Raw genomic sequence first — 72,089 nt, 5'->3', positions numbered from 1 at the left:
AAACTGATTTTTCCTTTATATACCAAAATGGAAACTTCTTTCCATAGCCATAACTTCCTCATACGAACTCCGATTTACGCGTTCCGCATGTCCACGAACTCATATCGACGCGCTCTACAACTTTCGTGAAGGAAGTTTTCCGAGAATCCCAACATATAAAAAGTCAAACTTCACACGACCCCTAAACTGTGAAATTCAATTATTTATACGTACGAAAATCATTCCACTCCATATAAAATCTACGAATAAAGCATTATAACAATTATTCGTACAACTGGTCCATTATTAAATACCAAATTTAAATAACAGAAAACCAGGTCATCACAACAATGGTAGCAATAGCAATAATATTGTCGATCGACCCTCAAGCCAATCTGCACTCGTAATCTTTAAGCTCCTGTTTTATGCAATAACACATATTTCAAGAGAAACCAATTCAGCCAACTAGGACAACTCGACATATCAACACTGATTATTAATATACAAATCAAACACATGCATCAAAACAGTTTAATTAATTTATCTACGTCATAGATTAGAGCATATATACCTGCTGTGTAACTTCAACCAACTCAACAGCCTTCTCATGAACTACTGCAGCAGCTGGTTCTTCCACCGGAACCTGTACAACCTTATCTTCTTCCACTTCCTTCGCAATGTCATCCACTAAGTCTAACCGCTTCTTTGCAGAGATACCAGCAACGTCCTCAATCTTTTGTAATGCACACTTCTCCGGCAAAGTGGAGCAACTACCTTGTCCAAAATCAAGGTCCTTCTGACCTGCCGTAAGGGACTCAATGGCAAGGGTTTTCCCTTCAAGTTTTGCTTCCAACCTCATTATTGTTTCAGCCCAATGTGCTCTCTCTCGTGCCACAATTTTCTCTGCCTCCTCCTCTATTAATTTCTTGCAGCCTTCCTTAATTCTCTCTTCAACAGTTTTCCTTTTTTGCCTCGGTAGGTTAAAATATACGCCAGTCTTGACATGACCCCCCACACCATGCACTCTTCCATGGTGTGCAGGGTTATCTAGAGCCTTTGTCAATACATCATCAGTGCCACAAGATGTCACCTCACGTCACTCACTTGCCTCTTCAGCTTTTCCTAAAAGAAGAATTTTTTTTTAATTTAAATCAGTTTTTGATTTAAAGTTGTATATCTTGTAATATAGTTGTAGTAAATAGCTTAGATAAACTAAAAAAAGTATAACACTTTACTTACTATGTCTGCGGCACACTTCTCTACCTCAACATCTTTGAAGTTGCCATGTTTATCCTGCCGTGCCTTGATCCACATTGTTGTACTGTCAATTTCCTAATCAGGATTGATTTCAGACTACAAAATAACATAACTATAAGTAACCATTTAACCTTAACAATAACTCAGCATGCAAGATATAAAAGTAAATCACTCTACATATGCTCACCAATTCAACCTCCAGATTTGCGTATCCCTTACGCAACATGCGATGAGGGTACTTGTTCTTAGACCTCTTTCCCTTTTGCACCTTGTGCATTTCCTATAAACCATCAAAGTAATGACCATCATAACTCAATTCACTATAGTTATAACATGAGTAGTTATAATTTATCCAAGTTCTGAAAACATGAAAATACAAACAAACTGTACCTGAAATTCCTCAGACAATCGATCAGCTACAAAGATGTCCCAATGAGACTTCTCGATGAAGTTGTAATCAGCTGGGGGATACTCTAACAATTCAGGTTCATCCTTATGTGGGATGATGTACTGTGTAGTCAGCTTGCTCTTAAATTCTCTCCACTTCTGTGAAGCTGAAGATAGGACCATTCTCCTTGCCTCCGGAGGTACCTCAAATGCCATCTAAACAAATGATAAAGCAAAAATTAAAACCAGTATATGAACATGGAGTCTTTATATTAATCAAGAAAAGAAGGATCAGTATTTTTATACCTCGACACACCACCAAATCTTATTTTTACGATCCTTTGGGACCTGCTTCCAAGAAGGTCTCCATATTGGTGCCTTAGTATGTGCTAGTACCCCAATATATGACTGCATTTCCTTGGCTACAACACCATAAGGCAACCCCTTCTGATTAAACAAGACTTTCAACTTTACCCCAAGAATTTTCCTTCTCATAATCTTGTGCATTATAACATAACCACGCTTCAGCAACTTTAAGCCGCTTTTTTCTGGGCTGGATGCCTTAGATGACTTTTTCTTCTTATGCTTCGTCAATGACTTGCTGACCCTTAGCGATGTCGTTGCTCTCTTTGGTGATGGCTTATTTTCTAATGCATTTGACTGACCAGAAGATGCTAGTTCTGGTGCAGATCTCGCTCTTGTCACTTTCATTGATAATATTTTGCATTGCTCTAGTGGCAGCCCTAGATTTTGAAGGAGCCATGATCTACAACCAAAAACACATGAGGGTTAGTTAAATATAAATAGGGCATGCTAGATCATATATAGTAAAGCAATATATATTGACCTTATTGTAAAATTATCAAGTTTAAAGAAAAAAAAAATCAATATTGAAAAAAGAAAGCTTAACAGATAAGGGAACATTATCATTGATAAGCAACAAAACAAATCAAGTAAAAATAACGATTCACAAATCAAGTTAAAAAAAGATTCACATCCGAATTCATAAATAAAGTACATAGCCAATAATAACAATAATAAACCCTAAACTAAGAGTTGACGCATTTCATCAGTCAATCCATATTCCTTCGTCACCGTCCCGCATATAATTGCTAGTTTGGTCGCCATCTAAATCTGTAGTGTTGATCGGAGGCATTGTGATATCAAACAGCTCGTTCTTAAGTTCAATGACTCCAACCTCCTCATCATCACCTGCATGGTAATCCATATCAGGACATCGTACGACCACAGACCAATTAGCGTTAAGAGGGTCATCTATGTAACAGACTTGCTTCACATCTGTACCTAACACGAAAGGATCATTAAAATGACCTAACCTATTCAAATTTACTAATGTATAACCCAAATCATCTATCTTAATGCTTTTATCAATGTCAACCCAATCACAGTAGAATACAGGAACCCTAAAGCTATGATAGTATAACTCCCATATATCTTTAACGAATCCATAAAAAGTCGTATCATCATTAACCGGGTTTTTATCCTTCGCACTAGAGACTAGCATTGCATTGGCGAACAATGAAACACCACTGCATTGAACTGCTCGAACATCATCACGATCCTTGGTGTTGAAATTAACCCCATTTATCTTGTAAGCACTGAATGTTGGTACTTCTGAACTAGGACCATCAGTAATCCACCTTAAGTGTTCCGAAACATTAATATGATCATCAATACACCCAGCAGCAACTTTCATGCAAATAAATAACATTATTATAATTTAAACTGTCATTTATACTTAATATCTACCCAAACTATAAAAGGTGCTGGAATAAACATATCATTGTACTTACCTTGTCTTGTATCCATTTCACAAATGTTTTCTTCTACTTCTCCTTTAGCCACTTCTCATTTTTTTTTAAATTTGGATAAACATGCTTCAACCATTCCAAATGTTCACTACAAAAAACAAGAAAAATGCAAAACCTTTAGTGAACTCCAACTACATGTATTTATTTGTACCGAAATGACACAGTAAAAAAAATTAAAAAATCAAACAGAACACATGACTTACTCAAAGTAGGGCCTTGCTTCATCCGTATTCTACAACACACAAAGATGTGCTAGCTGCAACTTCTTTTGATTTGGACAGATCATTGTGGCACCTGACAAAGGTCTGCACGTCCCCTTATTGTCAGATGTACTGCTAGATGGTAGTCCAACAGTAGGTTCAGTTAGATTACGTTATGCCAAAAACTCCTGCTTCTTCGGCGATGTATGATTTAGCAATGCAACCTTCTGGATGGTTACGGTTCCTAACATATCCTTTCAATGTTTTCATGTACCTTTCGAAGGGGTACATCCATCTAAAGAAAATAGGGCCACATAGATCAACTTCTCTAACAAGATGGATCGTAAGATGAATCATGATATCGAAGAAGGACGGTGGGAAGAATTTCTCAAGCTCATAAACTGTTTCGACAAGGTCAGCTTGAATTTTTTTTAGCTTCTGTACATCTATGACTTTACTACATATGGCCTTGAAGAAGAGATAGAACTTAATGATAGCATATCTAATTGGTTTCTCTAATACTGAATGAATTGCAATGGGGATCAAGTGATGGAGGACGGTATGGAAATCATGTGATTTCATACCAACAAGCCGTAGATCATCCATGGACACTAAACTCTTCACATTAGAATATAACCGATCAACAAGCTTCATGCCAAAAAAAGATTTGCGAACTGTTTTCTTTTCTTCTAGCATGAGATTCCAGCTTGCCAAAGGTAATTTCTCTTCCCCCCCCCCCCTTCCAATTTTAGGCTTCAGACCAGCCCTTATACCCATTGCCACCATATCTAAATGAGCAGCCACCCCATCTTTGGTTTTCCCAGGAATATTCAACAATGTACCGATTAATGCATCGCAAACATTTTTCTCGATGTGCATTACATCAAGATTATGTTGAACGGGAAGAAACTTCCAGTACTCAAGTTCGAAGAAAACATATTTCTTCTTCCAACATGGTCTACTCTCATCTTCAGCACCCTTATATGGAAGTACTTTTTACCAAAAGGTCAGTTCATACCTTCTACTCTTTGCAGCACCTCATGTCCACTTAATGGAATAGGAGCGAGATCACGTTCTTCAATGTTATCGAAAGCTGCTGCCTGTTTTCGATAAGGATGGTAACGTGGTAAGAATCTCTGATGCCGCATATACGACATCTTTTGACCATGTGCCAGCCTATGAGGTTTGGTATGATCTAAACAAACAGGACACACATTGTACCCTTTCACAATGCTGGCTGACAAATTCCCATATGCAGGGAAGTCGTTAATGGTCCAAAAGAGCACTGCTTTAAGTTTGAAGTACTTTTTTCTATAACCATCATATACCCCTTCAACCCCATCCCACGAAATCTTCAAATCATCTATCAAGGGCTGGAGATAGACATCAATGTCTTTTCCAGGATGTTTAGGTCCAGAGATTAACAAGGTGAGCATCATGTATTTCCTCTTCATGCAGAGCCATGGTGGAAGATTGTAGGTCACTAGTATGACAGGCCAACAAGAATATCTACTAGAAAGGGAACTGTGGGGATTGAAACCATCAGACGACAACGCTAACCTTAGATTCCTAGGCTCTGAACTAAAATCAGGCCACTTGTCTTCCACCAACTTCCAAGTAGGGGAGTCAGCTGGATGCCTCATTTTATCATCCTTCAGTCACTCATCAGCATGCCATGTCAAGCTTTTAGCTGTACTAGTCGACTGAAACATCTTTCTGAATCTAGGTATAGGTGGAAAATACCACAACACTTTCCCTGGAACCCCGACTTTTTCTACTTTATTCTTTCCCAACTTCCACCTAGAGAGACCACAAGTAGGGCAGCTAGTGGCATCAACATTACTATCCCTGTATAAGATACAGTCGTTAGGACACACATGTATCTTGTCATAATTCATTCCCAATGCACACAAACTCTTTTTGGCCTCATAAAAAGAACTTGGTACTTCATTTCCTTCTGGAAGCAATATTCCAATCAATATCAACATGTTAGAATAGCAAGCATCACTCAACCCATGCTTTGTTTCCAGGTTATGAGTTTTAACAAGTCCATTTAACTTGAAAAACACGTACAGCCAGGGTAAAGAGGTTTGTCGCCATCCTTAACAAACCTTAAAAACTCATCGGAGTCTACTGAAAACTCATGATCATCATACCCCCCCCCCCCCCCCCCCACAGTGTCATTACCTGCCATTTCTACGGTTTCAGAATTCCCTTCGGGTTCGCTACTCTCATTTGACGAGAGTTCCCCATGCCATATCCATTTTGTGTAAGTTTTATCAATACCAAACTCAACCAAATGATCCCTTACTACCCTAGCCTTCCAAGATTTACCATGACCACATTTCATACATGGACAGCAAACCTTATTGACATCACAACCACTCTCTAATGCAAACATAATCAATTCTTCAACCCCTAACTCAAAAGCTTGCGATCTCCTATTAGCATAAATCCATGATTTGTCCATCTTAGAATGAAAGCCAGACAACATATAAATATTCCAAGGATGCAATCACAAAACAAAACAACTTAATATACCTAACATTTCATCACAACAACAAGTGTACTATATATATGCATGTCATAAAATCATAGAGCAGTTAGGCAGCCATTGCAATCATCACAAATATACGGCAACGAACATGTATATTATAAATTGCATCTTATTAATGACAAGGAAATCAACAACCACATCAACAAACACAACAACTAAAATTATAAACCTATATGCTACACTAGTACAAAATAAGAGAGAGCTTAGCAATACTCACCAAAAGTGCTTATCTAAGCTAGTTTGCCACAACAATAAGCTTATCTACCTCCACCAGCCTCCTTAGTTCATCCGCCAAGATTCCTTTTCAATCACCAAATTTACCTATGACAAATTTACAATACATACAAAAGTTATCTCCAAGTTCAAAACTTTAACACTTTTGAAACAAAGAACCAACATAAGAAGTTGCATCATTAAGATCTCATTTTTGACTCAATACCAAGATATATAAGTAATCATGTTACAGATGTATATATAAGTAATCATGTCACAGATTATAAGTAACCATCACTATTAATGGAAATAAAACAGTCTCAGCCTTCATGTTTTCTATTTGAATCAATATGTTCTTGGTCTGTAATGGAATCAACCATAACTCTATCAGTACTCTTTTTTTTATAAAAAAATAAAAAATAAAAAATAAAAAATAAAAAATAAAAAATAAAAAATAAAAAATAAAAAATAAAAAAGTAAAAACTCCATCAATACTAACTAAGAACTGAAACCCAATTTCAGAAATTGTAGCAATTTCAAAAAAAACTCCATCAGTACTAACTAAGAACTGAAACCCAAACACACACACACGCAAATAACTAAAGTTTTGACAAAACTGCATGTTAAGTTATTTACATAATCAACAAAGATTATGAGTAATGATTTATTTGATCTGAATGATATGCTTGTTTGAAAGCTTACAGATCAGAAAACTCAGAAAACCTAGTATCTAAAAGGTTAGATTAAGGTGCTGAAAAACCTCATCCAGCCATCCAGATTTCAAACAACTGGTAATGATAGCACAACGATCATGACAAGCAAGTAGTATAGGCCACTATGCACATAAAGAGGAACCACAAAAGTTCCCAGATATGCAAATGTGAATGATACAGCAGCCAAAATTTCATTCTTTCTTTAATATATCAAATGGGTTTATCAAAAGCTAAGCATATAACTAAAAAATATGCAAAATTTGAATTGACAGCAACCAAAGTTTCAATCTTTCTTCTAAATATGATCTGGGTTTATCAAAAGCTTCAGACTTTAATCACACAAATGGCTATTCAGCAATACCCAGAGAGTAAAATAAAAAAAAAGTTGAGTAGCTAAAGTTCAGAGGGGGCGTACGGAGCAGGGTGAATGAGTCGGAGCAGAGCTTGGGCAACCCAAAAAAAAAAAAACAGATCTAACACTTCTCACTTCAAGCTTGTTTACCTGAAATCTCTTAACAACCTACTGGGACATGATATCAAAAAGGATTTCAGGATTCACACTAATTTTTCTTCTCTTTTCTCAAGGTTTCCCCATCATCCATACAATCTTGGTTTCTTTTCGGCACCCTCATACACCTAATTCCGGATTATATTTTAGCAAATAATAAACCAGATTGCAAAGATAGGCTTAATCATTGACAAAATCAATCACCAAATGGAAAGGCATAAACCTTGAACAGCTAAGAAAAAGAGAAAGAGAGAGAGAGAGAGAGAGAGAGAGAGAGAGAGAGAATGGAAACACATACATAAGTGTTCAACTGCCTCACGAAACTGGAGAAGTTATTGTGCTTGAAGTACTTAGGCAAAAGGTCCCTGACGAACTCTGGCGGGTTCCAGACCATGAATCTGTTGTTGATGAAGGTTAAGTTTGAGAGGATCTGCCTTCAAACTGCTTAGTAGAGACGGTTCGTGGTCTGAGAGCGGGCTGAGGGCGGGGCAGAGAGCAGGAGTGAGGGAGGGCTGAGGGCGGGACTGAGGGATGAGAGAGAGAGAGAGAGAGAGAGAGAGAGAGAGAGAGAGAGAGAGTGATTTTCAGCTGGAGGCGGGAGTGGGTGTTTTGCTCGATGGAATGGAGAGGGAAAGAGTTGAAAGTGTTAAAGTATAAGTCAAACCCTAACTAAAGTTAGCTATTGATTGTATCGAAAAAAAATCTAAAACTCAGACGACATCAAATAAGGTGCATTGTCTGAAACTCATTGACAACAGACAAATTAAAAACCATTGTCTGAACCACTTAAATCAGACAACATCTTTCAGTAGCCATTGACTTGCAAGATATCTGACAACAGATACCTAATAACAGTTGTGTAACTGAAAATAATCAGACAATAGCAAAAATCAACCATTGTATAAATGAACCTTGGACAACATCACATAATAACTGTTGTCTGAATTAATTCATTTAGACAACATCAAAAAAAATCAACCATTGTCTGAAATGCTATTGCACAAGAGCCAAGAAAAAACTGTTGTCTAATTCGAAAACTTAGACGACATAAAATTTCTTGCAGACGACAGTTAAAATGTTTGCTGTCGTCTGATATGTGTTGTCTGATTCTGAAATTGGTGTAGTGTTAGTCAGCATCTTCTAAATCATGTAGAATGGTAACCTCAGCAAAATTGCATGATAGCACCAGTACTTTGTAGTACAACACTATAGTTACTATAGTTTGCAATATCCTAAGGAATCTTAAAAAAGACTATGGAACCTTTATTTCCAATATCAAAAGAACACGGAAAAATAATACATCTAATTGCTGGACTGCAAAACTGTAGCAATCTTGCAAATACAAAAAGTTACAAATAAATAAGACTATAGTTCATTTAATGTCTCCATTGCAAATCTGCTGTAACATTTGCTCTAAAGATGGGTCTAAATTTGCTTGTTCTGCCATGATTGAACTTCAAAGCATCACATTAAAGAGATGGAATGACTATGCTAGAGAAGTTTTTGATGGAAAAGAAAAAAGGGAATCAAAAAGAGTTTTAAAGTCCTATGTGTCTACGGGAAAATAAGAGTTTAGGATTTGGGGATGATTGACTTGGCAATAAAACGAAAAAGAAACATAATTGCAATGGAGGTTAATTTGTAATAAAAAATTAAATTAAAGTAATAGAAAAATAAAGAGGGTATGTGAATAGAGAAAAGCGGTGTGTGAATAACACCTCCCTACAATTAAATAGAAATAACGTTATACTTGTCAAAGATATAACATAACACATGTGGCATTAGCATCTCTATTCTACACTAGGTTTAGATAATTGTGTATTTCTTAAAAAAAATTTTGTTTAAACTTTTTTATTTTTAAGATAATATAATATTTATACTGTAAACTACAAACTATACTTCTCTCTTCACCCCTTAATAATTTTTTTTTATCATAATTTTGCTTTAGTAAGTGTTATCTATTTGTGCTCCAATTTTCATGTATGTAAATTCTATATATTTCAGAGTTTATAACTCCAATTAAAATATAAAAATTTCTTTGAAAATCAATTGAAAAGAAGTCTATCAATAATCTTGTCTTAACTGAGAAAAAATTCTGGATCCGCCACTGCTTATGGAAACCCTAGTATTGAACGTGATTGAAATTTGAAAAATAAGTCTCACAACAAATCTCTTAAAATGAACAAAAAAAATATATATATTTTTTTTAATGAAAGGACCCAGAAGTCAATTATAGAATTAACACATTCATTACACTATTACAAATTAGTTCACCTGATACTACCACATACATGACACTATTACAAATCTCAGTTCACCTGATACTACCACCGATTGACTAAGAGAAGGAATAGAAAAAATCATTATGGTTCATAGAAGAAGAATGTAGCATTCAATCCAAGAGAAGGATGTGGACATCAATTGTATCTTAATTGATGACTATCCCACAAAGACAAATAGAACATGTGATAAGATTTTATACATTTCTTGATATTCCTTGTTGGTCACCTTCCTTTATGTGAAGAAGTTCATGCATAGTAACTTTTCAATACATTCATGTATCGATACACTAGTGATAGATCACCCGATAAAATAGAACAATCATTTGTTGATCGAACCAATATTTCCTATGTTTTTAGTGTCATTTCTCATACATTTTACTTAGTTATTCCTTTGTTGTATTTAGGTACAAATGAGCTTCAAACGCAGGAAATGAGCTAAGAAGAGCTAGAAATGAAAGAAATGAAGGCAAGGCAGGAATGTGGCGCAGAAATGGGAAAGAAATGGAGAAATGAAGCTTTCCTAATCCTATCAGGAAAAGGAATCCCAGTTGAAGTAGGAATCCTAACTCAACTAGGAAAGAGCTCGGAAAAATGCTGCTCCAAAATGAAGAAACGACAGAGTCCCAGTTAGACTAGGAAACCTGATCACATTAGGAGTCCTGATGCTGCTAGGAGACCTGGTAAAGTTAGGAGATGCTATGGCTTCAAGATCACTCAAGATTGCTCAAGAATATTCTAGAATGCACAAGAAATTTCGGCAATTGAAGAATGAGCTTTGAAATTGTCCAGTTGAGAAGTCTGACCCAAAGATTGAAGCATGTGACTTGCACATGAGTTTCTAGACCCTTCTTGACGTCTTGGAGGAATCCTAAATCAATTCTTATTGATTTTTTCTGTGAATTACATAGAAGATTCAAGAAGATTTTGGCAAGAGCAATTATGGAGAGTTTGGGAGAAAATCTATTTCGTGTGCAATCAGGAAAAGAAAATAAAAATCATTTGAGGTTTTCTGGTTGTATTCTACATGCATAGTGGCCGAAACATGGCTAGGTTCATTGAGGATTTTTGGCAATGAGAAGGGTGACTTGTTCTCTACTTCTAATGGAATTTTCTTATTGGTCGAATGATGCAAACAAGGAGGATTCTTAGGGAATTAAAACCTAGGCCATACACTATATAAAGGAGGGATGTTTAGCCGTGAAAATCACCATGAAACCCAAATCAAAATCGCAATTCCTTTCCCTTTTTCTCTCAATGTTTCAGCCTCTCCAATTGTTCAAGACTTTGAAGCCGTGAAGCAAGTTCATCCTCCATCAACCATCCTTGCCGTTCTCCACCTTTGAAGACCTTCTTGCGTTCTTGAAGCTTCTTTAAAAGTGTAACCATGAACCCTAGAACTTTATGTTCGGTTTTATTGTTTTGTAACTTAAAAATTAGATTCTATAGCGTTCTATGTTTTTGGTTTTATTGGATGTTGTGATTTCTTGTGAGATTAAAGTATATGTTTGATTTTTAGTTTTCGAATACCTTGAAGCATGAATTCGTTTTAGGATTTTTAGATTTATAGTTTGCGATTTCTTGATATGTTCTTGAATGTTTGTTGGTTTTGTTCTTCAATCCCATCTTTCATGTTTTCAATTTCTTTGATGACCAACTTAGGTTTCAAATTGCATGATTGAATCCATAATAAGATGCTAGCGTTCTAGGTCTTGTTAATTAAATGGAAAACCTATAATTACTTAGGTAAATCAACAAAAAGAATTGCATGCTTGATTAGCGTTCTAACTTGTGTGTTTTTCTTAAATCAATCAAACTTTCAAAGTGTCTAATGTGTTGAACATGTTTGTTAATGAATTGATCATTCATTAGCATTGCATGTTTAATAGGGTTAATTATGGTGCGTTCATCTAGTTAATTTAACTAAGGAAAGTAAAAAGAACTTATGCATGCATTCATGGTTTGTTCTTGATTGATTTCGTTCAAGTATGTGTTTTGATTCGTGAACTATGATTTGTGATCTTGAATTCGTGTTAAAGGTTGTTAACTTCATCATACATCTTAGCCGTCCATTATATCCTTGATTCTTGGTTGATTGATCAGTGTAAGTAGTTAATTAGTTAGTAAATAAAAACAATTTTGAAATCCCCCTTAATTTCCTTATAATTTTTGTAAATATTGTATATCTCTAATTAATATTCTTTTCTTTGATGTTTAAATGACAGAAGCACCCTCAATCCCCGGATAGAACGATCCCTACTTACTATATACTAACAATTGTCAACATGGTTAATTTTGAGAACTCATTTTGACTTCGTCATTTGTAGTGGCAAATGAGGGATGGTTGGTCTACCACTACAAGAGGCCGGTCTACTATTGATGTACATGTACATAAATGTATTGAAGACTTTTCTGTTCATGTATTTTCCACATTTTCTCACTAATAACAAGAAGTTGTGCAAATGATGGACATCAATGAATTTTTTTTTAATCAAATAAGTGTGTTCATACAGAAGAAGTTATGAGTAGTATGAATGATAAAAGCAAGGGCCACTAATAATTTTAGAGAATATGATTACCTGGAGGTTCTAGAGCAACATTGTCTAGTTAAGCCATCAATAGTTCCTTTTTTTTTTTTTTTTTTTTTGAGGAAGGAAGAAAAGTTGTAATAAAAATGTTAGAATTCCAAAATCATGCATTCCTATCTTCCTATTAATGTTGAACACCATTCTTACAAACTATTATTCTCTTTAATTTCACAGCTACAGAGTAGAGGTGGTTCTTGAAGACGCAAGTCATGCTACAACAACCATACTAATGGGAAAGGCAGCAGACAATCTATTTGGAATCAACTGTGAAGACTTCAAAAGGCTACACAGATCTGAGTAGCCTTCCAGAAGAAATCCTCAAAACCAAGGGTCAGATCAAACTTTTACAGCTAAAATTAACTCCCAAGACGACCTCATCATCAATGTAGCCTACCCGAATATCCAATCATCACCACAATAGAAACTACCAAACACCGCATAAGAACATCAATTACCATCAAGAACTCACAATGTTGAATCAATTCAGAAAAAGCTCTTTATAAGTTCTTGTGCAAGCGATTCAAGAACGGGATATAGACTTATGATTTCATAGTCAAGTAAAATAAAGTCTTCTGACTCAAAGTGCGTGAATGTATTTACCAGAAATCGGATAAGATCCCTCACTTTTTTGCCGTCGTACTCGACACCTTGACGGCTATAGATGTAACCCAATATTTTAGAGTCACTCAGTTTATCCGGCCAATTTAAATACTCATCTGTAAACTCATTTTCTTGCAATTTGCTCATCAGTAGACTGGCTCTGCGAAGCTTATTTGTGACTATGTCATGCACTCATGCTCTATTTTTGCGAAATACTTCGTTCAGTCAAAGGAATTCCTCATAGATGGATGCTCGATCATTTTATTGACAAAGAGGTTGTACCCATGCCTAAAACCAAAAAAATTGTAAAGTTAATAATACCTACGTATGCTAAAGCCATTAATAGTTCTTCTCACAACATAAACCATTCTTATTCATCCAAACCTAACTCACCAAGTAACTAAATTTAGAAAAACCTAATTAATAGACAGGAAAGAAGAAAGCATAGTACTAGAATTTTGCTCTTAGACATCATGACAATTAAATCGATGAGAAGTTCACGCGATGTGAAAAAATGTCATTAACATCGATTCCTCAAATTTTGATTTCTATACATATAACTAACATTGATTTTTAAATTAACCAGTGACTAAACTTTCATTTGAATTTTTGTGAAAACACTGAGCAGTTAAGTTAAAAAAAAATTAAAGAAACGCGGGGGATGAAAAGTTCATTCCCACGCTTAGACATATTTGAAATAAATTAGACTTCAGATTGCCCTAACTATTCGACTAGCATCCAACCTCCCTCTCATCCTCTTCGTTCTTCGCCTCTGACCAAAACCCTCCTCTTTGTTCTCCGCCTCCAACTAGAACACGACCCTCCTTGTCCTCCTCCTTTTCCATCTCGGACCAGCTTTTTTGCTCGAAGACGGAACGTTGCATCTCTTCTCCCTCTCTCTCCAGCAAAACTGGTGGCTCTGGTTATCTGGACTTCCAGGCTTCCAGCTTTGGTTATCCATATTCGCCGGTGAGTCAGTGATATTGCTGGTAAGTCAAATTTCTGAAATTCTGGGTTTTAGTCTTTCAATCGAATTTTGACTCTCACAATCTCACAATTTTTGGGTTCACAATTTCAATCGAAGGCTTGAACTCTTCCTCTTGCTGTGAAGCCGCAGAGCATAAATTTTGGGTTCGAAACTTGGAGATTCTTCGAGCTTGATTTCTGGGTTTTGGATTCGATGATTCTTCAAGCTTGGTGATTCTTCAACTCTTCACTCTTGTTAAGTTTCTTGGCGCATTGTCATTTGTATGATGGTATCAAACTGTAAATTGTTTATGGGTTTAATGTTTTCAATCAATCTATTTTGGCTCTTTAGTTGAAGTATCGAGCTCGTGGTCAACTGATCTTGCTCTTGGAGTCTTGGTTCGATTCAAAAATCTTCAAGCTCAGGTAAGTTGCCGCCTTGCTCTTGGTTCGAATAATGAATGACTGAATATTTGAATGAATGAATGTACAAATTGCTCTTGCTGCCTTGCTCTTGGTTTGATTTCAGTATTTCAATATGATCAAATTGTATGTGTGTTTTGTTGCAGAGATGAGTGAGCCAGCGAAGGTTTTGTACATAGTGGTGGTGGATGGCGAGGAAGATTTGTTAGGTTGTTTGTAATTGATTGGTTCACTATTGAATATCAAGGTTTGAGATTTTTGTTATCTGGGTTTTGTTCTGTTAAAGTACGAATTTTTTTGGTGAGATTGTGTGGTTGATTAGTTCAGTTGTGTCTTTATACATGGTCAACAATTATCTGAATTGATGATTCTGCATCTGGGCTCGTTTGATTTTATTTGTTGTTTTATATAATGGGGTTTATGATCAGATTTATATATCTTGGAATATATTAAGCATGATGGTAGCTTTCACTTGCTTTATCTTTCTCATATCCCAAAAATTATAATATAACATTAGTGGATACAATGGGTGTGTTCCAGTTTTCTGCATATTTAAATTTCAACCCACAAGTAGTCTGTATTGTCTGTATTAGCTATATATTTGTTGTCTATATTCATTTACTTCACAGGTTTGCACATTCCGTTTGGTTGTAAAAAGTGTTGCATCATTGCTTGGCGATAAAGGTAAGTAGTTTAAGATTTTTAGTTGTTCTTCAAAACTTTCAGTGTAAAATAAGCACTATAAAGGATTTAATATGTAGATGCACAATTACTAATTACTGGTTCAACCCCTTGATTTATCCTTGTTGTTGGCTTCAATTGAAATTTTTCATGATTTGTTTTTCTTGCAGGTCTCACTGCATTGGAATGTAGACATACTAGAGATCCAACAAGTGAGGAACATACTTGAATTACATAAAGTTTGAGCCTTTGGACTCAGAAACCATTGTGGACCATTGTGGATTTTGCATTGTTTTTTTTTTGGTTCTCCGTATAGCTAAATGTAGTTTTGTGCTTTTGATTGTATGGATTTTTTTTTATTCTGTTTTGATGAACTTGAAGCCTTGAAATTTTGGAGAATTATTTGTGTGAGCGGCTAAAGTTACTTTGGTTTTGACTTTTGTTTGGTACAGTGAATGAAGTAATTATTCATGCATTCAAAGCTTGGAAACATTCACAGATTACACCTTTCTTTTTCAATGTGATTTGGGGGTGTTAAATTTCAATGGATGTCACCATCAGTTTAGGCCATTTTGGAAGAAACGATTATTATTAGAGTTGAAATTCAGGGATTTGTTCTCAGAGCATGAAATTTGAAAAATAGTGATTACCAATTAAATTACTTTCTTTGTTCTTTATCTCATGAACCAACATCCTACATTTTTTTTGGTCTTACTGTTTGACTCTGTTCTGGTTGGTCTTACTGGTTTGACTGTATTTAGGGTCCAATCACGATTACATTGGTTTCTTTTACATCCCGCATATTATACATTAAACTCTGGAAACCATTTTTTTACTTCCTATTTATTTTTGTTGTCAATTCAGTTATATTTCTGCATTTACCTTTATGCTTTGTCTGTGAATTTCATTGTTGTTTTCTTTGGCTTTTTCAGATCTGACCTTAAAGATAAAAAGGTTTATGTTTTTTTTCTGCTGTTGATTTGTTATCCAGTACCTGGGCTTCTCATTCTTACTTAGTTATTCCATCTCCAACTTCATCTCTTTACCATCTTCGACATGTTTGTTGTAAAGTATTGTCACCATATATGTTGAGATGATTTTGTTTATTCCTTTTGAAATGGTCCTTCAAGTCTAAAACTGTAATTAGAAACTTTCTGAGGCAATCTCAGTTTTTTGAAATATTATTTCCTTAATGATTGGATTCAAGTTAATCTGGGATTTAGAGGTTGATCTATGGGTTTAGTTAGTAGAGTTGATGTTGGTCATAGGTACAAAAAATGGCTTAGCACTAACCGCTAGAATTAGATTTAATTGTTGGGGCTGACATTGGCAAAGTTGTTTTGCAGATACAGACACCTGTTATAAAGCCTCATCATTGTTATGGTATAAGCTATTTTAATTATTTATGTATGCTATTTTTCTTTTTAGATTTACAATCTTCAAATGTTATTGGTAGAAATCTTCATGTCTATTATGCATATCTTCTTCCGCATCTGCTTGTTGAGCATGACTATTTACTTCCTTCCAATGTACTGATCTTTCACATTCTTGGAGAACATTTCATGTTAATATAATATAATCTACTATAAAACTACATGCGAATATTATGTGCAGTTCTTGATAAAGCTTATTATCTTTTTGGGCAAGTTACTTAGCGCATGCTTTGTTTTGATGATGCACATATTGCTAACCTTGCTCTCACAGTCTATCATTAAGTAGAAAAGATGCTACAATAATTCCACTTAGTAAAACATTTGGTGGACATGCTAGAAAGTGACATGAATCGGCTTCATATCTCCTCCTTTTCTCCCAAATGGCCTCTAGAAATTATTTTATTTTACCATTAATATTTGGATGCCTATTCCGTGAAGTAGAAAAACCAATATAAGTGCAGCAATATTTTCCTTGGTCAATTTAATATGCATAAAATTCAGGAAACAAAGAAAGCCGGCCGCAGCATCGCTGGGGCGGACTATCTAGTTGCATCTTTTTTGGACTTATATGTAGAAATAGATTATGGTTGTTGAATGTGATCTTTAAGAAATGGTCAAATAGTTGTAATGTTTCACAATTTTCAAACTATAGTTTTGGTCTAACTTTAGGGTATATGAAGCTATGTTCGTGACATCCTAGACTTTGTGTTGGTAAACTTTTGCAGATAATAGAAGGGAAAAGTCCCTGGCAATACATACACAGAATTTTGTGAAGCTCTGCGTCCGCTCCCCTATAAGTGCAATGTTGTTGTTATTATATTTTTGCATTTTTGTAACTCAACTAATGATTTTGTTGCAGTTCTGTCCATCCTTTGGCACCAAAGAGGAGCACTCCAAAGTTGCCAGAATTTCATATGAGTCTGGTTTAATTCATATGGAGCATTTGCTCCCAGTTATGTCTGAAGCACTCTAGCTTTCTGACTATTTTTTCATTTTAGGTGTAGATGCTTTTTTTGTAAACTATAAGGATCATGATCAAAGACATAAATTAATGCAATGCCCCAATGTTACAATTACTTTTGAATCATTTTATTTTGAGAAATGTGGATTGAATATCCTAGCAGCACTTACAAATCAGTTTATAACTATAAAATTGAAGTAAATAAGAACTGATACGTCAGTTCTAAAATAAATATTATGACACCGCATATATACTAGTATGCTAAATGACACCTTGATCTGTTGTAATTATGACTCCTCTTTAATTACCTGACTATTCATGTTGGAGTTCATGGCAGAGACTAAATGTATACTTCCACTACTTTTTTTGCATTATATCCTTGCAGGTGGTTAAACTGAGTATTACCAGCAATGTTCAGCCCTAGAAACTTCTAGTCAGTGCACAAATTGTGATTTTTGAAAATACTCAGAGACTCCACTAAAAGGTGCTTCTCTGACCTATTTCTATGTCTTCACACTCAAATTTCATTCTAGCAAAGGGGTGCCTTTCATTTTTTCTTCTTTCTTTTTTTTGATCCAAAACCTTTACAACCATTAAAGGCTCAAGTAATCGGTTAATTTTATACTCAGCTGTGGTTAATTGTCTTTCGATTTAGATTTAAAGCTGAAGACTTTTGAAATGGATTTAATTGTCCACTGTTCTCAATCTTTGAATTTATTCAAAAAAAAAAAATCTTCGAATTTAAATTCAATGACAATTGAACACAACTGAGTACAATTAATTAACCACCCCTTAAAACAAATATAATGTGATGTGTAGTCAAACTTTGCTAAATGCTAACCGTAGCACCGCGCGGGAGATGTGAAAGTGGTCATATTAGAAACATTGGTGGCGCATGTATATATACTTCACAGCTCACACCGGAACAACCCAACAAATTTGAAAAGCTAGGGCTCCTAGTTGAATCTCCATCTATCAAAGCTTCCATTGCTCATGCTCACAGGTAAACAATTCATCTCTCCTTCTTTGTTTGTCTCTAAGCTTCGAATTCAGCAAAACCTACTTGCTTTTTGGTTCGATTTGGGGGTTTCACGTTTCAAACCATGTCTCAGCTTTCCCCTTCAAATTTTAGAGATGCAGGTTTCAAAGGTTCTAGTAATACTCCTTTTTTGTATATATATGCTGCTTTCATTTCGGCGATGCTCAATTTTCAGTGAAACTGTATTTGCAAGATGTTTAAGTTGAGGCTATTGAGGGTGAATTTCCTATTGCCTGACCAAAATGACTTCTGTTTCGCATCTTATGTTGAAAATTAGCTTGTTTACCCAGTTGAAACTTTATAGTTATGTGAATTATGTATATGATATACATGCATGTGCTACTACTATATATATATATATATATATATATATATATATATAGCAATAGATTATAGTTATATACAATGTTTAGCAAAAAAGGGATCCTGGTTTTTAACCTTCTTTAGGGAACTTCAATCATGTTCGATCAGTATCAACATCTTTACTAGCGAGTCACAACCATTTCAGAAATGTACATCTCTGGGCGTCAAGATGTTCATTATTATTACGTGATTCCCTTGTTTTTGCCTAGAGAGAAAACTAGAGAAAACAAGTCAGTTGCATAACCAGTTCCTCCTGCAAATTCTGTACACTCTTCTCTCCATAGATTGGAAGCTCATAAAGGTCAATGGTCATAAATTATGACATGTTCTCTGTCTTGGTTGAGCTTGTTCAGTTCGGACCATTCTGTGAACTATTTAAAAAGTCTTTTTGCCATTTCTGAATTGGTTATTTTCTGTTTTAGCTGAAACTTTTTTGAGTTTTCATGGTGCGACTACCGTAATGAACTCATAAATATTTTCAACAGCTGAAGCTTATGTAGATCCAGAGGCAGATCAGTCACCGTCCTTCTTATTCTTGATAATTAGCTTGTTATGGCTTGACAAATGTCTCCCAGGGTGATTTGGTAATGTTTTATTACAATCACACTACATGATTTGGTGATCAATCATCAGTCTTTTTTTTTTTTTTTGGTTTGAAGATGACCAATATTATTAATGTCCCCCATTACTCCTTCCAAGTTCACACTTCTTTTCTCCCTCTTCCCGATGCTCGCAGAGACTTCTAGCAATCTAATTCGTCATCTTCAATATTGCTGCTGTGATATTATTGTCCTACAAATCGAATCCCAGCTTGTACTTTGCCACTTCTCTGGACCAAACCCACTACTAAAAAAAAAGTCTATTACCATCGCCATATTCATCAGCAGTAGACCATCTTTTCTAGTGCCTAGTTTTGTTAATGAGGTTATTGACAGTACCCTTCTCATCACACTGCCACACACCTCCTTAGGTCCTATTGGATATTGGGTTTGGGCAACATGATAATGTCATCAACAGCTTCACTCATCTGAGTTCTTCCAAATCCAACCTTAAATCTAATCCACGAACAGTTTGAGAGGTAAAGGATGAGACATTACTGTCTTTCCTACTCCTCTTGGACCAATATACAGACAGAATGGCTTTTGTCATGCCAAATCCTATTTGAGTTGTAGTCGTAGAACCAATCTTATTATTATCAGCTTCATTTTGAGGCAAATTAAGCATCTGATAGAGTAGAAGAAGTGTAGTTCTTGGCTGTTTGAGTGGTTGACCTCATGTGCCTTGAAAGTGATTTCATGGATGGGAAGTTCTTAAAATAATTATCGTAAATAGTTTCAGCTGTGGTAGTTATTTGCTCTTAAGTGTGGATTCTCATACGTCCTCCTAAAACCTCTTGTGGCAATACTCAGAGTCCACTAAATTGAGGAACATGGTATATATTGGTTTTGTTCTGAAGGCTTGGCCTTGCTAGATTGAGCATGACCGATTATACATGCTCTATTGTTGTTGGTCTCTGAGGTCTCCTAGTTCAGCTTCCTAGTAAGTTGTAATTGATCTCCACCTAGTATCTGAAACTGAGTCTCTTTGTCTGCAATTCATAGGAGACAAGACCCTGGGTGTCGGTTAGCTTGGATAAGGAGCAATTCCCTTTAACTAATTTTGAAATTTTTAGTTTTATGCAATTATTTTCAGAGAAGTCCTGTATTCTCTTTCAGTGATACTTTGTATTGCCCATAGGCTAGTTAAGTAGGATTCTTGCCCATATCATATATTTTCATTTTGTGTATGTTATCATACTAAGATTACATAAGATGAGGTTGTTTGGCATTATACTATTGAAGGATAATGGTAAACGCCTAAACTTAAGATTGAAGGAAGGTAATGATCTTCTCAGGGATTATATGTTATGTTTGTTTGTTGTCTGCCACTTGTTTGATAGGGTAAACTACTTCTGTTGTCAATAATTTATCTTGGATCCACATTCCGCATATATTATGACAGAACCAATGTCCCAAAAGCTAGTGCACATCTAATTATAACATATTGATTGATGTGCTAAATAAGATTGGACATCAATACAGATTCAATAAACGATGTCCTAAGAGTTATGGGACATTGATAACAGATGTGCCAAAGACTAAAGACATCGTTTGTGTCTTGAGAAATGATGTTAAAATGCATAGTTGTGCTGCTGGACCTATACTTCATTAAGCATTAAATGTTAAAATATGAAGGTTTAACAGTATCTAAACACACCAATATGTCATCATAATAATAGTTTTACATCGATTCTCATTGCTTATCCGATGTCTATTTTGTTATGGGAACCGATGTCTTTTTTTTCGTGATCTTTAACATCACCCACTAAGACATCGGTAGTTTTTTCTTTAACATCGGCCAAGAACCGATGTCTGAGACCAAAATTATAGTAGCGGAAAATAGAAAAAAGTTACAAAGATCTCTTATATGGATTATGCAAATAACTTTAAAATGACGAGATTCTATGGCATAAAATAACTTTTCATATAAACAAGCTACATCCTATAAAAATCAACAGGTTACCTATAGATATTGACAATGTAGGATTCATGAAGAGTCAATTCCACTACTTCATCTCAGCTTATGTATACAGCATCTGACGCATACCGCTTCCATCATCAACGTGAGGGATGGGGGATTGCGCGATGGTTAGCTATCCTGGTAAGTTTGCTCAATTTGGGGACGTGACGACAGCTCCTTGGCCAATTCCGGCTTCTAGTGGAAATTTTGTTAGACCATAATTTACACATGCATTCCCCTAAATGTAGAATTTAACTTGTTTTTTAGTATAATTTAGCTTTTACTAAATAATTTTCTTATTTATCTAGGAATATTGCAAGAGTGAAGAAAACATCCATTTTAGTCTTTAAAGTGGAGAATCGAAGCTAAGAAAAATGACCGTCAAATGTGAAGCAAAAAGTAAAATTTCAAATTTCAGTGAACCACCACAAATGGTGGCATAAGTGGGGACGCACCACCACTTATAGTGGTGTCACATATTTTCCGGCCATACTCGTGGAGGAGCAAGGAAGAGGAGTAATATTTCACCTATGCCATTACATCCATTCACCATCATTCTATCATGAACAAATCTTAAATCTTTTGGTTCAAAATCAACTCCATCACTTTTCCCTGCCCTCTTTTCCACACCATCTCAACTCTCCATATTATTCAAAAGTCCACCATCATCATTACACAAAAATCCGCTAGGTTTTTGGGTATTATCACAATCTTTTCTTCATTATTATCTACCCTAATCTACATCATCCCTCCCTTACGTTTTTCCCTTGATTTTGAGATCTATTACCACTCCAACACTCTTCCTCTTTGCCTCTTACAAGAAGCTAGATGCATCATTTTTCTTCATCTTTTGTTTTCACACATCTTCTTCCCATATATATAATAACCTCATCTCCCTGCAAGTGAAATTATCACTCATACCACCCTATTACATTCCCTTTCTATCTCCATCATAAAACTACCATCTAAACCTCTCAAAATTCAAACTCATAATACTCGTACTACTGCATCTTCTCCATCATCACCACCACAACTACCAACTTCCACCACCACTACTCCATCATCTAACACTCAAAGTTAGTCAAATGAGTTTCATATCTTTATCACCATTCCATTCATCATCACCATTAAGAAGTTCATCATCCATCTATTCCACCATCAAGGAGCATTAAAGACGGCGAACAAAGGAGAATCTACCGATTGATTTGCCAAGCTTCAACTAGTTCCTTCTTTCCTTATCTCTTTAAATTTACCTTGATGTACTTTCCCTATCCAAACTTGTATGAATTGATGTTTTAATTTACATTTGATGTTATTTGTGATTTTCATCTTCATATGCTAATTCAAGAAATGCATTCATTTAAACTTAACTACTTTGAATGTGTTGTGTTTGTCATCTCATGAAAAAATATTTAGGGAGTAGTTAACTTTGAGCATTGATAGCATCATTTATGTGCATGTGAAGGTTGTGAGTTAAAATCACTTAAATCTAGGATTAGTTTGCTTGCATGATTATCTAATCTCAAAGATTCATGCATCTAGGAACAATGAATTAAGACTCAATCAGTAATAAGATTTGTTCTTAGGTAGTTAATTCTAGACTTATCAGGTTATAATTGATAACATTAAAGGAGTTTAAGCCTTTGTAGTCTTATCCGGATCCAAAGAAAGTAAGTGGAAAATTAGAATAGCATCACTTGTATTTAAACTTCAATACTTGCAATGGAGGTTAGTGGTATACAATCCAACCCCTAACTTCATCCATTATATTACTAGTTTAGTTTAGAGTGATTTAGTTTACATTTGAGCATTTATTTTAATTTGGTTCACCATTATTAAATAAATAATTTCACTACCATCACAATGCACATACTCAATCATAAGCCTAGATTTTCTTGTGAATTTAAGTTTGTGATTGTATACTATATTTGCATATGCTAGCTCTCCTTAAGTTAACACCCTATCTAGTGAAATGAATCAAATCCTCATGGGTTTGACAACCTTTCTTAGATCCCTATACTATTACTTGTACCTCTTACACTTGATACCCGTCTATTTGGCTAACAAGTTTCCGGTCGAGATGGGTTGGCTGATCTTCGATGGAGGTGTTGGGATTTCTATACTACTATTGTTACCCACGGTGTTGTTGGGTGACAGACTTGTTGGTCTACTATGGCTGGTGTCACTGTCGGAGTTATAGCAGTTGCTGAAGAAATTGGTGGCTCGTCGTGGCGTCTGGTTGTCTAGATCAGTCTGGTCTACTTGTTTTTCACTGTTAGGGATGATGACAGTGGTCCCAAAGAAGTGGATAACTCTTGATATGTTGGTTACGTTGGTTGCAGATGCCATCTGAGACTGGGTGGGTGGCAGCTACAACCTGAGGTGATATCTCACTGAAATTTTGAAGATCGATGATCATACTCAAGAAAGGAAATAAACTAGTAATAAAGTTACATATTTAGTCGTATAGTGAATCACTACAAGAAGCAACTTTAGAAGAGGATAAAAATCTACTGTAATGTTTTCAGACTTTCAAAGTTGAAGTCAAGTTTCATGTGAGGATTTGGTTGCCTTGAATCTAGTTAGGAAACTGTGATGTTGTTAGAAATGATTATCTTGTTTTGTCTAAGAAAATGGTGAGTCACATAAGATATTTTGTTTTCACGTACCCACACTTTTGTTTTTAATTATCTATACTGAAATATTTAACTGTTAGGCTTGGTGCTAGTTCTTACTTCTTATTGATTGATGGACACGTGTCCGGTGTCCAAAATTTCTTGATGATGGCTACAAACTCTGTATGACCTGCCATTGTAAAATTATCAAAGAAAAAAAATCTGTTTTGCTTCACTTTCATTCTCAATAACCATATAGAATAATTTTTCAGTGCTCTTGTCAAATCATGTCAGCATGCTTGCTTACATGGTTTGACGACCCAATAAAAATTCAGGGTCCTTGACCAAATGCCCAAATTTAGGCAAACATGAACCCACTTACTCCAATAAGCCTACTTACTTTATTTAAGTGTGAAATTACAATTTTATAGTGTAACAATTAATATATTACAACTCTGCCACTTTGACACCGCTCTCTCTGTTTCTTGATTCAAATCACAGACTCTCGCTTATCTCTCTGTCCTCCTCTCTCTGATCTCTTCTCCCGACAGAATCAAACGTCGATGTTTCGCTATAGGTATGTCCTCGAGCTCCTTCTCCGTGACCGTGAAATCATATGAAATCAAATGAAATCATACAATCGCACACCATCCACCAAATGAAATCATACAATCGGATATCACTCCAAGATGGGTTGTTGTAGGTTGGCTATTGAAATATTGCACAAAGAATTATGTCCAAGCCAATGTGAAACTAGCTCTACTTTATGATTGGCTATTCTTTGATGAAAGAGTAGATAATATAATGAATATTGAGCCTGCAATGCTACTGATGGTGTACTCTATACCCAGATACATTGATGTGACTCACACACTTCTTGAGTTTCTGTTCCTTCTTGTGGACAGTTATGATGTGGAACATAAAGATATAATTATTAGAGGCGTGCCTTCATCTCTTCATGTTTCCCAGGCACTGGCACTTCTGGGCGAATACATAGATAAAGAAGATCCATCTATCTGAATTGGTGCAATAATGGGTCTAGGGATTGCATATGCTGGTGCTGAGAACGAGCAGGTAAAGTGTTTTGCTTTTTGCCTTTTGATTTTCAATAGACCTAGTTCTTATATCATTCTTGGCTTAAGAATCACGAGTACAGTTAGTCAAACCTTCACTGCTGTCTTGATCATTTTTATTATTTTAGGTGGCATATAAGCTGAAGAGTGCTAGTTTAATTAGAGTTTCTTGAACTGCTATAATATGCTTATTTTCATCAAAACCAACTTATCTTTGTGCCAGATACATAGTAAGCTGACTCCTATACTAAATGACGCCAAAGCTCCCCTTGATGTTATCACATTCGCTGCAATCTCCTTGGGCTTGATATATGTTGGTAAGTTGGTTCTTGCAATGAGGAGGTGGCTCAGGCAATCATATTTGCACTAATGGACCGAAGTGAAGCTGAGTTGGGGGAGCCCCTTGCTTGCCTAATACCCCTCAGCCTAGGTCTTCTGTATCTTGGGAAGTAGGTATATTTTTTCGCAAGGGCGTTTTTTTTTTCCTCCCTTTCCTGGAATGCATCACTACTACTTAACTTTCTCTTTCTTTCTTTTCATACAAAATCAAATTCATTTAGTTTATATTATGTAGTCAGAGCTTGCTTATTATTAACCATTTGTTGCTGCTAAAGAAGTCGCTCAATCTTTCAGAACTGGAGAACATTCTAATCCTAGTTCACTTGTGACTCACGGGAAAGTGTTGAGGCCACTGCTGAAGTTTCAAAGACATTTCATGAAAAAATCAGAAAACATTGTGATATGACTATGCTTTCTAGTGCTTATGCGGGAACATGAAATGTTCTCAAGGTAATATCCTCAGACCTACTACACATTTAAGTTCCCTTGTCACACATGTATGAAGTAGCGAACTTTTATTTCATGCAAGTTCAAAACCTTCTTGGCCATTGTTCACAACATCTTGAGAAGGGTGAAACACACCAGGGGCCTGCAGTGCTTGGTATTGCGATGATAGCAATGGCTGAAGAGTTGGGACTTGAAATGGCAATTCGTTCATTGGAGCATCTTCTACAGTATGGAGAACAAAATATCCGTCGGGCAGTTCCTTTGGCTCTTGGTCTCCTTTGCATATCAAATCCAAAGGTATTAATCTGTTAGGTCAAGCTGACCATCTTGGCTGTATATGATTAAGGTTGTTTATTTAAGAAATTCATGGAATTTGGAGGTGATACATTCTTGAAAATGACCGTTTAAATTCAATGTCATTTTCAAATTTCCAAAAGAATAAACTACAAGGAAAGAACAAGAGGACACTTACAGCCATTGCCATTACTAACTACAATGTCTTTTCCCACCTTCGCTGCCACCTGCATGACTACCAGCGTCACAATCCCTCCCTGCCAAAGCTACTCTTCCCTACTGTTGTCATTGCTTTTGCATCTATTATGAATTTGGTTTGAACAATTTCTATTTTACCTTGAATGCTAAATCATCTTCATTTTGTTTCAGATAGTAGTAAGCCAAAGCTACTCTTCCCTACTGTTGTCACTGCTTTTGCATCTATTCTGAGTTTGGTTTGAACAATTTCTATTTTACATTGAATGCTAAATCATCTTCATTTTGTTTCAGATAGTAGTAAGCCGACTCCTAGACTCCCTGTTGCAAATGCTCCCCAGGCTATTGCCACATTCTCAGTAGCCTCATTGAAGTTGATAAATACTGGTTCCTGAAAGGACGACTAATATTGGCTCCTGCAGTGATGACAAGACAAATATTGGCTCCTGCAATGACGACATTGCTCAGGCCGTGATAGTTTGTATGCATATCCCAAATTGAATCAGAGTTGGGGCCTGGGGGAGCCTCTACATTACCAGTTTATCATAAATTATATATGACGGGGGAGACTCATCCACCGACTCCGAGTGACATTAAATCTGTAAAAGAAGGTTATGTTTTGAACATCATAGAAGGTTGTGTAAGAGGGAGGGTTCGAACCTGCAACCTCTTCGACGGCAACTTCACCCCCAACCACTGGAGCACGAGTCTCTCTTGATCTGATGTTCAACAAATTAAACAAAACCAACTGCTCGACCTAAGCCTCATTTCTCAGTTTCTTATTTTCTCTCCCGGTTTCGACATATCAGCGCCTCCCTCCCCAAAATCATCGATTCCCAGTTTCCGTCCTCATGCAGAAGCTTATAGCTGAAATCCCCAGCCTTATTTCTCTAAAATTTCAACAGATTCACCCAAAAATCTAAAAACCCCAAACCATCCAAACCCTAATTCTGGAAAATTGTTGTTTCCTTCACCGAATGCAAGGTAATATTTCGATTACTGTCCCTATTCTATGTTGTTATTCAGTCGATTACTATCCCTATCTCGATTTCGAACATTAAATCTCGCTGTCACTATCTGTGAAGAACTGAAGAAGGTCGTGTTTCTTTGGTTGAAATGTCTGATTCCGGGTACTCTAGCAAAGTAAAAGATAACGATTTAGTTGTCAATCCTTCAGGTCTCTCGTTCTTTCTCTCTGTTTGGTTTGTTTTTTTTTTTTTTTTATTTGGGTTTTTGTTTTTGGAGGATTGATTTATCTGTCACATTTCTCTTTCGAGGTTTTATCTGAGTGAGATTGGATGTATTTGGATTTGCAGTTGTTTTCTGTTCCATGTTTCAATTAAATTTATAAATTGTATGCATCTTTTGTCTTTACAGGTACATCCAGCTTTAGTCTAACATTGCTAACAGGGTAATGCTGATTTGTATTTCACAATGTTTATAACTTTTCCATATTGAAATTATATTATTAGTTGCCGGTCTTCAACATTTGAATTCTCTTCATCTTTTCTTATACATTTCAATAATTCAGGCTTGTATTTGCGAGTCGTTTGAGGACTGGCAATTCTAAAGGCAGGTCTGAATATTATCCAGTTCGTTTTGCTTCTGATTTAATAATTGCTTACAAACTTGTATTGCTTCTGATTTAATAATTGCTTACAGACTTGTGCTGCTTCTGATTTTATGCAGGGATGTTAATGAACTGGACCTTATTGCTTACGAAGGTTTGATTTTACCTACTCTGCCAGCTTCAATACAAGCTTTTATATTTCTTATCTATTATACTATTAGAAATTGTTTGTCTGACCAACTTCTTTGTTTGCCTGCTTCCTAGTAAAAATAAATCAAGGAGTCCTAGTGTGATCAGTTGGAGCATACGTTTAGGAGCATACATTTAGGAGGTAAGGGTACTTGACTTGGACTGTTCAATCATGAATGCTGTGGGTAGATGGTGATGTATGAACTGTTATGTATGGACTGTGAATGATGAATGCTATTGGTAATACTAATACATTGCTGCATGAACTGTGATGCATGAACTGTGATGTATAATTGTATAAATTGTAATGATAATCTAGATGAAACTGAATTTTGGTTGAACTGTGAATGATAAATGATCATACATGTGAAAGAGACTAAGAGTACTTGAGCTGCAAGTGAATGCTATGAATTGTAATGAACTGGAATGCAGATTTTAGTTTCGTGAATGCTAATGATTAATTGTGAATAAATTGGAAATGTTATTACACTCATATTGGACCTGCTTCGCTGTTGTGTTGCTGATAAATGATAAATGCTCATATTTGATTATAAGTAATGAACTGGTAATGACACTTGGTTGTTTTGTGTTTTACTTCTTCATGTTTGTGTAGATGACATCTTCTTCTAGTGGCTTGAGTACCCCCTCAATATGCAGTAACCTTAATCACACCTCTACTTCACCTACAGTTCAGCCTTGGATCCACATTCCACATATATACTGGTATGCTAAATGACTCCATGCTCTGTTGTAATTATGGCTCCTCTTTCATTACTTGACTAATGATGTTGGAGTTCATGGCAGAGACTTAATGTATACTTTTGCTACTTTTTTTGCATTGTATCCTTGCAGGTGGTTAAACTGAGTATTACCAGCAATGTTCGGCCCTAGAAACTTCTAGCCAGTGCACAAATTGTGGTTTTTGAAAATACTTGGAGACTCCACTAAAAGGTGCTTCTCTGACCTATTTCTATGTCTTCACACTCAAATTTCATTCTAGCTGTGCCTGTATCCTATGAACCTTAAATGGCTTTGAACCTGATTCGGATTGCTTCCCATGAAGCTGAAAACCCCGTGGGCTGCTCTCTGAAGGAGGCCTTTGAGCTCCTTGAACCAAAACTTAGACCCCCATTGGCAATAACAATCCCAACCCCACAGGAATACTTGCTGCTCAACAAGGCTATTTTGTATGGGGTTCTATGCGAAACCCATTTTGCCAAAACACATATTAAGCATTTACATGCCATTGTCATCGATGGGTATGGCTTGTTTGCTAGTTTGATTGCTACGGTTGTGAATGAATTGTACACGAAACTTGTTGACCCAGTGAAATGCCAGTTGATTTGGGTTACTAAGGAGATGATTGATGTTCAGGCTGTAGGCATCCATGGTTTGTTGGTTTGTTTTCTGAGGCAAATTGTTGGTGGGGATTTTAGTGATGGAAATTTGTGGTTGTGTTTTGAGATCGTGAGCATTTTTTTGACCAAATGGGATTCTCTCTTGGAAGTAGAACCAATGATTTTGACCAGTGGATTGTATACATATCTTCCGCTACTAGCTGATCACTATAGATTGCTAAGTAATCCAAAGTTGGAAGCGTTAAAGCAATTGGAAATTGATTTCTGCATTAAAGTGTTAAGGGAGCAGTTTTCTGTCTGTTTAAAGATTGGGAGGGATCTTGTTCGGCTCCTACAAGATGTGGTTCATATACCAAACTTTAGAGCTACGTGGAAAGATCTGGTATTGAATCAAGACAAGTTTAAGACTCCTGGTTTTTCTGTTATTTCACAGCTCTATAACACAAGGACTTCAAGTCAGTATATTTTACTTCGGATTTCACCAGAAATGGAGACACAGTTGCGATTTTTACTTACTTGCGTGAAGTTAGGGAGTCAAAAGCGTTACCAAGCATGGTTTGCTAAGAAGTTTCTATGTGCACCAAACAGAGAGACTTTGATAGTTGACATTGTCCGTTTTATATGTTGTGCACACCACCCACCAAATGAAATCATACAATCAGATATCATTCCAAGATGGGCTGTTGTAGGTTGGCTATTGAAATATTGCACAAAGAATTATGTCCAAGCCAATGTGAAACTAGCTCTACTTTATGATTGGCTATTCTTTGATGAAAGAGTAGATAATATAATGAATATTGAGCCTGCAATGCTACTGATGGTGTACTCTATACCCAGATACATTGATGTGACTCACACACTTCTTGAGTTTTTGTTCCTTCTTGTGGACAATTACGATGTGGAACATAAAGATATAATTATTAGAGGTGTGTCTTCATCTCTTCGTGTACTTGTCAAGAAAGGAGTGATTTGCTCCCTTGATGTGTTGACATCTTGTGATGCACTTTCTCCTGTCTTGAAAGAGAGGCTTGATAGGTTTTTGTCAGGTGCGGAATTGGAAATTTCTAGAGGCTAGAACAAACTAGATATCCCAGCCCCTTTGCTTTGGAGAATTCCTCTTGTATGGGAACTCCGACTCCATCACCAGAACGTGAACAAGATAGATTTGCTATAAAATCAGCCGATACTTCTGTTATGATATCAGATTTGCAATAGGCTCATTTTCCAGGTCACTCTGTGGCAACTCCTACACCATCACCAGAACAGTAGTCTAAATGTAGCCAAATCAGCTGATACTTCTGTTGGGATAATAGGTGATGCAACTTCTTGTAGTCCATTCACATGGGAGCGACACTGATATTTCTCACTTGTCCATGAGCATTTTGTGCAAGAAAGCAATGTGATATTATGATGGAACTTGTAAGGTTGTAAAACACTTCTAATATTTTATTATAATGGAACCTCACTTTTTTAGATTTGAGGTATTCATAACAACCTTTTGTGAAACTCTACTTTCTCTTCAACTTTTTTTCTTCATTTGGCTATACATATTTACTTGAAACTTTAGGCCACTCTCTTTGAATTATTACACTAGTTACAACATTCTACTAAACTCAAACAAACAACATTTGCACTTAATGTCATATTAGTCTTTATCATGATTAACATAATAATGTATATGACTCTTCATTGCAGCTTTTTCCTTATTGATGTTTTTAGAACTTTCTGTGTTCTTCCTATGTTCCTTTTTTTTTTTAACACCTTGGTTCCTTCTTTATTTAGTGAGATTTCGTGACTGTGTAAATTGCACATTCTTCTTTTTCTGGCCATGAGATACGATACTCATTACCTTCAACTTAGAATTCTGCATTTGTACAAGCATCTCAATATTGTTTCTCGAATTTGAACCTACTAAATGATCATATATTTAGAAGAATGTAATGAATTAAAGACTAAGCCCCAAAAATACTACAATGATTTAATTATTAGGTATGATGAGCTCAAATAAACAATGAAAACAACCATGCGAACAATGAGCAATTCACAGCCACCAATCTCAAAGCGTTGGTCCCGAATGTCAATTGCATAAACCTACCTACTATTTAGAAAATTATACTACTATAAGCATTAGTAATTACTAACTAGGTAGAGTGAAATTTGGTAATTGAATTGTGTCATTTTTGCTTGTTGAATAATTATTTTGTTCCTCAATTCTTGACTTCAATCCAACATTTGTGTTGATGACTTTGTATCTCATGGTTTTATACTTTGTCAACCGTTGTTGATGTTGCTCTATATTTTTGGATTCTGAAGTTTTTTGCGATAATTGTTTGGGCTTATGGTACTTTTAGTGATACAAGTTGTTGGTCTTTTCAATTGTTATATCTCATATGAATTTGGGCAAGTACATTTAACTTCAAAAAGCTCATTCATGTCATAACTTACTATAGATGTCATCACTAATCTATTCTACAAGACTTAGAGTAACATGAGACCAAACAATCTAATTGAAGGTATGTCATAGGGTCATAGGCTTTTATACAACTATCTCATTAAATTTATGGATGACAAAATATGATGCTGAAACAATGTCATGAAAAATACCATAAATGTTGTCCATTATCCTCACATATATTGGTTTTACTTGTCTTATAGTTCTCTTGATTTATGATGACTGAACATGCACTTTTCTTAGTTGGATTAGCCAACTGACAGTTAACAAGCATAATTTTTTTTTTTTTTTTAGTATATAATTTTTTTTCTCTCTATCAAATGTCTAAACATACTAGTACAGTGTTCATTTCTTCATAATACGTCATCATAAACAGAAGAAATTCTCTTTTATAATCAACAAAATATCGATATAAACAAACTATCCATATAAAACTAATCATCTATGCATTATATCCCAAAAAGATCGCTTAACTGCTTTTATGTTAACTCTATGAAATAAAATCGCTCATTAACAATTTGAAGACATGGAAACCTACTAATTTCTTCACTGGTTCTATCATGACAACCATATCTTCCACATTGTTGTTGTACTTCTTGAATTATGGTTGAATTATTTTTGTTCTGCAAAACCACATGACGAACAATATATCCTACAACATATCCAATATGATGTACAATCATTATATATTTACATTAACTGGTTGAATAAGACATCCATAACTAAATCACTAGGTCATTACAGTGTCACCAATTTGACCGCGAGAAAAGTTATAGATAGTTCTTGAATGGAAGTTCTCCAAGTGTGTGAAGTAACTTAAATACAACTCCAATGTAGTCTTGGAATACTCATTTATTAATCCTATTGAGTCAAAAACAAATACACGTAGGCATCCCCCGGTAAAAGGATCACCAGAGGCTGCAGTTAATAAAGTCATTTCGACCAACTGCATGCAAGTGGTTCAGACATGTTATGGTTGTGGTTAGTGGCGTATCCAAAAGTTATAGTTAGATTGGGCACAATTAAGACAAGACAAAAAAAAGAATTTCAATGAAAATTCATGGACAGCAACCAAAATCATATATAAGTATTTTATCTATAAAATATACAAATATTTGAAGTTTTAGTCATCTATGAGAATACAACAAAATAAGTTGTGATATTGCTGAAGATTAAATTGAATGCATGATTGACCGAAAAAGAAAGGAATTGAATCCATCTAAAAGGTCGTGGGATTCAACTTACAATAAATAATAAACAAGGGTTAGTTTTTTTTTTTTTTTTGACAGAGTAATAGAGATTTCATTTAATCCCAAAGCCAGAACCGCACATACAAATAAACCTTATATGCTTGTACCCTAAATCAGTGGTCAAGCAGGTAAGGGAATACGGGTACCATCCACTAGTACAATGATGCTCGTTTGAATTTACGAGCCTACACAACTACAAATCTCAGCGTACACTAAGAAAACTATTTCGAATCTCCCTTCGTCGATGCACTCAATTGTGGTACTCGAGGAAATTCATTAACTTGGTGTAAGAAGAAACCATAGCTATATAGACTAAAGCCCACTAAAAAGCCAAGCCTAAACTGGGCCAAAACCCACTACTTTCCCCAAACAAACTAGGGAGTTATTGGAATTTAAAAAGAAAAACCTTAAAAAACTAGGGAATGATTGTAAATAGATAACACTAAAAAACAAAGGTTAAAGCCAAAAAGCAACGCCAAGAGATTGGGCTCAGCACAAAGCCCAGCAACAGAAAGATGACCCGAGCCCACCACATCATCCCCAACCTCCAGCCGTCGACCATGCTACCCTGATCAAACAACGCCGTGACCTTCGTCAAGAAATCGCACAGAAACTGATTAGCCACGCCGTCGCCACGATCCGCCCAAATTCATCGTAGCCACGCTGCCCCAACAATCCTCCCAGACCACTAGAGCCTCACTGCCACACCGATCTACCACAAATTACCATCTTAGATTTAGTCTGGAGAACTTTGAACTCTAAAGCTAACTCCAATGTTATAATCACCATCACACACATAGATCATAAAATATATGCATGATCCAAATCATAATTCCAAAACATCTACTACATCTTTAAAATCAACATGTTTAGGCACTGGAGATCCTTACCGAATTACATAAAATCACATAGAAAATAAAAAATAGTAATTGATACCCTAATAAGATATTAACAAATTATAGATGCCCAATTAATTAAGAAACTATAATGAAGAAAATCAGAAGTAGGGGCATTTTCAGAATAGAAAACATTGAGGGAAGATGCGGCAACCCGGAGACCGGATTACCACAGCGCCGCCTCCCCAATGAACCCTACACCCGCCACACTTAGGGAGTAGGTGTTTTGGGCCTAGAATTCCTCAAAGAGACAAGGCCTTTAGGTTGGGGAACAAGAAATCTATAAGCCTAAGATTCTTAGGCTTTTATAGTGGGCTTTTGACAGGACCCACCCCGGATTTCACCCCAAAATCCGAAATGGCCCTGCGGGGCTCACCTTAGAAGAAATTCTACCAAAAATTTGGCGGAACTTCCCCGAAAAGTAGGCTACCCAAAACCTGTAGGAAAACATTTACACTTCTAAATCATCCATCCTTATTCTCCTGGAGCCACCTGCTCTCCAAATCTCAACTCCAATTTCACATATAATTGTCTCAACCCCAATACAATATTGATCCCATAGATTATCAGAGCAATACTAACCCACAAGGTAACAACGAAAACAGAAATAGAATGAGTACGCGGAAGCAATGCTGTTGGCTATGCCTCGACTCCATGTACTCCCGACCACAATTAACCTAGCCTACAAACTGGGCATTTGAAACCGAAGGGCCCAGGGGAAAAGTATTGAAAACACGTTAGTGTGAGTGGACCAAAATAAACAACTAGATAAATAATTTAAAAGAAGTAAAGTTGTAATACTTTCCCGCATTTATTTAAATTTATAAAACCTCGATGCATGCAACGTTTATAAAACATATTTCTTTAAACCAGGAAACTGGAAACTGTAATTCAAACCTGCTGAGTATCGTATCATCGGACTAGACCCCGCTAGCCCAAAAGTAATATAAAAGTAGGGGAAGCAGATAGCCATACGAATGAGCCTCCCAGGCTCGGGTGATAGCCTCCCAGGCTAAAGTACTCCCATATACTCCCGTTATATACCCACACGCCACTATGTGTAGCGATTAGGATACTGGGCTTCAGCATTACTGTCACAAAGACAGTAACCAACGCCACAAAGGCGGACGGGCTTCGGTGATCCCATCACCTCGCCACAAAGGCGGACGAATCAATCCTAGCATGATAAATAATCACCCAAAGTATGGCAAAAGAAATCCGAAAACCAAGTAAATCCATAAAGCTTCCCCAACTTCTCACAGTAAGCCGAAAGTATCATCAACGTGTCCCACACGTCAAAAGTATCTCATCTCGAAAATCTTTCAGAAATCCAAAGTCGGCAATTAAAAATATATTTAATCCCTGAAATTTCCTCGGAAAACGAATCGCTGGAAACCATATAATAATCATATTCTCTAAATCGAGCATAATAAACTTTGATTCGAAAGTCCAAATAATATGGTAATAAATATTCAAATCTAATTATTATTCTCGATAAATTAAAACAATAATTTAAATCACTAAATCAATTTCCCAAATCATAATCAAGGTAAAACAATATCAATTCATATTCTCAAAAATAAATCATAAATCCAACTCCGAGCATAATAAGTTCATATCCAAAACTCATGAAAAATCAATGTCAAACTATAATCCAAGACAAAATATCATGCTCAATAAATAAAATGATAATTAAATAAATCAATAATTTCAAAATAAATGCATGCATCATTATTTAAAGATGGTGTGGAGGTGGTGTTGCATGTCGGGAACGACGGAGAGGGTGGCAGGGTGGGATTGGAGCTGTGATTTGAGAGTGGAGGGCTGGCAGGGTCTGAGTTTCTGATCAATGGTGTATAAAAGGGGGTCGGAGGAGAGAACGAGAGTGGTGGTGGCTAGCGGCGGCGGCGGGGATGAACTCGGAGTGAGCGGCGAAGCCTCAGTGCAATTTCAATTTGCTGTAGGATTTGAAGTGGGGGGAACCATAAACATCTGCATGAAGGTGGATTGAGACACAGCAGCAATGTTTGATCGGCAATCGGTGGTGGGAATCGGACGAGTACGATGATTTGAATCTTGATGATTCAAATCAGGGGAAGAAGAAACCAAAAAAGAAGAAGAAGAAAGAAAGAAAGAAGAAGAAAGAAACAAAGAAATAAAAGGAAAAAAAAAAAACTTTTGAGGGTAAATCGGTCCTTTTGTCTTCATTAAGTTACTCACGTGCAAAATTTAATGGCTCCGTGACGGAAATTGGTCGTAGGTACGACGTTGATACGAAAAAATGAGTCCAGGTATCACATTGATAGCTTTGTAAGTTCAAGTATCATTCTGAAAGTTCCCTAAGTGTCCAAACACCGTTGGTGAATTTTTTCCTAAAACAAATTGAGGGCAGAATGTCTTTTTTGCCCTCATTTTTAGGCTCACGTGAGTCACACATGCTCACAGTTGACGGAGACGTGACGGAAGTTCGCCAGAGGTACGACGATAATACGAAAAGTAAAGTCTAGGTATCACATTGATAACTTTATAAGTTCAGGTATCATTCTGAAAGTCACCAAAGTGTCCAGACACCGTTCATGAATTTTTCTCAAGGGTAAATCAGTCTTTTTGTCTTCATTAAGTGACTCACGTGCAAAATTTGACGGCTCCGTGACGGAAATTGGTCGTAGGTACGACGTTGATATGAAAAAATGAGTCCAGTTATCACATTGATAACTTTGTAAGTTCAGGTATCATTCTGAAAGTCCCCTAAGTGTCCAGACACAGTTGGTGAATTTTTCCCTTATTTAAAACAAAAGTCCACTCACAGTTCTATTCCGACGATCACGTATACGAGTTCCTTCATCGAGCAAAAGCTCGGTACCTCGTCCTGTACACAATTATTCGTACATAAATAATTACCGGACTGAAAATAATTTTACGATAATCAATAATTAAGTCTCAAAACCCAAAACCTCAACTTCTCCAATTCTCTTCCACATCCAACCAAACTTCACCAACACTGCCCACTCGTCGATTTCAAACTATATAACAATTATGGAGGAAATCCGACAATCGGATTCACGATTAACATTAACCGAAATCCAAATCTTTAGAAATTTATAACCGATTCAAAACTCCACCAATCCTCACTAAACTTCATATATAAGCTCTATGATAATTATAGAATTCAACTAGCCAGAAATTGAAATTAAAAAGCCACCCTAGAGGAAACATAGGGGAGAGAGAGGGAGGGAGGGGAAACATAGGGGAGGGGAGAGAGGGAGGGAGGGAGGGAGGGAGGGAGGGAGGGAGGGAGGGAGAGAGAGAGAGAGAGAGAGAGAGAGAGAGAGAGAGAGAGAGAGAGAGAGAGAGAGAGAGAGAGAGAGAGAGAGAGAGAGAGAGAGAGAGAGAGAGAGAGAGAGAGAGAGAGAGAGAGAGAGAGAGAGAGACCCGGCCACAGTAGAAAGTCGAATTTATACTTTCTACCATCTACAGTAACTTTTGTTTTTCGCTCATAACTATGGCATACGAACTCCAATTTTTACGTACCACATATGCACGCGTTCGGTTTAACGTCTACGACTTTCATAAGAACATTTTCTCAAATTTTGACCCCAACAAAAAGTCAACTTTTTGGGCCACTAAAAGTATCGAAACAAAGTAAAAAGTATAAGTAATTGTAGTTTACCGTCCAAATGACTAGTAAACTGGTAAATTGAGGTACGAGACATAACAGCTTTGCTCGTAACCACAAGATTATGAACTAAGCAAGGAAGAGGAAAGGAAGGTGGTGTTGTGTTGAGTTTTAGAACCTACGTCATTTTTAGTTCTTAGCCCAAGTTCGCATTAGGTTCATTGAATGAAGATTTACGTGAGTCTTCTAGGTCTAGCCCACTAGGACCTAAAATCAAATGGAGGTTCTAACCCTAGGGTTTCACTTTGGTGGTAAGCAATCACACACATTATCAACCATACATAATGTTACATAAATTTAATGAAATCAAACATGCCAAAAAGAAATAAACTTTAAATAAAATAAATTGTGGCCTCCAAGGGTTATGCTCCGTACCCAAGCTTCGACAACAACGGCCTGCAAAACAAACTAAAGTAGGGGTTAGGCTCCTACATCCAGTCATTGCCCATGCCCGCCCCCATATCTAAGTTTAAAAACATGAGTTATCGTTTTGATGAAAAGTAGTAGATAAAAACTGGTTTGCGATTCCACGTGATCGTCACCACGTAATTACAATCCCACGACAATTGATCTTCTTTCACACTTCCATCACAACCATCCATCTAGCCAATCACTTTCCGGAATTCAATAATCACAAGGTCAGAGACAAAGGGGATAATTCAATAACAAGGCCATGGTGCACACTGCCCACCACCGGTGGCTCAAGGAGGAATAGACCTCTCCTTACATCCCCATCAATTGCCAACACATCAATCCAATCCACGCAAATCATTTCAATTGTAAAACAGATAATTTTCAAAACCATGCAAGAGGCCTCATATAAAACATAGTATATGCAAGAAAAGCATAGATAGAGTTAAAAGACATCCCCTACCTAGAACTCGAGCTTTCTCTTGCAGCACTTGGCCTCAATGCAACCTTGTAGCAACCACCACGTCACAAGATCCTACCAAGATATTGAGCCTAGATCAATAAGCGGCATTAATAACGATAAACACGGCTAGCTATTCACACGCAATACTCTCCAAAGAAAACCTCTCTTTTAACCTAATTTACTAGCTAATAACCAGACCATTTGGGTACAAAGGGAGAGTTGGTTTTTCAGGAAAAGTGGCAAAACACCTTTAGAAGATAAGTTGTCAAAAACTGGAAACAGAGTTTAAGTAGGAACTGTTAAGGGCCAAGGAGGAGTGTCCAAAACACTTGAGGTAAATTCTTGGGAAAATTTTGGAAAGAAGATGGTTTAACAACCTACTCAGTAAGAATGAAATGGTTACAGAATTTTGAGTGAAGCCATTTAAAGAGTAAGGGTTTTAAAGGCCAAAGTAAAACGGTGTCTAGTTTCTTTCCAGAAACAGCAGCTTCTGTCCATATATTTCAAAATTGCATAACTAATTCTAGAAAAATTCTTTTGGGGTGATTCAAATTGTTCATCTATGTGTCTACTATCTTTATCCAGAAGGAATTGATCCCAAATTCTCAACGTTTCAGTTCCAGTTTTGAAAGGAATGCAGCTGGGTCAGATTATACTGAAAACTGAAAAACTACAGAAATTGGTTCTTTTGTGTAAAGCTCTTTTGGTAACCAAAATGGCTGGTTAAGTAGGCTCTAAGACACCTACTGAAAGTATCTAAAGCTCCTAAAGACTTAAACTTTCAGTCATCCTTTAATACTAAAAAGAGGAGGTCTTGTAGCTCAATAACATGATGTTTTGAAGACATGGTGTTTGGACAACCATAAAACAAATAAACTCTTGGGATCAAGCACGATTTTAATGTTTAAGATAACTATGGTCTAGCACAAAACCAACACATCAGAAAGAATGAAAGGTTCTAAGTTAAAGCAATAAGGTTCCAACAACAACAAAGACAAGTTGTAATCTGCAAGAGTTTGTAACAACAACCCAAAAATATACAGTGTTAAGGAAAGGCTGATACTCACCAAAGACTAACCAAAAGGCGAGTTTTTCTTGAGGGCTTCAACAGGAAAGGGAGCTAAGGGAGTTGGTTAGATCGAGCTCAGTTGCAGGCCAAGAAATTAGCTCAATCTCAAACATGCAGAGTGAAACAGAAACTTCTCAATATGTAAAAGAGTTGTTTTGAAAGTATTGAGCCTAAAAATTGAGGAAAGAAATAGGAACTTGATAGTTCAAGAATCTTACCAACTGTTGGTATCAATCTCAAGGAAGATGTGGAGGATTTGGGTAGAGCAAGATAGGGAATTCAAGTAGAAATCCGGAACTGGCTAGCTTCCGAACAACTTCAGTTTCGAGGGGTGTACAGGTACCAAATCGACTCCAATGGAGCTGCAATTTTGAGGGTAGATAGAAGATACATAGGCGAACAACTTTGATGACAAAAGGTTTTTGATTGGAGGTTCTTAACTAGGTGTTTCAGGGCACACAAACACACTGATATGCCCAGGAAAGAAAGAAAGGGTGAGAAGAGGAGGGTGGACGATGATTTCTGGCATGGGTTCTCCCTTTTGAAGGTCTGATATGGCTCTCTAGGGGGAGTTTCCCTTTGCATGTTGGTAACGTGGAATAGAGTTGCTGATCGAGGTTTCCTTTCCCTCTGCCCAATTTTGACGTGAACAAAGAAAGAAGAAAAGCTGGGCTTTGCGTGTGAGATAGATGACTCAGCTTGGAGAAAGTGAAAGAATTGAATCAGATAAATTTGGGACAAAAATAATAGGGGGTAAAAACCAAAATGATGGGGAAAACAAAAGTAAAATAAGTATCAAGAAAACTCAAATTAAAGTGTTGGCAAGACCAAATAAGGATTGAGCCTCACCAAACTTGTATTTAGATAGAAAAATGACAGAGTAAGTTTTGTCGGAATCTTGCTCGAGTTTGAAAAACATAAGGAGTAAATAAATTGTGCTTTTGAAAGTCGGTGAGATGGTTGACTTGTATTTAGATAGAAAAATGACAGAGTAAGTTTTGTAGGAATCTTGCTCGAGTTTGAAAAATATAAGGAGTAAATAAATTGTGCTTTTGAAAGTCGGTGAGATGGTTGACTAGTAAGCTTCAGGTAAGGCGAGCAGAAATTTCGCCAATGGTTAAGAAAGGTAAAATAAGAAAATCGTAAACGCACACACAAGTAGATTTCAAAATCATACAAGGATGATATTATGAGCTACAAGAACCTTACCGGGTCAAGAAAGATGCTCGGGTCGAAGGTCAACTAACTTATTGGGCTAGGTTCCCTAGCATACCCGTCTGTTAGGTGTCCAAAGTAAATTTTGGACTCTAATCTTATGCTATTTTTGGGCCTAAGGCCCAAGCCCAAACTATTTCCAAAAATCTTTAGCCGAACAAAGGTCGTGAAAAATGATCTCGTCCAAAAGTGATCTTCGGAGTTTCACGGAGTCTACAGAAGAAAAAGTATTTAAAAACTAGATGGGAAGTGTGGAGGGAGGAGATCACCTGTCCCCAAACTTGTCTCACGAATAAAATTTTGACACGTATCATTTTATTTAATAACAACTAACGCTGTTAGCATATTACAGAATGAAATTTAAAAAAGATGAATAAGATGGATCCAAGAGGACCAAGAGAGAGGAAAACCTTTTTTTTTTTAAAGTAATGATTTCATTCATAGCAAACACAGGCTAGAATGGCCCAATACATGTTCCCACCAGGGGAATATGTGCCATTACACCCATTACACTTGAAACAATTCCGCTCCTTTTACAGGAGCCTAGCAGAATAACATAATTCTAAACTAAGAATAATAGCAGACAAAGTTCCCGGTGCTAATGCGCTCAATTGCGGTACACCAAAGAACTTTGCACCTAGATGTGTAGAATCACCGATCATTCTGTAGGCAAAGTACCAAAGCTAGGATCCCTAAATACATAGGGAATTATTGAAAGTAAACACAGCTACTAACATAGAGTTGGGCTTAGGCCAAAACCTAGCCCAAAATAGCCAAGATCCAAGAACTCCAACGGAAAGCCCATTCAAAGGCCTAGCACGCCAAGCTTGACTCCAGCCCCGCAACCATCTCCGTTCCTGAAGCCCCGCAGCCATTTTGGCGGTAAAATGGGGCAGAAGCCCAAAATGAAAGAAAAATGAAAAAAAAGAAGTTTTATTGGGGTAATAAACCTTTTGAATTGATGTAATCACTTTGTTTTTTTTTTTTTTTTTTCTTGTAATCAAAGTTTTATTTGTCTAAATTTAGGGAGATTAATTTCCATTCTGGCGACTGAAAGTCCTATTGGGGGGTAATAGACGTCTATTGGAGGGCAATACATGGCTGATAGTTGTCTATTGGGAGGCAATAGACATCTATTAGAGGGTAATAGACTATTGGGGCAATAGATGTTTATTGGGGGCAAAAAAACTTTTCTGGTGAGATTTTCAGCAAATTCTGGTGGGCGGCGGCCGGTGACCGGAATCTGGAAAAAGTTGGCAGGAATCTGACGGCCGGTGACCGGACTCCGGCGGTCGGTGACGGGGCTCTGGCGAAGTCTCCTATGGTTTCTCTCTCTTCCATTTTCTCTCTCTTTCTCTAAGTAACAAAGGGATGATGGTAAAATTGTATTAAAAAATTTTTTTTTAAAAAAATCTTAATGGGGTACTAGGAAAGACCTTCTTAGAGTGTTTTGGGTGAGAGGGAATTAAAAAAAACTTAATGGGGTAAGTGGGAAAAAAATGTCTAAAAATAGTGTAAATGGACAAAAATTCTTTAAGTAAATGGACGTTTTTCTTGCCCAAAAGCACCAAAATGAGCCAAACTTTTCCCACTTACTCCAGCAACAGATTTTTGTTCCCACATTACAAAATTTTCACACAAAATGACCATTTTACCCTCAACTCAATTAAATAATTACAACCATTGCCACTCAATATTAATCTCTCTCTAGTCTCGATATCTCTCTCCCTCCCTCCTTCCCTTCCTACTGACCTCCTGCTCCGGCGCACGAGCCAGGCCGTCTCCGGCTCCGGTGCTCAACCCAGGCAGTCTACCTCTCTCCTCCAGACTCGGGCCGCCCACCACGGCGTTGTCACCAAAGGAATCGACCTCGATGACTGGCTGATCCTAATCTAGATCGGAAGAATGCTGAACCTGAAGGAAGTGAATCGGAGATTGGGGATGTTGACCAGGCTCCTTCGCCTCCTCCAGCCACCACTTCTCCGTGGATCACAACGCCGAATTCGAAGTCGACGACTTCTCCGTCAACGATGACGGCGGTTCCACTCCTAAGTCCTCCTCCGCCGCGGCGATTCATCGAACACCTCGAGCTACAGGTCCACTGGTAGCCTCTGGGAGCTCGATCTCATCCCCTCCGATGCGGTGATTGACCTCCTCAACATCACAGAGCAGATGATCGCCGCTGGGTACTTGAGGGAGTGCATCCAAGAGCATAAATCAATTCTCTGGGTGCCCAAATCACTCTTTCGTTTTTGATTTTAGGATCAGACTGTTATTGGATTCTAAGGCTTATTCATTTCAGATAGATTGGATTTGACAGAGTTTTGAATTAGGATTCGATTTTGGACATTTGGTTTTTTGTTATTGAATGCTGTATCAGAAGCTTGGTTAAAAAAAAAAAAAAAACAGTTCAGAAGCATGATTTTTTTGTTATTGGTTTAAAAAGAAAGTTCTATTCGGGCAATAGAGGTATATTAAATGTCTATTAGGGGGTAATAGACGTCTATTGGGGGGCAATAGATATTTTCAATCGATATTATCTCCTCGTTTTTTTTCTTTAATCAACATTTTATTTGTCTAGATTTAAGGAAATTAGTTCCAATTCCGGCAACCGAAAGTTCTATTGGAGGGCAATAGATGTCTACTGGGGGGCAATAGACGTATATTAAGGGGCAATACATGGCTGATAGTGGTCTATTGGGGGGTAATAGACCAAAAGTTCTATTGGGGGGCAATACATGGTTGATAGACGTCTATTGGAGGGCAATAGAGGTCTATTGCCCCTTTATTGGTGGGCAATAGATGTCTATTGGGGTAATAAACATTTCCGGTGAGGTTTTCTAAAAGGTTCGATAGGTGGCGGCCGGTGACCGGAATCCGGCGGATGGTGACATGATTCTGGCGAAAGTTGGCAGGAATCCGGTGACCGGCTCCGGCAAAAGTCTCCTATGGCTTCTCTCTCTCTTATGTTTTCTCTCTCTCTCTAAGTAACAAAGGGGTGAGAGGTAAAATGATATTAAAAAAAATTAAAAACAAAAAAAAAATATTAATGTGGTATTAGGGAAGAGTCCCTTAAAGTGTATTGGGTAAAAGGGAATTAAAAAAACTTAATGGGGTAAGTGGGAAAAAAATCCCTAAAAATGAGGTAAACGGACAAAAGCCCTTCCAAAAATTTAACAAGTGTTTATTTATTTATATAATTAAAAAGCAATTGTGTTCAAATAATTTTTGAAAGACAATTTTAGGTCCGTTAACAGTCAACACCCTTAATTCTGATGTAATAAATGAATTAATTCTACCACAACCAATAGAAAGCGAAGAAAAGGCCGCCAACTGTCCTACGTGGCTTCAGCGGTCAGCTCATAACTCATTTCCGTTTGAATTCTTTTCCTTTCCTTTTTCATCTTCCCCATCACAATATTTTTCTATTTCAAATTTTCAATTCACCTCCTTCTTCTTCTTCTTCTTCCAACAAACCCAGCAAAAATGCAGACCAAAACCCTAATAGCTCACCCTCCTCACCCCCGTCGTCTCCTTCCAAACCCTAACCGCCACTACTCCCTTCCCCAACCTTCGTTCTCACCCTTCTCCTTCACGCCGCGCTTGAATGCCACGCGCCAACTTCCGATATTGCGCTCCTCGGCGCCAATACGGCGTCGTAACAGGCTATTAACAGCTTTTGTTAGCGAAAACCTCGATGAAGGAAACGACGACGCTTTGGAGGTGGTTAAGGTTGAGGAATTGGAGAGTCGGAGCATATGGAATCAGATGAAGGAGATTGCAATGTTCACTGGACCCGCTACTGGGCTTTGGTTGTGCGGCCCACTTATGAGTCTGATTGACACTGTCGTCATCGGTCAGGGAAGCACAATCGAGCTTGCTGCTTTAGGTACTAGCTTCAATTTTTGATTTTAACTTTGTTATTTTTAATCATGGTAGATGTTGAGATTTATTTACCCCCCCCCCCCCCCCCCCCCCTTTTTTTTTATGGGCAGGCCCTGGAACTGTAATGTGTGACTATATGAGTTATGTGTTCATGTTCCTTTCTATTGCAACTTCAAACATGGTTGCCACTTCGCTTGCAAGACGGGTTAGTTCCTCTTCCAGAGTTTCGATAAGTTGAAATGCTTGTATTGCTATGAAACATGAAATTTTCATGTTTTGGGTACCTCTTTGGCACACACAATTATTTGGTACTCTAATGCACCTTGCAAAGAATTAAGAATTGTTAAAACGAATTGGATTTTGAATGACTGGCGCTTGAAGTTAAAATCTGCCTCGGCTGCTACTCAAAATGGCGGCTGTTGCCAGATTGGTTTTTGAGATCAATCATGAACTCTCTATTAAAGAAAATTATGTTTTGAAATTTTGGCTCCCTTTTTTTTTTTTTTTTCCCATCATTTTGTAAAAGGCTCCATTCTAGATTAATAACTTTCTCTATCTCAGAATGCTATCTCAAAGTGGGTTTCGGTGCCTCTTGAACTTTTAAATCTGCTCTTGCGAATTTCCTCAACTTATTTTTTGTGAAAGTGGGCTCTTTTAAAGCAGAATGTCAGATTGTCTAAAAAGGTGTCATGATTGGCAATGTTATAGGCATAGTAAGACACAGAAGGCAGTAAGGCAGGTGGAGTCATTTAAGTCAATTTCTCAAAATGAATTTAAGTCAAGAGGCCCTAATTGAAGTAAATGCCGGTTGAATAAGTAGTCTTTGAGTCTTCTGTTAACGTGTTTATGCAGATATATTGCCATTTTTATCACATGCTTTGTTACCGAATATAGTTGACTGCAGCTGTACTCTAGATGTCAACTCCTGTGATATGAATTAATACACTTTATTCCATCCCATGCTGGTGAGGCAGTGAAACATAGTTAATGTCAAGTACCATTGGTTCCAAAGCTAAGTTCTTAGGATTTAGAACAACATATTAAGCCTAACACACACTAACACTATCTGTCATATGTAAGGACCATCTAAGGACTGCGAATCACATGCGAGATTTTATGCTCAGAAGTCAGGACCTAAAATTTCATCACAAATGCAGTAACAAAATGCTATTTATGTTCTGATACTGTGTTGACTTACTGTTTATTATAAAGTGGGGCATGAGATAGTAAGTCTGTCACAAACACATGCTAAAAATTTAGGTGTCAATGTTTATATGGCTCAGACCATATTTCTACATATTTTGGTTCCTTATTGAAAAGTCAGTACAAGTTTTCTCAAATAACACATACATAATGAGAGCTCATGAATTTCATTAGCATTGGCATGAGATTTATTAAGTGCCTTGTTCACATGTAAATTTGATATTTAAGCCGTTAGGGTGGAGATTTTCTCTTACCACATTGTAACATGCTACATCTATTGCTTTTCCATATGACCATGTTCCTCCTTTCCTCTTCTTCTTTTTTTCCTTCTGTTTTTTTTTTTTTTTTGAAATTTTTTTATTATTGTATTAAATCTATTACTTTCTTTAGGGTTGTGAGTGCTCATGCTCGATAATGTGCTACATTAATCTTATTTTCTGTGCCTTCTTTATTTTTTTATTTATTTTTTAATATTTTTTGATTATTTAGTATTGGTACAGGACAAGAATGAAGTGCAACATCAGATATCTATCTTGCTTTTTCTTGGATTGGCATCTGGCTTCTTAATGCTTTTATTTACAAGATTCTTCGGTTCATGGGCACTAACTGGTAAGAAGGATGTCTACACGCTTTCACTATCTTTGTGTCACTAAAAGATAAAGGTTCTGTTTGTTTGTGTCTCTCTCTTTTTTAAAATTTTTTTTAATAGTTTATTTTTTATTTTTTTAATTAATGTAGTAAATAGCGGATTATAAGAGTTATCTGAGTGGGTATAAGTAACATAGGCGATTAATGACCTATGCAATTATGCCTTTTCAGCTTTTACTGGATCAAAGAATGCAGAGATTATTGCTGCAGCAAATACATACGTTCAGGTGTCTATGCATTATCTTTTTTAATCATTCATGTGCTTTTCTCATTGAGCTGTATTTATTGGTTACTCCTCTTTGAAAGTTCTTCCTTTATAATTGGTAAACCATAATATCATGTAGATGGTGTGTGTCACTGATAGAACACAATAAAAGCCTTTTCTCTCTATTTGTTCCTTTTTTTACATTTCATATGCTCTTTTCTTGGAATTATGACATTGGGGGAGGGAAGATTGGAGGCCGGCTGGTGTAGGGGTTAATTCTCATAACCACAGAGCTACAAGCCCCCACTGCATTTCATTTGCTCTTAGTCCTTACATGGAAGACATATACCGGAAATTGATGTTTGTGCATGTGCGCAGAGTTGAGATGGATAGTTGCCAAGATAATTTGACCCAATAGTTTATCTTTATCATATGGAAGGTCTACATAATGGAAAATCATTTTATCTTGAATGGTATTTCATTATAGTGAATGGACACATATGAAGGAATTCCACATATATTGACATTAATTTGTACCCCCAAACTTATTACCTAATTGTTGCCTGTCATCCTCCCCATGCTTGATGATCGTCTGAAATATCTCTCTACTTGATGGTCTTCTATGATCAGTAAAGACACTGTCTTGGTTTCTTTTAAGTGTAATTGAACACTATGTCTGTTGCAGATACGAGGATTCGCATGGCCGGCACTCCTTGTTGGTTGGGTTGCTCAGAGTGCAAGGTTAGTATATCTCATCCCATGCATTTCTAGAGCATAAACATCTAACTATTCGTAAATATACAAGTGATCTCTAAATCATAAAAGCTCCTGTGGTCCTCTTCATAGTCATTGGCAACTACTCTACATGATGGATATTTTAAAGTAATAGCTCTCAAGCATAGGGAATGCTGACTCTTTTTATTTTATTTATTTATTTATTATTATTATTATCTTTTTTTATATTTAGTTACTGCTAGAGAAAGAAAGTTTGGTACCTTCAAGGCATTGAAAAATCAACTTAGACCAAGTAAATATGAACGAGTACATGGATGCTAATGTTAAAATCTAGCATGAAATGTGCATAAATTTTCACTTCAATAAATCTTTATTGCCCTATGGAAAAATCTTTGGCAGCAGTTTATAATTCCTTTGTTAATGAGATTGTGATTTGTGAGCAGTAATTACTTCCCGTTCATACTCTGATATTTTCAATTTGTTTTGCAGCCTTGGCATGAAAGATTCTTGGGGTCCTTTGAAGGCCTTGGCCGTGGCCAGTGTTATAAATGGTGTTGGTGATGCACTCCTGTGCAGCTATTTAGGCTATGGTATAGCTGGTGCAGCATGGGCAACTATGGTTTCACAGGTGTGTTTGAAGGAGATACTAAAAGACCATATATGGTTTGAATTTTATCATATTTCTTATTGCTATATTGTTTTTTGCTTCCACTACTCAGTAACTGGTGTAAGTTTAGGTTGTTGCAGGATATATGATGATTGAAGCTCTGAACAAAAAAGGTTACGATGGCTATGCCATTTCTGTTCCATCGTCCAAGGAACTTCTAACAGTACTTGGGCTTGCTGCTCCAGTATTTATAACATTGATGTCAAAGGTTACAATTTACTTTCATCATTTGACATTCATTGCTAATCTACAACATCCTTAATTCTCTTAATTTCCCCTCCAAATTGTTCATCTATCCCATTCATTGTGGACAATTCTTGAAAAAGAAAAAAGGACTGAATTATTTGAGACTTAGGTCTATTGTTCATCTACCCATTCATTGTGGACAATTCTTAAAAAAGAAAAAAGGACTGATTTATTTGAGACTAGGTCTCAGATTGATATCCTCATACCATGTTAAGAAAAAAAGGGAGAGACTTAGTTTGCTTTATTGACAACCTCAATGGGATTTCTTGAGAATACTACCTTTATCATAGTAGGAGTCGAAAGAACATCAAGCCACCTGACTTGAGAAGCTGAATCACGCCTGAAACACTTTAAGCAACCAAAATATTTTAACTTGGATCTTCATTAGAATATACTTTCATTTTCTAAAGCAGAGATTGTTATGTACAGGTAGTTTTCTACTCTCTCCTTATCTATTTTGCGACGTCTATGGGAACACATACCATGGCTGCTCATCAGGTTAGTTTCGGTCAAACTTGTCGCCATAGTTGATCTTCTTATTGGAGATAAGTGATTCTTATTTGTATTGATGATTTACATTTACTTTAGGTCATGATACAAACATTCTGCATGTGTACAGTGTGGGGTGAGCCTCTCTCTCAAACTGCACAATCGTTTATGCCGGAATTTCTATTTGGAGTGAATCGTAGTTTGCCTAAGGTTTGTCATACTCAAAGTTATTGATGTCATAACATTCAACTTTTATTACTTGTCATATTGGTTAAGATTCAAGTGCTCATCTGTATTTTGTTCTGAAGAAATAAACTGTAAGGAGTACTCCCCTTTCAATGAATATAATTTAATTTATTCCTATTAACCAAAACCATTTTATATTGATCTTTATATATTCTGTCTTCTGAAAATCTCACGATATGGAACAGGCCCGCACATTGCTCAAGTCACTTATCATCATCGGAGCTATACTTGGTTCAGTATTAGGAATAGTTGGAACATGTGTTCCATGGTTCTTTCCCAGTATCTTTACACCTGATCAAAAGATCATACAAGAGGTTGGTTCTGTCCCTTTTGAACTCTTTAAAGTATTCCCAATGCATAACTGGTGCTTTAGTATCTTCATCAAGGAACAATGAAAGTTGGGTTTTATGGCTCCTTTCTTAGTTGTATCATCATTTGAGAATAGCTGCAGCTTTCCACCAAGCTACAACCAGTGGGTTGTGCCTGGTGCCTACTGCTTTTAGTCTGATCATTACTAATTAATCTACACTAATATTGAGTTTTTGAGTTTGACCCATACCTTCTGTTGATCATGAATTTATATTCACTAAAGAGAAGTTCACTAAGTTTAATTCCTCTTGATACTTGATCGTTGTTGATGCAGATGCATAAGGTGCTAATACCATATTTCCTTGCATTAGTTGTGACGCCCCCTACTCACTGCCTTGAGGGAACATTACTGGTATATTTTCTTTTACTTTACTGATGATTTTCCCGTGCTTTCATTAAGAGCCTTATCATTGCAAACCTTGTCTTTGGGACCAAAGATTGATGAAAACTATAAGTCTGTCTCCTATGTTAATGATGTCAGCTCTCATGGAAGGATTTTAATGAATCTAGTAGTCATGTTATCCTTGAATGAGATTTTAGTATGTATGGCATGGTAAAATGCTAAGGGAGCTCCTTGGGATTTTTCTTATCAACCATGGAATATGCACTGATCTTTAGGGGACTAATATACCCGGCTGTTCACCATCTTAGGTCTGATTTATGGTGATGATACAGCCCCTTTTTTCTTCTTTTCCAAGAATTTTCACTGGTAAGAAACCTCTATTGCATATGAACAAAAGGAAATTGTCTTTGTATTGCTCTTGCTGGAAAAGGGATGCACTTTCAGGCCTATGGCTCATCTTCACTAAGATGGTAGTGTTCAGTTCTCCGCAGCAGTTCACTTAGATATTGGGCATTTACATCCTTCTGCCAATCACCCAGTGATTGTTTTTACCTAATGAGAAAGTACATATAAACATTAGGCTCCTTGAGATAAAGTCCCCCAGAGCTCTTCTTAGGATTTTTGGGAATTTGTGTACAGCCGGAAGTGATGAAATTTCTTTGCCTATCTAATTGACCTATAAACAAGATAAATAGTTTTGGTAAATCATGTCTTTTCTGAGTATCCAAATTCCAGGGAGAATTTCATGACTGATGATTAGGAGTTCAAACTGGATTCAATTTGTTATAAGTATGGAGATAGCTCTTTGATATCGTAAGCATAAATTTTGGCTCTAACAGCAGTATTAATTTATTTTCAGGCTGGACGAGATCTGAGATTTATTAGTCTGTCAATGAGTGGATGCTTCTCTTTGGGTGCACTTCTATTGCTGGTATGATCTGGTTGTTTTTGTGTTGTTAACTTACTGCAACAGTTGTTATTAAACCAGACCCTGACCACACTCCCCTCACCATGTTCATATGACCAGCTTGTGAGCAGTAGAGGATTTGGTTTGTCAGGCGTCTGGTGGGCATTAGCAGGATTTCAATGGGTAAGACAAACATCTATGGCTTTACATATCTAAATATTATCTATTTGAATTTTTCTGAATACAAATCTCTGTTCTCAGAGTCGGCTGTTACTCTCTCTACACCGTCTTATATCCTCGGATGGGATACTCTACTCTGAAGTTGTGAGCCCGTATAAACTGGAAAAGGTCAGAGCTGTTTAGTGTAGGAATAGATGAATACGTGAGATAAATGGTAACTTCTTGATAGGGATCAAAATTCATGTTTTGATGTTGCTGCTTTATCGAAGATCTATACACAGCCAGTGGCGAAGAGGCTGCCCCTATTTTTTTCATGTGCAATATGAGGCTGCCTCTATTTATTTATCTACAACGCGCTGGAAGTGGACGCGAGGTGCTACCTCTAGATTCATGAACAGATAGAGCCAATGCTGGTCTCACGATTTAGTATGTCTAAGCAGCACCTTGTTCTCTTTGATCACTTGTTGTAATTGTTATTTACCTTACAAAATTAGTAATTAAAAGTTCCTGACCCGGGTTCAAGATGTCTTGTATATCTTTTTTGTTTTGTGGATTGGAATCTCGAAAGCAAAACTTTGCCAAAAGACCACCAAAATAAAGAGAGCTAGGAGCATAGCCATAACACTAGTATCTTTCTGTCTTGGGAGGGGGAAATTGAATGAGACTAATGGTATTATAGTAGTATCTCATAATAAAAGGTATGAGATGGATTCTAGGCAATGGCAAATCAATCCACTTCTGAATGTTTGAATGTTTAATTTTGATCACCCATTACACGTATGTTGAGGAGGAAAAGAAACATCTTATCAATTGAAATGAGACTGTTGACAGCTGCATACAAAATAAGTCTTGGAATAGAGGTAAGCTCTCTTTCTTCTTTGACCAGAATATTGTTAATCAAATTATAGTATTCCTATCCCTAGAACTGAATAGAAAGATGAATTCATTTGGGGCCTCTCCTCAAATGGACTGTTTACTATTAAATCAGCTACCTGGTTACAGTTAAATACCAAAGAAAAACATAACCAAATTGCTCTTTGGCTGTTTCCTCCTTAGGAGACTGAAAACAAGAGATAGGCTCTGTAGATTTGGTTTGATCAATGATAACTCCTGTCCTATGAATAATACTGACAATGAAACTGCAGATCATCTTTTCGGATATTGTAGCTTTGCTAATGAAGTCTGGAGATTAACAGGTATGCCTACAAATTTGGACTGGATTGAGGGTTATCTTAAGGTCTTCCAAAATTTATCTCTCTAGACCTTATGATAGCCAACTCTTTGCTAAATTGATCACCTCGTGCTGGCAAATATGGAAAGCTAGAAATGGCAAAGTGTTTAGAAATACTCATTTAAATCCACAATCTGTGGTAGCAGCTTCAGCTGTTGTACTAGCTAATACCAGCTCAACAATTGGACAAGCGGGAAGAGATTCTTCTCAAAACCATGGGTGGACTTCAGCTCAAAGCGGGAAGAGATTCAGCTCAACATGGGTGGACTTCTCCTTCTGCTTGCTCCGTTAAATTGAACTCCAATGGCTCTATCAACAGATCCTCCGCTGGTGGTTTTGTTGTACTTGATTCTCATAGCAGACCTCTTATTGCAGCCACTAGACAAGTTGGCAATACTACAGTACCTTTAGCAGAAGCCCTTGCTCTGAGACGGTCTTAGATGCACCGAAGAGCAAGGCCACAATATTATCGAAGTTGAAGGAGACTCCAAACTAGTCCTTGTTGCTGTCAACAAAGTCATTCAGCCCCCTTGGTGATTGATCAAGATCATCCAAGATATCCAAGCCCTTGCCACAAGCTTTGAGTCAATTTCTTTCAAACACAGAGAAGCAAATTTTGTGGCAAATGTATTAGCTAATTTAGGTCAGTCATGTAAATGGCACAACTTGGACCAATAGGAACTCTATTCAGGTCTCGAGAGCCTTAAGGTTTGATGTTGTAAACTCAGGTTGCCCTAGAGGCTTCCATCTTTAAGTTATAGTCTTGTCCTATAAAAAAATAAAAATAAAAATTACACACACACATATACATACATATATCTGAGCAATAAATATCACATTTTCCCCTCATTCAACATTGTGGATAAAAGATATCACCAAGACTAATAATTAAGTTTCTCTTTGGTCAACGTCCCACTGGAGAAGGGAGAAACCATTCTTCCAGTAACGCACTTTTATGCCTTTCCTCTTAACCTAAATATGATATAAAGTTCTCAAATGAAATATCCTAATACTTGTGAGGGAATTTTTTATTTTCAGATGCAATGGCAAAGAACATGAAGTAAAATAGTATATGCATATTTCGTCCTTGCAAGTCCAAAAAGGCATAATACAAGGATCACCATCAAAATCCAAGCACCTGTCCAAGGTACTCAATTCATGAACTTACATTCTAAGTTTGGCAAAGGTGTTGATTTTGCTCACTAATATCAGCCACACACCGTCAGAAAGATCCAAAGAAAACTTTTGGTTTATATTTCCTTTGCACACATGCATAGCTTTGACGGTACAAGTAAGACAGCAGTTCTTAACACGTCCAGAGTTACAATACCATAATTTGACAGAAACTAGACCTTGGGTCTTCCACGGCTGTCACGCACAAACATCCTCGGTCTTCCTTTTTTCTGAAATTCCATAGATGATGGTCGTGAATATCTCTGCTTTCGCTTCAAAAAAATCTTCCGCATCTGCTCTTTTTTCTCCTCAGCTTTCAGCTTGGTGAGACTTGGCCTGTAAAGAATCACTGTTCTACCAATCCGACCGACAACAACTGAACCAGTTGCAGCCTCCAATTGCTTCACCGTATCATCTAGCTCCTCTGGACATGTCCCATGTATTTTAACCTGTTCACCACATTCAAGTTGGCAAATGATGTTAGCTGAGTACACACACTATCTTTCAATCCTCTATCTGAGCAAAAGATATTTCAGTCCGCTACAGTATATTGGTAAGTACAAGAGAAACACACAAGGAATGATATACAGACAGCATCAACAAATTTTCTGAGGAGAACTCATCTTATCTGAGTTGGTTCTCATTGTACATCTTACTTCAGTTGCAGGACTACCAGGCAGATTTCCATATCAGAATTTCTGAGAGTTGCATGAAACAACATCCAAACCAACTTGGAAATTTGGTGATGCTTCAACTAGGCTCATAGCCCGCACTAGGGACAAGGGATTGGTTTGTTACCGGTTCCTGGTATCTCAGGAGGTGAAGCCTTGTCCAAACCACAGCGTATACTAATAAAAACATCCTAAACTTAAACTACAAGACTTTTCTTCTTACAAAACCACAAACTTAAACCGGAAGGGAAGCTTATGAAATATGCAATTTGAATAGCTTGTTGGGATTCACAAATAGGTCTGGTCAACAAAATATGATACCAAGAAAGTAACTAAAAGCAGGGGGGAAAGTCGGATAAACAAATACACATGAACACAAGTAATGCGGTCCCCTCCCTCCTTGAGTGTCCACAGGCGCGATCCAATCCTAAACCTGATCAATACTACAAGTTGTACCATTTCACACTATATTTCATACTCACACCCTTAATCCCTTGCACACCCCTCTTAGCTCACACATTCAATATCTAGTAAAGATTATTCTCTTATATCACTTGATAGGCAACTATCAATGCCAAACATGGTAAAAAGCATAATAAATGGAAAAGCAAACTCAAGGTTTTCAGCTACTTCCGTTCAAAGTTTCTAAATCTCCGTATTACTCGTGAAAAGTTGAGCCTATTCTTTGGTTTCAAAGAATAACGACCTTCAAGCAAATAGCCCTCCGTTTTGCCACATTCCAACAAAGCTGAGTGTCCATGAACTTTAGCTTAACCTGGCTAGGTCCCTACCCTAATCCTTCAAATTATTTGAGAATTTTCTCTAATCTCGAATCCTACGATTTAATGTCATTCCAATCCTTGATCAAACCAATTTGAGACTTGAAAATTTAATTTACCAAAAACCCTTAAATACTAGACATTCAAAGAGAAGTGAGAAAGCCAACACATATTCGAATCAACAACTTTGCACTCCTAACATAATCAACATTCTCACACCTTAACTATTAGAATCAACAATACCGAATTGAGCTTCGAAAGAAGTAAAACATTCCTACCACAATGGGATACAGAAAATGAAAAATGTGAGAAAATGAAACTTGAAAAGGAGAATCAAGTAGTAAAGTACCTTGAGAAGCTCATTAGATTCAAGATTCTCTACAAAAGAAGCAGCCACATTGGCCGTAACTCCAGACTTGCCCACCAACTGGGACTTGAGCTTCTTCCCCAAGCTGTTGGCATACGACGCCAATTCCTTCTTTTCTCTCACCGTAAGCGTCGGAAGGTCGACCGGGTCGACCCGGTTCCTCTTCAAAACGGTAGAAGGGTCCAAGTTCATTCGGGCAGCGTCGTTGGTATCCAATTTCCCAGCTTCAGTCTCACCTTCCCCACCATTTTCATCGTCTAGACTTCCGAGCACAGAAGAAGAAGAAGAAGAAGAGTCCAAGTTCTCATCTTCATTCTCAGCTTCCTCATCGAGTTCTTGGGTTGGTTGTTCTACTTGCAGAGAGGCTTTGATGGCGGGAAGGGAGTGGCAGAAGAGGTGTGGGGGGATGAAAGGAAGAGAAGTGGAGATAAGCTTGGGGCGTCGCATTTGGGGTTGTTTGGATACGGCGGTGGTGGAGATGAGAAGGGGTTTGAGGAAAAAGGAGGGTGGTGGGTGGTGGAGGAGGCGGTGGAGCCGGGTTGGAGCTCCAACTACCGCTGCTGCTACTGCCGCCATTTCTTTTGCTCTGCTTTCTCCACTTCTCCTCTGTGCTTTTAGTGCTTCACCCCAATTTTATTCAAAACAATTGTGTTAGAATTATCTTAATAAATTTTTTTTTTTAAAACATAATATTTCTATTTAACTTTTTAAGTCTTGCCATGTGTTAGATTTTCCAGATCAACTTTTTGTTAAGTCATCTGTGATTTCAATTAGAAGTTGGAATGTTAAATTCCATTTGCATTGGTTTTACAGGTGATGTAGGATTGGTTTGCATCTCTTTTTGACATGCACTTGCTATGTGGTGCATGATTTTAATTACATAACTGATGCAGAAGAATAGGGATATGGAAAGTGTTCCAACATGTTGTTATATCACAGGATATCAAGTTAACTTTATCTATTCAGTTTTGGCCCCATGTTTGAGGGAGCTTGAAGCAACATTTAGGTGCTTACTATGAGGGATTAGGTGAGACATTCTGCAATTCTTATTTATTAATAATTAAATGGTAACAACTTATTTTTTCATTCTTCATTACATGAGGTAGCTTCATCCTATGGATATGCAACCTGATTTTATATGCAAATTAGAAGCATGATACACAAACTTTTACACATAACCAACTTAGAAAAGATATTGAACACATTAATCCATCATATATTCAGTGGCAGAGCCACGTTGGGGCCCGTGACCCCCTGAGTTTTTTTTTTTTTTTTTATAATTTCTATAGGATATAGTATAAATTGATTAGTCTTTCTCTAATTAATTTGAGGTAGTAACCATTGAGAAGGATGGTTAAGAATACTTGAACTGTAAAAAAAATTTAAACAAAATGATTGAATATTTCCACTAAAGAGTCCCAATAAATTTTGGATGAGTTGATTTGGCAAGCCCAGGTCCCGGGGAAGGTTAAAATTTGTGTGTGGAAGGCGGCGTCCAATATTCTTCCATCTCGGAGTCGGCTAAGTGAAAGGGGTATAGACATTGATACCCAATGCCCATTCTGCGACAAAGAAATTGAGTCCCTCTACATGCATTAAGAGATTGCTTCCATGCCAGCTCATTTCTTCAACTGGCAAATATTCCCAATGTTCCCTCTTCTGCAAGTGTGATTGAGTGGTTAGTAGCTTCTTATTCTCTGTCCCCTACTACCTTTGCTACTTTGTTGATGGTGATTTGGGCAACTTGGTGTAATCGAAACGCGAAAGTATGGGGAGATGAAGCTAAGTTAGCTTCGGAAGTTGTGCCACTTACTCTACAATGGTGGGAGGAATTTAAGGTTGCACATTCATCTTCTCGCCTTGCATCTCCAATACAGAATGTTAGATGGAAGAAGCCTCCTATAGGTATGATCAAACTAAATGTGGATGCGGCTTTTAGCAATGTGGATGGGAGTGTAGGTGTTGGGGGTGTGTTTCAAGACTTTGAAGGCTCTTGTTTGGGAGGTTTTCGCCACACACTTCCTGCAGCTTCTTCCGCTCGGCATGTGGAACTGGTAGCACTGCCGTAACTTGATATTTTATTTTTCTCACAAGGAGATATTTATACACCAAGGTTACGTGTACTGACTAGGTAACTACTAATTACAATAAGTGGTAATTACATTCCTAATAGAATACAATAAATACATTCCTAATAGGATACAATTACTCACGCTAACACTCTTCCTCAAATAGGAGCATACAAGTCATAAATGCCCAATGTTCCAAGTGAGTAATTAATAACCTTGGCGGAAACTCCTTTAGTCAACACATTTATCGATTGCTCTTCAGTTGGAAGAAATGGGAAGGCAATCAATTTTTCATCAAACTTCTCTTTAATAAAGTGTCTATCAACCTCCACATGTTTGTATGGTCATATTGTACCTGATTATATGAAATATCAATAAATGTTTATTGTCAGAGTTCAACTTTCAAGCTTGTTTAGGTTTGAACTCTAAATCATGCAATATATTACACAACCATGGTTAACTCACACAGTCCATGAGTCATACCTCGATATTCATCTTCAGCACTAGACCTTGCAATTAATTTTTGCTTCTTACTTCTCTAAGTAACAAGATTTCCTCCTACAAACGTGATTATGTTAAATACCCTAAAATGACTTCCTGTTAGTAATACAACCTACACAATCTGTATCAGTATAGCCAATCACCTCAAGATGGTTATGTTTAAAGAATATTAGACATGTACTAGGTGCAATCTTCAAGTATCTAAAAATCCTCACTACAACATCCATATAACCTTCACTTGGGTTGTACATGAATCCACTCACTATACTGACAACATATGCTACATCTAGTCTAGCATGAGACAAGTAAATTTGTGATGACCTGGATTTTCGTTATTTAATTTTGGTAATTAATAATGGACCAGTCGTACGAATAATTATTATTGTGCTTTATTCGTAAGTTGTATGTGAAGTGGAATGGTCTTCGCATGTATAATTATTCGAATTTCACAGTTTAGGGGGTCGTGCGAAGTTTGACTTTTTATACATTGGGATTATCGGAAAAATGCCTTCACGAAAGTTGTAGAGCGCGTCGATACAAGTTCGTGGACATGCGCAACATGTCAATCGGAGTTCGTATGAGGAAGTTATTGCTTTCAGAAAAAATTTCCATTTTAGTATAAATAGGGAAAATCTGAAAATCATTTCATAATTTCCATTTACCATTTCCGGAAAGCTTTCTTCTCTCTCTCTTCTCTCTCAGCTACACCTTCAATATCGAAGATATCCGTCTTACCCTACCCAGACCCGGCCGACCCGACCCGACCCGACTTTTCCGTCGAGCTCCGGCAATGAAACTCTCCAGATCAGTTCGCCTCCTTGCTCTGGTCGTCCCTCTGGCATCCTCTAGTAGTGATTCTCACCCACGGAGGCGCTAGAAGGCGGCGAAGATTCGTGTATTCTGACCCGATCAGTTCTCCGATCTCCGACGTCGGCGAAGCTTCAAACCAGGCTTGGGAAGCTCGCAGCAGCCTCCTAGATAGATCTGTGGTGGTTGTTTGGATCGATTCACATGAAACTTGGTTCAACTCAGATTGAACAGTAATCCATGGCTTGCGAGATAGTTTTCGACCCTTTACGCTTTGATTTTGACTTCGTGCTAGTTATGAAAATTGTTAAGCATGCTGAGATGAACATCTTTGATGTTGGAAGTTTTATGAAAAATTGAGTTTTGGCCAGCGGCGGTGCGCCACCGTCTGTGGCGGAGTTCCGGCCATATTAGGAACTGTTTCTGGTATTATATATCTTCTACTCGTCGATACGAGCGTTTTGATATATAATACAAAAAATTTGGAGTTCGTATGAATTTGTTATGATTTTTACGGTTTCATACTGATTGATTTATTAGATCCGTGAGGATCCGAGCACCCAATCGACTTGTGGTTTGGACATATCGACTGTGGAAGTATTCCGGAGACTTTGGGAGGTCTCGGAAGTAGTTTCACCTCAATTGGCATTACTTTGAGATTTTAGTTCTATTTGGGGATTCGAACTTTAATAAATTATGATTCGTTGACTGAATCAAGACTGTACTTCCTTAGGTACTTGACGAAGTATTTTTCGACGGTTATTTTGTGGGTTGGCTGCTTTGTTCTATATTGAAGACGCAACGAGAGTTTCGAAGTGAGTAATCTCACAAGGTTCATTTACGAATAGAATACCCTTACCCTTATTGTTTTGAGAGTTATTTATTAACTGCAAACTATAGTTGTTATTAGTAGGCATTCTTGAGCGGATGACTATGTGTGTGTGTATATATATATATTTACGTGAAATATATATATATATATATATATATATATGTTTTGTTGGATTTTGTTGATTTATGAAAACAATATGCATGAATGATGCTTTTATTGTTTTGGGTTATGGCTTTTCAGAAAACAAATTATTGTGGAAATGTTGATTTCGATTTGTTTTGAAAAGCGTTAAGATTTGTGTAACATTTTGAGTTCTGTGCGACTTCTTTAATGTTTTTTTCCAAGGTACTGAGAAGTCTGAGGAATGAAGGTCTATGACCTTGGGCAGAATATCAAGTAATCACGTCTTTGGCCGGACAATGGTTACGAATTCAATTAGAGCTCTAGTCTGTCTTCCATTTGTAATTCATGGGGTAACGGGGCAAGGTTATATCTAACTCATGAGATTACGTGTTTTTAGGGAACAAGGTGTGAGTTGCTTCCTTATTAACGGTTTTTAGGGAGACAATGTGCAAGTTGTTTTTCCTTATTAACAATTTGATAGAAATAAAGGTGTGAGTTGCTTTCTATGGTACGATTGATAGAATTTAAGGTGTGAGTTGCTTTCCATGTTATGCTTTGATAGAAACCAATGAGTGAGTTGTTTTCTATGTTGCGTGTTTTTAAGGAATCAAAGTGTGAGTTGTTTTCCTTAATTCTTGTGAGTTATGTTGATTATTTTGAGTTACTCATACGGGCTTACAAAAGCTTACCAGGTTTGTTGTGTGGCAACCCGGTGCACCATTCAAACGGTATAGGGGTTAATCCTGCAGGGTAGGATAATCTGGGCTGAAGTTGAGATAACGCCTTTGCAGTTTTACGGTAGGAAGCCATTTTTGTGACTTTACTGTTATTTGGACTTCCGTTATAGTAAGCTCTGAGGAGCATTTACGTTTTATTTTGTTGTTGACAATTTAATTCGTAAGCTTATGTAATATATGACTCTGTGGAGCGGGTCAATATTGACATAGTGGGTTCGGGGCATCAATATGTATGTAGTTTAAAGGGAAAAAGTTTCCAGGTATTTGATAATGATGACTGAAGGATCATGCATGTATATTTATGGGATTGTATATCGATTTTTATTTGTGTTAAAAATCAGGGGCATGACAAAATTAGTCTTCCAACCAACCTCTGTTATCCGGCCTTGTCTGTTAGAACTTGATCTGGATATTTTACCAACTTGTGATTCTACTCAATAGGTGTGTCAATAGGTTTAAAATTCAACATACCAGTTTCTATTAGCAAGTCAAGGACATACTTCCATTGGCATAAGAAGATTCCACTCCTCTCCTTGGCTACCTCAATGACCGGAAAACACCTTAGATTTCAAGATCTTTCAACTCAAACTCTGAAGCCAACTACAGTTCCAGTCTTTCAATCTCAACCTTATCATCTTTTATGATCACCATATCATCCACATAGATTATCAAAGTTGTCATCTTACCCTTCCGATGCTCATGAAGAGTATGTGATCTGAGTTGCTTTGTTTGTAACCAAAATAATGGATTGATTTTGCAAATCTCCCAAACCATGCTTGAGGTGGCTGCTTCAAATCTTATAAGGACTTCTTCAATCTACATACTACATATGTGTTAGAAGTAGTTTCATATCCTAGAGGAAGAATCATGTAAACTTCTTTTGTTAAATCACAAAGGAGGAATGCATTCTTCATAGAGGCAATTTAGATCACGTTGACAATAATGAAATGAATATATACGAACTAGCTTTAGACTCTTTGATTCCATGAGTGAGCTTCAAGCTTCCAACCATTCATAGACTTGCATTGTAATCTTTCATGTATTTTAATCCATCAAGTATTTGATAAGCAATACACTTGTAATGACACTTTACTTTTGGGAATTTACTTTTGGCAATGTGTCTTTAAAATCTTCATATTATACGATGACAACTTGTCATAAGTCCCTGGTTAATATAACAGTTATATGTAACACTATACTTATAGAAAAATAGTCATTTGTATAAGGAAGAATTATATTGATAAGCTCATGTCTCTATAAATAGACATTGTGTCATAATGATTTCTCTCCACTTTAATAAACATTCTTATGTAACTTGTAAGGTTAAGATTCAATATGCGACAAAAACTAATATATTGAGGTATGGTGTGATAAATATTTATGTCTTATAAATTCTCATCTAGTTATGCATATTACCACCAATGCCATATAAAGATATAATTAATACATCTACAATTACCACTCAAGTGTTGAACCTGAGAGCTTCTTTATTAGTGATATCAATATTTTAAACTTATAATAGTAAAAAATAAGGTAATTGTGTGAGCATGTCTGATGAATCTCAATGCTTTTATTAGTTTATGTAATTAATTTGACTAGTGCCTTTTCTAGAGTGGCTTGATAAAGATCCACCATATAGTGTGCAATAGAAACACCCCTAATTTTCAATTTCCTCGCATGTGTGCATGTTAGGGTAGTATTTAGTAGGGCTAAATACAAATTACTACCATGTGGTTTAGGTCCAAAATCAATTCAGTCCCTGAACTTCTAATTTCATCAAAAACACCCCTGCACTTTCAATTTTGATCTAATAGGTCCAATTTGTTAGTTTTCCGACAATTGAGTTATTTAACTTGTTAACATGGCTCATATATGGCCTATGTTTTATGATGTGGTGTCGAGGTAGTCTGCATAGTCAATTTAGGAGTGAGTCCTACTATTAAAAATAAATAGTTTTTCAACAAATAATCCAACTATAACTTGAACTCATAACAGAATACTAACGAATTGGACCTATTAGATCAAAATTGAAAGTGCATGGGTGTTTTTGATGAAATTAGAAGTCCAGGGACTGAATTGATTTTGGACCTAAACCACAGGGTACTAACTAGTATTTAGCCCTATTTAGTATTTACATTGCTCTTGATTTCTCTCTTACTATCATCTTCTTTTAGTGGCACTTCATAGTGTAGCCATGTCAATCGGCTTTTTATCTATACAATGCAATCCATGAGAGGGCAAAATACATCTTTAGTAATAAATATTAGAGGCACAAAATGGAAATAGATGATAATATGCGCTCTTATGGAGCCATCAGTCAAGATACGCAAGATGGTCCACTTTATGGGTTAAAATGGTCATTTCAAGACACACACAAAAAAAACAAAAACAAAAAGGCAAAAAAAAAAAACACTTTAAAGGCTAATCCGACGTTGTTTTGGCCTCTGCCCCACCCTTCCCTGCTTCCTTCTTCTTCTTAGAAATAAGCCTCAGAGTTAGGGCTGTCAATGGATCGTGTCGAGTCAAGGTATTTGTCGTGTCGCAAGATACAAACCCAAACTCAATCCATTTAATAATCGTGTCAAAAATCTAAACCCAAACTCAACCTATTTATTAAACGGGTTACCCGTTTCCAACCCGCTTAACCCATTTAATAAGTAGGTCATATCGTGTTAGACAAAATGACCCATTTAAGGGTTAACAATGCGACCCATTTAACTAAAAAAATGCATAAATTGAATAAATTCACTAAAAACTCCACAAGATGAATAATATAAATAATTATATATATTCATAAATAATTAAATCCAATAATTATAAAGTAAAATATTTCAAATTGTCTAATCCTATGATCAAATACTCCCAACGTCCAAAATTTCAAGAAGAAGTATAACATAATCGGGTTATACGGGTTCACTTCGTGTTGGCGGGTTGACCCGTGGCCGACCCATTTATTAAATGGGTCATGGCGGGTTGACCCACGGCTGACTCGCTTTTTAATCGTGCGGGTTCAACCCACTTTATTTCGGGCGGGTTTCGAGTCGTGTTATCGAGTCGTGTCGGAATTGACAGCCCTACTCAGAGTCTCATCCTTTTCCCTCTCCAACACCTCATCTCTCATAGTCTCCTGATCTTCGCCGACAGGCCTTCCCTTCTCTCTTGGTTTTCTTCCAATTCAATTTATAGAGTTTTATTTTTCTTCTCAAAGAAACCATATTTCAATTATTTACAAATACAAAATTAGCTCAGAGCACAAATCCTAAGGAGCTTTTCCAACGATTTCCTGGACATTGTTCTCGCCAAAGAAGCGGTGGCCGACATCGTAGACTTGGCGGAGAACAACGGCCTACTTCATCTCGTTCACAGCCTGTAATGACCTGAATTTTCGTGTTAATTTCTGGTAAATTTCTTAAAATTAATAAAAGTCCCAGTTGGTACTTGATGCCCTGTTCTTGATGGTCTGGCATTGTGATAAATATAATGATTGTAGTTTTATTCATGTTATTGTTTTGAGAATTTACTCCTTTCGGGAATGCAATATATCATGCAATTGTTGATTTATATTGTGTTGAAAGAGTACTTTGAGTTTGGTGTAACATTTTGAGTCATGTGGAACTTTTTAATTGTTTTCGGTCTAAGAACCTGGTGTCACAGTAGTGACTGAGGCAAATATATTAGGATACCAAGTCTTTGGTCGAGTGATTAGTTACGATTCAGTTAAAGCTCTAGTCTGTCTGTCAATGTACTGTCATGGTGGATAACTTTGTGTGTGTTATGGCACTCATGAGTACACGTTTTCAGAAGAGCGTTTCGGGTGTGTTCTTTCTTTTATTGTCCATGAGAGACTTGGGTTTTTTCTAATTTGTGGAGTTGATTTTGGTTGCTTAATTTATTCTTGACTTGAGGAATTGTTAAGCATGTGTTGCTTGAGTCATTTTATTTAAGTTTACTCATACGAGCTTAAAAAGCTTACCGGGTTTGTTGTTGCAACCCGATACACTATTCCATGGTATAGGGGTTATTCCTGCAGGTTAAGACAACCAGGGTTGAGACCGCGGTGTGTAGTTTCAGCAGTGTTAGGTTCAGAACATATTTTGTTATCGTATTGCTATTTGTAGTATGCTCTTAGTGAGCGTTTATATTTTACTTTGATGCTTTTGAGTTTATGTAAACACTTGGCGTTGATTGAGTTTGTATTGACATTTGCGGACTCAGTTTATTTTGTTGCATAGTTTAAATGAAAAAAATTCTAAGCGTTTGGGCAAATGTTCAATTATCGCGTTTCGAATTTGAATTTTCTTTATTCAAAACTCAGGGCGTGACGTCGCCTCCACTCAAATGTCGTGGGCTCGGCGATCGGACTTTTCGGCTACCATCTTGACATGATGGAGAACTGAGTGGAGGGCGGTGGCTGCGACACCATCGATTGCGGCAGAGCAGGAAACGGTTGATTGATCGTCCATACTTAATAGAAATTATTTGAATGGTTGATTGAAGTTTTCTAAAGCTTCTCTAGATTTTACCGTTAGGTTATGAAACGTTTCAAAGGTTTCTGGTTTTGTCATTATTTATGGTTGAGATGGCTTCTGGTTCGTGGTGCTTAAAAATTCACTTTTGCCATACTTAATAGAAATTATTTGAATTGTTTTTCTCATTCTCAATCCTCTAGCTTACTGGAGACTTTATATTTTTCTTGGAAGAAATACCTGTTTGGTTTTTCTTTTCTTTTTATTCATTTTTTGTTTACTTTATATCCATTTCAACAAGATGAATATATATTTAACTAGCACTTCTTGAGGAGATGGATACATATATTCAAGACTTGAGAGATGGATGAAATCAACAAATTTGTGTTCTCTGTGCTACTAGTCTTCGCATATATCAATTTGAAATTGGGTTTCAAGACATTATTGTGGCCGGGGAGAGGAGAACTGATGGAAGAAGAAGAAGATGGATTTTTTTTGTTGCAGGGGCAAGGCGGCAAGACCAAAAGGAAGAGGAGTCAGGCAAGGTGGCTTCTGCTACAGGAGCTGAGGAGAGGAGGATGGGAATGGTAGAGGCGTGGAGCAGAGGCCAAGAGGCCAAAATGATGTTGGATTAGGCCCTAAAGTGGGATTTTTTTGTTCTGTTTTTTTTTTATCTTGAAATGATCATTTTAGCCCTCAAAGTAGGCCTCATCAAAAAGCCTGCGGATCAAGTGGGCCGATGGAGGCCCACCGGCCCGCAGGGCTTTTGGCCCGGCCCGACCTGTCAAAAAACCAGCAAAAGCCAGCCTTGGTGGGCCGATGGAGGCCCGCAAAAAAGCCCGCGCCAAAAGCCCTCTAGGCCCGGCCCGTAAAAGCCCACTAGGCCCGGCCCGTAAAAGCCCGCAAAATATTATATATATATATATGTGTGTGTGTGTGTGTGTTTATATATATATATATATATATATATATATATTAATATATATATATATATGTATGTGTGTGTGTGTTATATATATAGATATATCTATATGTGTGTGTGTGTGTGTTTATAAATATATATATATATATAGACACATATAGATATATATTTGTGTGTGTGTTTATATAGATATATATATATATATATAGTCATATAGATATATATATATATAGATATATATCTATCTATATATATATATATATATATCAATATATCATATATGTGTGTGTGTGTTTATATATCAGATCCTATCCAGAGCGGAGCTCCGCTTTGAAAATTTACTTGTGAAGTTTGAGTTTTGGGTCACTTTTCGGTCGCATATCCATATCTCGACCGTTCAGTTTTTAGGTACCAGTGTATAGATTGTCTCTGCAAATTTTCAACCAAAATGATGATCGTTAAGGCATTGATAATTGCCTTAAAGCTAGTACGGTTCAGGTTGACAGATTCAGTCCGTCCATTGGTTTAAGTGAGTTAGATACCTTAACGATCATCAATTTGGCTGAAAATTTGCAGAGATGATCTATACACTAGTACCTAAAAACTGAACGGTCGAGATGTGAATATGCGACCGAAAAGTGACCAAAAACTCGAACTTCACACATTAATTTCAAAGCGGAGCTCCGCTCTGGATAGGATCTGGTTTATATATATATATATATATATATATATATAGAGATATATATATATATGTGTGTGTGTGTTTATATATATATATATATATATAGAGAGAGATATATATATGTGTGTGTGTGTGTGTGTGTGTGTGTTTATATATATATATATATATATATATATATTATAATATATATATATATATATATGTGTGTGTATATAGATAGAGAGAGAGAGAGAGAGAGATATATATATATATATATATATATATATATATATTGTGTGTGTGTGTGTGTGGAAGTTCTTATACTATTATACTTCTATATAAAATATGTGCATATATATATATTCTACATATCGGTTGACCAATCCGATCGGATTCGAAAATATGGTGAAATTGGCTAAATTTTTTACCACACTCATAATTTATTGTAATAAACTCATCCAACGGTCGGTTTTTCCATTTTCTTTGAATTGATAGGGGTTGCTCTTTGGAGTGTATGATATATAAATATAGGTTTATAAGAGTAACTACGTTTGACCTAGTTGATCGAATTCGAAACGAGAACCAAATTGGCTGAATTTTCTACAACCACCATAAAACATTACAATCTCTCCATCGAGCGGTTGGTTTCTCCGAATTCATTTTCTACTTCATGGTTGCTTTAGAATGAACCTAAACAATTTAAATGCAATGTATAAGTCATACAACTATAGGAATAAAATTGGTATAGACCAATGTGTTTGTAATTAAAATTTTTTTTTTTTTATCTTATATCCACGCACATCCATTGATGGAATATATACAAACGTGATGTGAAAAAATAAGCACGTTTCGCAGTTGTCACGGCATTGGTCAACCAATAAAACATATAAGTGACTACGGTTGACTAATCCGATCGGATTCGAAAATATGGTGAAATTGGCTAAATTTTTTACCACACTCATAATTTATTGTAATAAACTCATCCAAATGTCGGTTTTTCCATTTTCTTTGAATTGATAGGGGTTGCTCTTTGGAGTGTATGATATATAAATATAGATTTATATGAGTAACTACGTTTGATCTAGTTGATCGAATTCGAAACGATAACCAAATTGGCTGGATTTTCTACAATCACCATAAAACATTACAATCTCTCCATCGAGCGGTTGGTTTCTCCGAATTCATTTTCTACTTCGTGGTTGCTTTAGAATGAACCTAAACAATTTAAATGCAATGTATAAGTCATACAACTTTAGGAATAAAATTGGTATAGACCAATGTGTTTGTAATTAAAATTAATTTTTTTTATCTTATGTCCACGCACATCCATTGATGGAATATATACAAACGTGATGTGAAAAAATAAGCACGTTTCGCGGTTGTCACGGCACCGGTCAACCAATAAAACATATAAGTGACTACGGTTGACCAATCCGATCGGATTCGAAAATATGGTGAAATTGGCTAAATTTTTTACCACACTCATAATTTATTGTAATAAACTCATCCAACGGTCGGTTTTTCCATTTTCTTTGAATTGATAGGGGTTGCTCTTTGGAGTGTATGATATATAAATATAGGTTTATAAGAGTAACTACGTTTGACCTAGTTGATCGAATTCGAAACATGAACTAAATTGGCTGGATTTTCTACAACCACCGTGAAACATTACAATCTCTCCATCAAGCGGTTGGTTTCTCCGAATTCATTTTCCACTTCATGGTTGCTTTAGAATGAACTTACACAATTTAAATGCAATGTATAAGTCATATAACTTTAGGAATAAAATTAGTATAGTCCAATGTGTTTGTAATTAAAATTAAATTTTTTTATCTTATGTCCACGCACATCCATCGATGGAATATATACAAACGTGATGTGAAAAAATAAGCACGTTTCGCGGTTACCACGCCATCGGTCAACCAATAAAACATATAAGTGACTACGGTTGACCAATCCGATCGGATTCAAAAATATGGTGAAATTGGCTAAATTTTTTACCACACTCATAATTTATTGTAATAAACTCATCCAACGGTCGGTTCTCATTTTCTTTGAATTGTTATATGTAGCTCTTTGGAGTGTGTGATGTATAAATATAGATTTATAAAAAATTAGTGTCTTTAAAAATTTATTTATCAACAAATTAGTAGCTATATATAAATATAGATTTTTTTGGGTACAATATAGTTATATAGATTGTTATCTTTGGTTGTATTTGATCATTATCCATTGAATTTCCAAAGCTTGATTAAAAAAAATAATACTTGTGTCTTTAAATATTTATTTATAAATAAAGCCCGCAAGGCTAAGCCCAGCCCGAAAAAGCCCGCAAGGCCCCGCTTTATATGGACGGGCTTGGATCCTTTGATTTTTAATAAAGCCCGGCCCGGCCCGGCCCGCAATTATTTAAAAATATAGCAAGGCCCGGCCCGGCCCGGCCCGGCCCAAGCCCGCTATGAATGGGCCCGGCCCGGCCTGTTGACGACCCCTACCTCAAAGTGGGTCTCAAAAAAAATTTAACATCCAATTTTGACAGAAAGAGTGCATTTGACACAGCTAATGAAATTAGAGAGTTTAGGGGTGTTATTGATTAAATTAAATCACAAGGACTAACATGTTGTTGGACCCAAACTTCAGGAGAGTAAACTAAATTTAATCCCAAAGAAAATACACAGAACTTCTGGCATGTTTCTCTTCACAATACATACAGAAGAATAAAAAATTCTAGACAAATTCTCTTTATAAATAATGTATAGTCAAGAGGCTTCTGGTGCTGACTAAGTCTCCAACCTTAAACTATAGATTTCACATATGATAAAAGAAATGGGTGTTATGCCCATAATCATATAATATCAAATTAAGGTGCGGAACTCCAAGCCTCATGCGATTAAAGATCAAGCAACATGCAGTTTCAATTATTGTATAACTCTGAGGACCTTCTGATCTCGTTAATTGTATAAGCTCTGAGAAACTTCATGCCACAATTTTCATTATGTAACTTTCGAGGAACTTTAGGCGCTCATGTAATCGGATCAAGACAGTTTCTTGATCTAATTTAACTACAAAATTCACCACATGATATAGTTGTGAGTTCACCATTTCAATTTACTAATGAAAAATAAATGGTAAGTAGCTAGTAAACATTATAGGATTAAATACTGTTTACTCCCAATACTTATAGAGTTTCATCGTTTCAGTCCTTGACCTTCGAATTTCACCTAAAAAGTCTATGAACTCTCAATTTCCTCCCAATTGGTCCCTACCGTTAAAAATTTTTGTTAAAGTTGCTGAAAATGTCTATTATGCCCTCACTTACTTTTTTTCATAAAACATTTTATTTTTTCTCTGTTTTTTTTTTTTTTTTTCATTTCACCTCTTGAAGGTCTGTGGATTGGAACCATCTTGATGAGGAGATGAACAGAAGGAGGCAAAAGAGCCGGAAGAATAAGAGGTAAAAAGAAAAAAAATAAAAAAGAGAGGAAGAGAAATATATATTTTTTAAAGTAAATGAGGGTATAATAGACTGTTTAGGGGAAGATAACGGAGTTTTTGACGGATTCTTGACGGCAGAGACTAATTGGGAGGAAATTGGGAGTTCATGGACTTTTTAGGTGAAATTCAAAGGTTAGGGATTGAAACGATGAAACCCTATAAGTATAGAGAGTAAGCAGTATTTAACCCAACATTATAAATCCAAACAGCCAAATAAGATTCACATACCTGAAATTTTAAAAAATAAAAATAAATAAAAAACACATTACACTTTGTGATTGAAAATTCAGTCAAAAAAGGTAGTGATAAGCCTAAAAAGATACAGTCTATGCTTGATATAAACATGATTTTCTACAATGAATATCTAAATTTTTCTCCACCTACATATATTACATGTAAAGTATGTATATGTAAAATTAGCTAATACACATGTCTGCTCTCAGCAATTTTATATGTTAATAGATCTGCAATCGCGATAACTAGCCCAATGATTAATACATGAAGACTAACAAATTGTGATTGTAACATCCCGTATTTTCACTTACCCGTTTACTAGTCATTTGGACGGTAAACGACAACTACTCTCACTTTTTACCCTAATTCGGTATTTTAGTGGCCCTAAAAGTTGACTTTTTGATCGGGCCAAAATTTGAGAAAACTTCCTTCTTGAAAGTCGTAGAGGACGTTAAACCGAGTCCGTGGACATGTGATACACCTAAATCGGAGTTTGTATGCGAAAGTTATGAGCGAAAGATTAAAGTTACTGTTCACGGTTACTGTTCATGGTAACTTTCTATATATATATATGGAAAGTTACTGTGGTAGGTTTCTATTTTCGGAAACCTACCCCCCGAGATTTTCTCTCTCTTCCCTCTCTCTCCCCGCGTCGGCCCTCTCCCCTTTCCCCTTCGATTGGCCGTCGTCCGGCCATCAATCGGCGAAACCCAGGTGGCTGCTGACTCGCCTCCTCCTACGCTACATGCTGGTGGTCGTGGATTGTCACGATTTGGCCGGAGAAACGAGAATCGACAGCGAGAAGCAAACGGTGGCAGTTGACGTTTTCCGGCGATTCCGGCCATTTCAGGCCACCAAACCGCTGTCGAAGGTGGGGTTTTTGACAAGGATCATTTCCCCCCCAGCCTTGAGCCGCGATTTGCAGCATAGAAGGAGAATCAAGGAAAACCCGAATCTAGGGTTTGAGTTTTTTCTGGAAATTTTTCACCGGCCGATTTGGAGCTCTTAAAGGTAAAATTGGATTGTGTTGTGGTTGAGAAAAATGTTGGGTCTGATGAGTAGGTGGCGCTGCCAAAATTTGGTGACCATAGGAGGTGGTTGCCGGTGGCGTGTGGGGCCCACGCACTGCCACTGTTGGTGGCGCGTGGAGGCGCGTAGAGCAATGTTTTAATTCCGGTTTTTAGCCCATTAAATCCTATTAATTGTGTAGAGCTTGTATGTGAAGTTTGGTAATTTTTGGAGAAACTTAGAATTATTTATGGATTTTGAAATTTAAGGTTTCGATTATCGAATTACGAGAATCCGACCGTTGGATATCTCTCGGTTCTGTCTTGGAGCCTTTAAATTAACGAATTGGTATAAGTGGTATAATTTGGGCTAAATCCGAGGAGAATGGAAGATGTAATTTTGAGGAATTGATTTTAAGAATCGTATTAAATTGTTGAAGAATTAATCACGGAATATAATTATGTACAGGACGACGTACCGAACTATTGCTCGATAACGGAACACGAATGCGTGATCGTCGGAATAGTACTGTGAGTGGACTTTTGTTTTTAAGTAATTGATGCATGCATTATTTCTTAAAGTATGCTCTATTTATTCATCAATTTACATTTCGAGTATGAGATTATAAATTGATTTCGTATTATCTCATATAAATACTTTCATTATTGATTCGTTTCCGAAATTGCTTTTGATTTATAATCTTAATGGTGAATTATCTTATTTCCGAGGTGATTTCCGGAATTATTCTCTAATTATATTTTATTTCGATTTGAGACTTTTAAAGGAGTTTCAAAATGGGATTTCGATGGAGTTGTATTTCCTCTTTTTATATCGACTTCG

At 36.8% G+C, this 72,089-nt stretch overlaps 4 protein-coding genes across 10 annotated transcripts; 3 read left to right on the top strand and 1 right to left on the bottom strand.

The window, feature by feature from the left end:
- Positions 1 to 26,021: 26,021 nt before the first annotated feature.
- On the top strand, positions 26,022 to 27,009 carry LOC121050081 (26S proteasome non-ATPase regulatory subunit 2 homolog A-like). Its single transcript, XM_040508752.1, has 2 exons — positions 26,022 to 26,309; positions 26,796 to 27,009. The coding sequence occupies exons 1-2, from the start codon at positions 26,061 to 26,063 to the stop codon at positions 26,862 to 26,864; spliced, it is 318 nt and encodes a 105-aa protein (XP_040364686.1). The 5' UTR covers positions 26,022 to 26,060; the 3' UTR covers positions 26,865 to 27,009.
- A 95-nt stretch (positions 27,010 to 27,104) lies between these two features.
- LOC112172378 (integrator complex subunit 3) lies at positions 27,105 to 31,109 on the top strand. 6 transcript variants are annotated; one of them, XR_005801697.1, is made up of 9 exons: positions 27,105 to 27,485; positions 27,587 to 27,678; positions 27,879 to 27,912; positions 28,033 to 28,077; positions 28,191 to 28,225; positions 28,336 to 28,402; positions 28,874 to 28,983; positions 29,113 to 29,211; positions 29,324 to 29,464. XR_005801697.1 is itself a non-coding variant. In XM_040508751.1 (8 exons), the coding sequence occupies exon 8, from the start codon at positions 29,287 to 29,289 to the stop codon at positions 30,691 to 30,693; it is 1,407 nt and encodes a 468-aa protein (XP_040364685.1). In that variant the 5' UTR covers positions 27,143 to 27,485; positions 27,587 to 27,678; positions 27,879 to 27,912; positions 28,033 to 28,077; positions 28,191 to 28,225; positions 28,351 to 28,402; positions 28,874 to 28,983; positions 29,113 to 29,286; the 3' UTR covers positions 30,694 to 31,109. The 6 variants fall into 6 exon arrangements, 5 of the variants coding, with proteins under 5 accessions (XP_040364685.1, XP_040364683.1, XP_024165463.1 ...); XM_040508751.1 differs by having other exon boundaries at positions 27,143 to 27,485; positions 28,351 to 28,402; positions 29,113 to 31,109; XM_040508749.1 differs by having other exon boundaries at positions 27,143 to 27,485; positions 29,113 to 31,109.
- Positions 31,110 to 44,441: 13,332 nt separating this feature from the next.
- LOC112168911 (protein DETOXIFICATION 46, chloroplastic) lies at positions 44,442 to 51,708 on the top strand. Of its 2 annotated transcripts, none has more exons than XM_024305844.2 (14): positions 44,442 to 44,939; positions 45,046 to 45,140; positions 46,639 to 46,747; positions 46,958 to 47,013; positions 47,677 to 47,732; positions 48,216 to 48,354; positions 48,464 to 48,601; positions 49,069 to 49,137; positions 49,228 to 49,338; positions 49,560 to 49,688; positions 50,018 to 50,095; positions 50,946 to 51,017; positions 51,114 to 51,176; positions 51,255 to 51,708. In XM_024305844.2, the coding sequence occupies exons 1-14, from the start codon at positions 44,537 to 44,539 to the stop codon at positions 51,354 to 51,356; spliced, it is 1,620 nt and encodes a 539-aa protein (XP_024161612.1). In that variant the 5' UTR covers positions 44,442 to 44,536; the 3' UTR covers positions 51,357 to 51,708. The 2 variants fall into 2 exon arrangements, with proteins under 2 accessions (XP_024161612.1, XP_040364861.1); XM_040508927.1 differs by having other exon boundaries at positions 44,924 to 44,939; positions 46,628 to 46,747.
- Positions 51,709 to 53,460: 1,752 nt separating this feature from the next.
- Positions 53,461 to 56,025, bottom strand: LOC112174606. The gene is made up of 2 exons (XM_024312407.2): positions 55,377 to 56,025; positions 53,461 to 54,026 (listed from the first exon to the last, which is right to left on the bottom strand). Exons 1-2 carry the CDS (start codon positions 55,968 to 55,970, stop codon positions 53,751 to 53,753), a joined length of 870 nt encoding a protein of 289 aa, XP_024168175.1. The 5' UTR covers positions 55,971 to 56,025; the 3' UTR covers positions 53,461 to 53,750.
- Between the last annotated feature and the right edge of the window lie 16,064 nt (positions 56,026 to 72,089).

Source organism: Rosa chinensis, chromosome 6, assembly GCF_002994745.2.
Source record: "Rosa chinensis cultivar Old Blush chromosome 6, RchiOBHm-V2, whole genome shotgun sequence".
NCBI lineage: Eukaryota > Viridiplantae > Streptophyta > Magnoliopsida > Rosales > Rosaceae > Rosa > Rosa chinensis.
Note: the sequence above shows the minus strand (reverse complement) of the source record. Positions and strands in the feature narration are given on the sequence as shown.

Bases quoted from the DNA above. Each gene is read 5' to 3' on its own strand.
- LOC121050081 (XM_040508752.1), top strand. From the start codon at position 26,061: ATGTATGAAGTAGCGAACTTTTATTTCATGCAAGTTCAAAACCTTCTT. The intron at 26,310-26,795 runs GTATTAATCTGT...ATTTTGTTTCAG, and splicing joins TTTGCATATCAAATCCAAAG to ATAGTAGTAAGCCGACTCCT.
- LOC112172378 (XM_024309697.2), top strand. From the start codon at position 29,287: ATGGCTTTGAACCTGATTCGGATTGCTTCCCATGAAGCTGAAAACCCC.
- LOC112168911 (XM_024305844.2), top strand. From the start codon at position 44,537: ATGCAGACCAAAACCCTAATAGCTCACCCTCCTCACCCCCGTCGTCTC. The intron at 45,141-46,638 runs GTTAGTTCCTCT...GTATTGGTACAG, and splicing joins CCACTTCGCTTGCAAGACGG to GACAAGAATGAAGTGCAACA. The intron at 46,748-46,957 runs GTAAGAAGGATG...ATGCCTTTTCAG, and splicing joins CGGTTCATGGGCACTAACTG to CTTTTACTGGATCAAAGAAT.
- LOC112174606 (XM_024312407.2), bottom strand. From the start codon at position 55,970: ATGGCGGCAGTAGCAGCAGCGGTAGTTGGAGCTCCAACCCGGCTCCAC. The intron at 54,027-55,376 runs GTACTTTACTAC...TGTGGTGAACAG, and splicing joins AATCTAATGAGCTTCTCAAG to GTTAAAATACATGGGACATG.